We start from the raw sequence: 64,548 nt of genomic DNA, 5'->3' as shown, positions 1-64,548 counted from the left end.
GGTCCCTTAACTATCTTCGTTCAGGGAAATACATCATTCGAGGGGGCGAATGGCCTTTTTTAGTGCTCCCGGGTCTCAGGGGAACCCACCCTTACAATCCTGGCAGAGTTCTTAAGGCAATTTAAGATCAAGTAGGAGACGCCTCAAATCGATTCGATGCTCAGATTCTTCACCGAATATGATGAAAGTAAGCCCTCGCTCAAAGACTACATGATAAATGGATGGAGAAGGAAAAAGTGGGTAGATGTCTCTTTCCGTAAAGGGTATGAACCTGAAGTCAGCGACACTTACAAGGAGTGATTGAAAAAGAGCCTCGCTGGAGCATTGAATTCGGGACCAAATGTGCCCACTCGGGCTATGGATGTAGAATTCGAGCATCAAATTCGGCTTCACAGGCTACAAGATGAGTTCCAGAAAAGTGAAATTGCACACCGGCAGATGCACATGGAAAATGCTTTGACCATACATACATTGAGGGAAGAGTTGAAAAGACCTAGGCAAGACGCTGATGATGCCAGGCAATGCCTAATCGATTTGGACGATAGCATGGCCTCCCAACTCGACAGCATAGGAGAAATGACTTACGACTGCAAGGCATAATTATGCGGGAGTCACCTTATCATCAATAGGTATCAAATAGCACATAAGGTAAACAAGGAAAAGAAGGCGAAAGCAGACGAAGAAGCCTCTAGTAGCTAGCTTTTGTATTCTCCCCTGCGCGGGAACTTATCTCCTTCCATGTTATTTCCCCTTTTCCCTAAAAATTGTATCCCTGTTTCATTGTTTTTTGAAGGCATTTATGCCCTTTTTGTGTCTATATGAGTTGGGGGTTAATGGATTGACTTTGAGGAAGCATATATTTTCTTCAAAAAATCATTAGGCCTGAACCCTTGGCTCAAAAAGGGTCACCCCAATTAGGATACGTGTTATTTTAATGTCTTGTATGATATAACTGCTTTATGTGCTTATATGCATTGGTAGAGTTCAAAGGAAAGTTTATCCGCTATGACCTACGGATGAATTTGGCTATGACTCGGACAAATCTGTGTGATCCTGTCAAATATTTTGCATTACTTATCACATACGAAAACTAACACATTTGTCTTTTAGTTGTTTTACTTTGCAGATAACAGAAATTACTCCATGTTGATAAACTGGCAGAACATCCCTACTTCATCCGATGAAAGCACAGAAAATCCCATCCTCGGACTATCATTCAAAAATGACAGGAAATGACGAAGAAAGTGCACTGGCTATCCGAGATAATGTGATAGCGGAATAGAATGAGATGATTGCGGAACTTGCAAGAAAATTAGAATTGCTTCAGGAGGAAATAAATTGCACTCGAGAATTGGCTAACTTGGCCATCACCGTCAATGCCCCTGCTCCGGGGGGACACGGGACTCCACTCTAAATCCCTCCCCTCAGTACCCCTATTCTCGGGGACCAACCAGCTAACGTATCATCCGTCTCCGCTCCTCTATTTGTCCAAAACACTAATCGTGAAAATAATCCAGATGCCTACAATCCACAAAATCCATCCGCAACCCCACAGAACCCATCTTCAAATCCATTCCCGAATCCTCAAAACACATTCTCAAATCAACAAAACGCATTTCCAAATCCATAAGATTTACTCCCAAATCCACAAAATACGGCAAACCTACCTTCGAATCCACCAAATTCATTTCCAAATCCGCAAAATCCCTCTCATATTCAGCCAAACTACTTATAAGGCCCACATAACCTTCCCAATTTCCAAAATATTCTCCCCACTTACCAACCAAATTCCCTCCATCTACAAAATCTAGCCTTCATTCCAAATCCCCCTCAAGCCATCATATCCCTTGATATTTATGAACCCCTTCCTAATCCCGAGATGGACCATTACAAGGAGAAGGAGAAGGAATGGAGGGCCCAGCATGAAAGGAATTTACTAACCATGCAAGAAGAGATCATGAGGATCAAAGAGTCTCACGGGGCCAAGGACCACGACGGTTTGGGGTATGACGATTTGTGTGTTCACCCAAGAGTAAACCTACCAAAAGGATACAAGGCCCCTAAGTTTGAGACGTTTGACGGTACCGAAAATCCAATGGCCCATCTAAGAAGGTACTGCAAGCAACTAGTAGGGATAGGGAAAAATGAGGCGTTATTAATGCGCCTATTCAGTCGAAGTTTGAATGGTGAAGCCTTGGAGTGGTTCATCTCTCAGGAGCCGAAAAGGTGGACTGGTTGGAAGACATTGGCCAAGAGTTTCCTTGACCGGTTCGCATTCAACATTGAAATAGTCCCTGATCGGTATTCACTAGATCGGATTAAACAAAAGACTATTGAGAGTTTTTGAGATTATGCTTTTCATTGGAGGAAAGAAGCTGCCAAAGTACAGCCCCCCATGTCCGAGGAGGAAATGGTATCCATGTTCTCTCGCGCTCAAGAAGAAGAATATTATACCAGGATGGTGTCCGCTGTCAGAGCGACCTTTACAGATTTGGTAAAAATAGGAGAATCATTAGAGGAAGGTATTCGGACATGAAAAATTGCCAAAACCCCGACATCATCTGGAACTACCATGTTTTCTAAGAAGAAGAAGGAAGAGGTAGGTGGGGTTTCTGCCAATTCTATTACAAAATTGAAACAGCGGTTCAACTCTAGAAATGTTTTATCTTCCCCGCCAACACCTAACCTTCCGTACACATCCTAAGTCTACCCCCAATACCAAACTCCACTCCCAAACATCCCACCATCATACCAAGCTCCACAGCCAAATATCTTTCCCCAATACCCAGTTCCACCTCCAAATTATCAGTCTCATTTCCAAACTGCTCCCTCAAATAGCCGAACAAATTTCCAAACACCTCCAAATTACCACCAAGTACCCCCTCCTACAAACCTAAGCCCGTATAACCCCCATCATCCAAACCATGAAAAGAAATGGACAAAGCTAACAAGGAGAAGGCCGATAGAAGAAGCACTCAGGAATTAGTATTTTCTGTCCCCTATGTGGGAACGTGTCTTCTTTCATGTTATTTTCCTTTCCCTAAAAAATTGTATCCCTCTTTTGTTATATTTTGTAGGCATTTATGCCCTTTTAGTGTCTATAAAGTTGGGGGATAATGGATTGACCTTAAGCAAGCATATATTTTTCATCAAAAATCATTAGGCCCAAACCCTTGGCTCAAAAGGGTCACCCCAGTTAGGATACGCATTAGTATAATGTTATTATGTGATATAATTGTATTATGTGTTTATGTGCATTTGTTTGGATCAAAGACAAATTTATCCTCTATGCTCCTATGGATTGATTTGGCTATGACACAAACAACTCTACGTGGCTATTTCTTATCGAGTATTTTGCATTGCTTATCATATGTGAAACTAACACATTTGCCTTTGAGTTGTTTTACTTTACAGATAATAGAAAATTACTCCGTGATGAATAAGCTAGCAGAACATCCTTACTTCACCCAGTCAAAAGCTCACAAAATCCTATCCTCTGGCCATCATTCAATAATGACTGAAAATGATAAAGAAAATACATTGACCATCAGGGAAAATGTAATAGCGGAACAGAGTGAGATGATTGCGGAACTCGCAAGAAAGCTAGAAATGCTTCAGGAGGAAATAAATCATACTCGAAATTTGGCTAACCTGGCCATCACTGTCAATGCTCCCGCTCCAGGAGGACACGGGACTCCACTCCAAATCCCTCCCCTTAGTACGCTTATTCTCGGGGATCAGCCAAATAACATATCGTTCGTCTCTGCCCCTCCACTTGTCTAAAATACCAACCTTGAAAATAACCCAGATGCTTGCCATCTACAAAATCCAGCCCTTGCCCTACAAAATTCTTCTCCAAATCTACAAAATTCGTTCTCAAATCCCCAGAACCCATTGGTAAATCCACAAAATCCATCCCCAGATCTACCAAATATGCCAAATCTATCTCCAAACCCACAAACTTTATTTTTGAATCTGAAGAATCCCTCCCAGATCCCACCAAGCTACTCTCAAATTCCACAAAACTTTTCCAGTTTCCAAAATGTTCTCCCCACCCACCAACCAACTTCCTTTCATTTACAAAATCAAGTCGCCTTTATAAATCCTTCTCATGTCATCATACCCCCAGCCATCTGTAACTCCCTTTCTAATCTTGAGGTGGACCATTACAAGGAGAAGGAGAAAGAGTGAAGGACCGAGCATGAAATAAAGTTTCTAGCTATGAACAAAAAGATCATGAGGATCAAGAAATATCATGGAGAGGGGAATAACGATGGGTTAGGTTATGATAATTTATGTGTTCACCCTGGAGTAGATCTACCAGAAGGGTATAAGGTCCCTAAATTTGAAGTGTTCGATGGCACCGAAAATCCAATGGCCCATCTGAGAAGGTATTGTGATCAAATGGTGGGAGTAGGGAAAAATGAGGCATTATTAATGCGCTTATTCAGCCGAAACTTAAGTGGTGAAGCCTTAGATTGGTTCACGTCTCAAGAACTAAAAAAATGGACTAGTTGGAGGGCATTGGCCAAAAGTTTCCTTAATAGATTTGCATTCAACATTGAAATAGTCCCTGACCGATATTCATTAGATTGGATCAAGCAGAGGAATGATGAGTATTTTCGAGACTATGCCTTCTGTTGGAGAAAAGAAGCTGCCGAAGTATAACCTCCCATGTTTGAGGAAGAAATGGTAATTGTGTTCTCTCGTGCTCAGAAGGGAGAATATTATACCAGGTTGGTATCCATGGTTTGAGCAACTTTCGCAGATTTAGTAAAGATTGGGGAATCGTTAAAGAAAGGCATCCGAACAGGAAAAATTACCAAAACCCCGACATCATCTGAATCTTCTGCATTCTCAAAGAAGAAAAGATAGGATATGACTACGGTCTCTACTGATTTTGTTGATAAATTGAAGAGAAAATTCAAGCCTAGGAATATTTCCTCACCACCGTCACTAAATTTTCAGCCTGTATTCTACGCCCATCCCCAATATCAAGCTCCAATCTAATATATTTTACCCCAGTGCCAAATTTCGCAGCCAAATTATCAATCTCATGTTCAAGATATTCTTCTAAACAATTAAATAAATGTCCAAGAACCTCCAAACTATCATCAAGTACCTCTTCCTATAAATCAAAATCAGTATAACCACCCACGTGTAAGCCTCGAGAAAAAGCCTCCCAGAAAATTCACTCCATTGGCTGAAAGTCGTACCCATCTCTTTGGAAGATTGATAAAGGCCAATTATTTACAGCCTATTCCACCAAGGACTACCAATCTCAATTCTCGATTCCTTCATGCCGATCAAGTCTGTGCTTATCATTTAGGAGGTCCCAGGCATAATACTGAAGATTGCATCAATCTGAAACAAAAGATCCAGGACTTGATTGACCAGAAAATCATCACTCTTCAGGCCCCGGCACCAAATATTGCTAGTAACCCATTGCCTAATTACAAGGGAGCCACGGTTAGCATGATCAAAATAGCAGGCGAATGGGTATCTAGCGAGACAATTACTAATGTCGATTCATAAAACTCCAAAAAGACAGAAGGAGTGGAAATGATAGAGAAAGTTGTGGCTGCCTTGAGTAAGAATTCAGAAGGAATTATTGAGCCTATTATGGTCCCGAAAAGAGCATTTAAGCGTAGAGTAGGATACCAACCAAGAAATAAAGATGAGATCGAAGATAATTCAAAGGAGAGTTTGTTTAGTCCTTGCCGCTCTTGTACCAGTCATTTCCCATACATGAGATGTCAAATGATGATGGTCTTGGGGATGGGATAGGAGATCTGTTCGAAGATTGCAATGCTCTACCAGATGATTTCCCAAAGTACTGTAGGGTGAAGAAGATTGCATCAGAGGAGGCCTTGCAAAATTGGACCTCCACTCCACTCATAACCCATCACCCATCGTGGTAGATAAAAAGGAAAATTACTAATAGTTTTTAAAATCAGTGATGATCCGAAAAAGGCCTCGTGATCAACCCTTTTATGTCTCAAATTTTCATTTCGTGTTTTACAACTTTCAAAAAGGCATGGGCCCACATTTGTGTGGGTCATGAGCCATAGTTTATTTTATTTTCCAAAAGGCCTCCTTTTATTTAAGAAGTTATTTTTTTAAAATATGATTATCTAGCATGGTTTATTTTGGTATCAATAATTTAAAAATCTGTCAATATTATGTCATGTCAAGGGTTAGATGAACAAAGCGAAGGAAATAATGATGAACAGAAAAGGTGATGAGGAGCAGTTAGTAGTAGATACAGAGGAATGTGAAAATCAAAAGAATCCCAACCTGGAGGAGCTCTAATCCTACCTGATATGGATGGTCAAGAGTTGACCAAACCAATCAATTCTGATGTGGTAAAGAGATATTGTGCTTGAAAGATGTTATAGTTTTTGTTTCTTGGTTTATTTGTAATTGTCTTTATAATAGTATCAATTTCATGATTTGTAATTGCCTAGAACCCCTTCCCTTTATGTACGAACTACGTTTGACCTGAATTCCCAAGAAAGGGATATATAGGCGGCCTATGTCGGCTTCGGTCAACCCCTTAGGAAAATTTATCCTTTCCCTTTATGTATGAACTATGTTTGACCTGAATTCCCAAGAAAGGAATACGTAGGCGGCCTATGTCGGCTTCGGTCAACCCATTAGATTTTTTTTCTATATATATCCCTAGCGTAGTCTTGAACTACGTTTGACCTGATTTCTGCTTCAACAGGATACGTAGGCGCCCAAACAGCTCGGTCATATAACCCCAGGAAATGGAAACTGTGGCAGAATTTTCGAAAAGGAATCTTAAAAATTTACAAGAGAAGATCAACATCCAACAAAGAGGATGAAGATCAGCAAAGGCTTCAGATCCACTCGAGATGATATCAACTCAGACTACTCTAAACTGGGGCAAAAATTTTGAGGGAGGCCTTAAAATTTCCACTAAATATTGGAATATATTTCAAATTCCCCAGCACCAGAGGTTAAAGCTAAGCTTTTGAAGCCACCAATTGTGACAAAGTCTAGGTAGACTCGATTTCTGGCTATGATAGAACTATTTGAAGAACCCTCCAACAATGATGATGAGTTTTGGAAATCCTCCGTCAGATATAGTCAAAATCAAGAGGCAGATGTTCGTTGAGCTATTACATGACGTGAATGGCAGAGATCTTCTAAATTTTTATATAAGCTTTCGAAACTATCTTCTAAAAACTAAGACTACTTTCAAAAATCTATATAAATATTTTATTTAGTGATTGCCTAGACATCAATTGAGATGGAGAATCATGGGTGGAAGTCCCAACATAACGAAGTACTTGAAAGTTGGCGAGGGGCAAATCAAGGATCGAAGGAGGTCAACACGGAGTAGTTTCATTCAAACTAATCATTTTTATGGATGCAGGGATCGATACACAAAAATGAACGTTTCTTTCAAAACATCCCCAAGCAAGTCAGGAGCCATAACAGAGCATATAATGCTTAATAACGGTACTTTTGGTAGCCTAAAAATGGGCTCAACACCCATTTATCAACGACCTTTCGAATTGTCCATCTCATTTCTTGAGATCATGGAGGACAAACAAAAGTGTCTTGTCTTCTTTACAAATATTGTATTTAGAATTTTTCTAAAAAACAGTCGCTAGCAAAAGCGACTTTGTGTCTACTCATTGTCTACCTTGAGTACAGGTACATGTAGAAAGCAAGACGCTGACAAATGAATTCAGGTGAAAATGTTTTTAAACTACCGAAAGGACCATTACATGTCATTGCCAAGAGGGCCATTGTGTATCATTGCCAAGAGGGTCATTGCATATCATTGCCGAGAGGGCCATTGCATATCATTGCCAAGAGGACCATTGCATGTTATTGCCAAGAGAGTCACTGCATATCATTGCCAAGAGGGCCATTGCATATCATTGCCAAGAGGGTCATTGCATATCATTGCCAAAAGGGTTATTACATATCATTGCCAAGAGGACCATTGCATATCATTGCTGAGAGGGCCATTTCATACCATCGCCCAAGAAGGCTATTCAATATCTGTTGATGCGCTAGACAGAAACGCTGGCGTCGAGGATATCATCATCACTCAATATTTGTTGACGCGCTAGACAGAAACACTAGCGTCGAGGATATCATCATCATTTAATATCTATTGACACGCGAGACATAAATGCTGGCGTCGAGGATATTATCAGCATTTAATATCTGTTGACACGCTAGACAAAAACGTTGGCGTCGAGGATATCATCATCACTCAATATTTGTTGATGCGCTAGACAGAAATGCTGGCGTCGAGGATATCATATCATTCAATATCTGTTGATGCTCTAGACAGAAATACTGGCGTCAAGGATATCATCATTAGTTAATATCTATTGACATGCGAGACATAAATACTAGCGTCGAGGATATCATCATTATTTAGTATCTGTTGACACGCTAGACAGAAACGCTGGCGTCGAGAATCGTATCATTTTATGAATCAGCATCTAAATGCATCAAGAGCACACGATTTGAAGGGACACCTTTAATTCGCTATCTAAGGATGAATGATATATAAGATTTCCTAGAAATTGACAATTTGAGGGTCATTTATAAGTCATATTATTTGAAATAAGATAGTGTGCAAGATCATCTATGAGTTGATAGCCTGTAGGTCATCCGTAAGCCACAACAACATCCTAACCGGATAGTGTGCAAGATCTCCCAAAAATCGACAGTTCAAAGATTATCCATAAGTCGCAACTAAATCCTTACCAGAGAATAGGCAAGATTATCAAATTGATACATCCAAGGGTTCTCTATAAGCCGCGTCATATCCAAGATCGATTATATGCAGGATTACCCAAAGACTAACAATTTGAGAGATTATCTATAGGTTATATTGTATCCAAGTTCGGATGATGTGCAGGAACACCTGAAAGCTAGCGATTGGAAGGATATTTGTAAGCCATCTCTTATCTAAAGTCGGATAATGTGCAGAATTACCTAAAATCTAGAAATTCAAAGGATATTTGTAAGTCGCCGTGTATCCAACATCAAATAATGTGCAAGATTATCCAAAGATTGACAATTTAAAGGATATTTATAAATCGATCATCGGCTATATCGGAGAGGTTATCATTCCAAATACAACAAGTGATACAGGTGACCAAAAGGGTTGCCACACCAGCACAAGATTACACGGTTGTAGAGACCGTTCTGTATAAAGTATCACCGGTGTCCAAAAGAGCCACCCCACTTTAAAGACATATTCAACCGACAAATGTCATAATTATACAACAACCAAGAGGGTTGTTATGTTTGTTGTTGCAATTTATTTACTTCCAAATAGGAACATGAAGAGATAACTTCGATTTTCTGGCCACAACTCACGTGGAGATATGGTAAAAGACTACATACCTCTTTCGTGAATTATGTTTAGTACTAACACTTTTGCTTGAAGCATTGTCAAGAGCATCTGAGAGGATGAAAATCTCAAATCAAAAAACCACAGGTGCGGAAAACCTCAGGTAGGATGAAACACAATGTGGAACTCTTTCTTAGCAGCAAAACGGGACATAGTCTAAAGAGGGACGTCAAACTCTTTGGAAGTGAGCTAAAGGATGATCACCATCACCATCCAACCACACCCCTGTTAGAAGGCATGTGGGTATTTTAGGATATTCTGGTGTCAGCTCCACCTTCATGATATTTTTAAACTCACGCCGAGGGTAACATTCTCTTCCTATCAAACTCGGGTGGCAACACATTCAGAGTTTTAGAAATTATGTCCAGGTAAGTTCTTGCCTATGGATGTGAAAGATCCCATATTCATGGTTAAGAGGTTACAAGCCTATTTTCCGCAACTCGACCAATTTGTCACTCATTTCGAGCCAAAGATTGTCTGAAATAAAAGACTATCTTTTCTACCGATAGAGTCAAACTACAAGTAGTTTAATTCCCTGAGTCTTGGGGATATGTAGGGACTGCATTCCAACCTCCCCCCTAATCCCTTCATTCCCCAACTTCTCGGTTTTATCAAAAACTCCAAAGCCAAGATAGCTGGTGAATTCTCTTGAAAATCATGCTTAAAATCAAGCTTTATGACCTACAACTGGCCTGAATTCTCATGTAACCTGAGATATGTAGGAAACTTGATACCGAGGTCTGGCCATTACTCTATGAAACTCGTGTGAAAACTAGCATCTTTCAGATTCGAATCTATGATCGGACAAAAATTAGGAACGTCAACCTCCCTTTGCCCAGGGTTACTTGCATCCATCCTACCCAAAGGGAGGGGGCAGTTGTTGACACCTAATTTTTGCCCTCGATGATTAAGTTTAATTTCAAATTTCTTCGATCTTCGATAAAATTACAACATTTATTTTACCAAATGAAAATACTTTTCAAAAAAAGTTATCAGGATAATTGTCATTTCAAGCAGCAATTATGTATTACCATATTCAATTATACGAAATCATATAATTTTGATTCTTAAATATTTGTTTTACAAAATATCGCATTATAATCAAGGCTTACGTTGAAACAAGTTTATAATCTTAATTTAATTATAATTTATTCTCAAAAATAATTTATTCGGAGAGACATTTGTTGATTTTATTAAACAAAGAAATTTGGGATTAAAAGAAGTATTAATTCGTATTTAATTTCAATTCAATTTAATCAATCTATTAAATTTGATTATGAATTGAAATTAAACTGTCCACAATCGCAATACATTTGGCCAATTAACCTTTGATTTGATCAAAATTTAATTAGAATGGGTTAAATGTTAATTGAAACTATTTTTCTAAACTATCCATCCCATTTTTTTAAACCCAATTTTGCAAAACACCTCGGCCCATTTCATATTTTCTTCAAACAGCAGCCCATTTCTCCCTTTTAAATTACCAGCCCAACATACCCTTAGTTAGCCCATTCCATTCTCCAAATACCCAAGAGCCCGGTCCCAATATCCTCCGACCCGGGCCCAATCCCTTTACCCCTCTTCTTTCCTCACTCACACAACACAAATAGACCCTAAATAAACCTAGCGTATATCGACCTTCAACATCCAACAACAACCAGTCAAGTCTCAACCGAAATCCATCCAAATCATGCCGACCCGAGTTCCAACCGGCCTTTCCTCCTCGTCACGTGCCTTTCCACGCGAGCAGGTATGAAGGGAATTCAAGAATCTTCTAGAAACACGCCTAGGTGTCCTATCCAACGTTCCAATCCCATGAATCTAAGGATAATGGTATGATTTTCGCACATATTTGGCGACTTTTCATAAGATCTAGGGGAGAATTGGTTTTCTCCTAATTCTATTGGTCCACACTTTTCAATTCATTTTGTAAGAATCCAAAAAAAATGGGGGCACCATGTGCGAAGGCCATCGAGGGAGAAGTTAGGAGGATCGTCATTTTTGTGACTATAAAAAGCTCATTCATTGAGCTGAAAAAGGGATTTTTTGGGGGGGTGATTTTTTTCGGGGGGTTTAGGGTTCTAAGTTGGGAAATTTTGGGTCACGGCTTAAGGGTTTCTTTTTCTTGGTTCTCTTCTTTCCTTTCTGGTAAAAAGAAATTGTTACAAATTCTGGGGGTTCTTTTTTGGGTTCGAAAGATTGGAGGTGGGGAAGAATCTGGGGGCTCAAAAAATTTTTTGGGGAGAAGAAAAAAGGTCTCAAAAGGGAAGAAAAGCCTTTGAGCAGTGGGTCTTCATCTAGTTAGATTTCTTAAAGAGACGGTAAAGTTTTAAAACAAAAGAAGCTTTGGTAGTGGTCGCCATTGCAAGATTCTGATGGTTGATGTTCTGCAACGAAGTTCGTTGTCTTATTTTTCTGCTCCCCAAAAGGTAACATTCCTCTTTCATTAAAGTTTTTGACTACTTCTGCTTCTTCTTATCATTCTGTAGTAGAAACTGCGTTGGGTGTTCACAGTAGATTATTGATTGATTTTCGATTGAATGCTCTTATTTTGTGGGTTGCTTAAGTTTTGTATGGTTGATCCCGTTAAATTTTCAAGCTTTAACTGTTTTCGGGTTGATAGCATCTTGTTAGGTCTGACTTTTATGTTAAAGTTTTGTTCCTTGGATTTTGTTTCTAGTAACTGGTATCCTGTTGAGGTTGGTTTCGGCGTTTAAAGTTACATGCTTTGATCCTATTTTGGGCTGTCCAAATTTCGTTAAGACTGGTTTCGTAGGAAATTTTTGTGTTTTGGTTTGGTCTAATAAGTTTCAGGTTGTTGAAATTTTGTTTACCTGATTTTTATGGTTAAAGTTTGGCATTGCGATTTTGTTCAATACATTTTGAGCTGCTGAATTTTGTTTACCTGTTAACCCTACTCCCTTTGTTGGGGAATTGCAAAGTTGGAATCTTTGTTTCCTTTTGGAGTTTATTTCAAGTCGGTATTTCGTTTGCTTGATCCCCGAAGAAATGCGTTGGCTTTATCGTAAAAGAGAATGGATAGGGTCTCTTTGATGTCAAAAATCAGTATGTCAAGTTTCATTGAAAAGGTTATGATCTTTAATTGTTTGAACAAATCTTATGTCAAGTTTCATTAATTCCTGCTTAAGTTGTCGATTGTATGTTAGTGTTTGCTATCCAAGTTGGTAAATTTAAGTAAAGTATGTCAATAATTCGTGTCCTTTTAAAGAAATGGTACAGTGAAGTGCTCTGTTTTATTTCCTTGAAAAGAATGGTTCTTTTCTTACTCAATGTCATAAATGGGTCGCTTTTGAAGTTTATTTTAACCCCCCAACTCTAGTGTACGTCTCATTGATGGCTTGTTCTTGCTTACGAGAATCCTTAGAAATTTAGTCTTAAGTTTTTTTTTTTAGTTTATATGCGTGTCCATGTACCAGTGATAGCCACAATTGCATGTCTTTTTCCTGACTTTTTTCTATATCTTGACATACTATTTCCTATGTCATTTCAAATTACAATATTCTTTTTTTTGTATTGATTTTGTTACGTCACTTATCTGTATGGTGTTCTATACTTTGGATATGTATATTAATCTCTCTTATTTTTATTTCTTGCATGTCAATCGCTTGAGTCCTACATGGACTCTTTCCCTCTTGCATATTCATTGCGGGCCAATGAGGCCCATCTTATTGAGTCAGCCTCAAAAGAGAGTCTAAAAGTCAGTCGCATGGCACACGGATACAAGGAGCTGAAGGCGGAATGGGTGAAATCCCATATTCGAAGCGACAAAGAGACTCAGGAGTCTCATTTCCCTTTCTTGTCATCTTATTTACATATTTATTGTCGTTTGTTACTTATTCATTTATTTCCTTATTCATTTATTTGGGCCTTGAAGCCAAATTTGTAAACTAATACAGGTGGAAGGAACTCGACCCAAAGACTCGAAACATAGAATTAGGACAGGTGAAAATGGGTCGAAAGCCCAATTATACTAGGACAGGTCTCATTGATTTGGGCCAATGGCCTAAATCCCTTACTTCCTCCCTTTCTCCCTGTTCTTTATATTTGTTTTTCTTTATGTGCTTTGCGAACTTAGTTAAAACCTTAGTCAAGTCGCTAAAAAATTGATTTTGTATAAACACCAAAATATTTTTAAAATTGCTTTCTTTTTTTCAAAAAAATAATTTTTCAAAGTTAGTCAAACACGATTTTCAAACAGTGCGGATAACCGCAAGTTAGCGGACGTTTTAGGTGCCTAACACCTTCCTAAAACGTTAATAGGAACCGCTTATTCAGAATCTCTTAACTTAAAATGATTTTTCTGTTTTGAATCGTTTGAAGTAACTCTCTAAAGGTTTCTTAATTCTTTCTCAAAATTAAGTGGTGACTCTCTTTCAAAAGTCAAAATTTCTCCTCAAAACAATTGTGTGCCGAAAGCCAGTGTTGTATTCAAAGATTGATGATTCTATGCTAGTACTTCTCTGTTTTTGAAAGCCATCTGTGATGTTTTTTTCTTTTTTTGCTCACCTTTTGGCTTCATTCTTCCATATCCATTTCCCTTTCTTTTTTTTATTGGATCCAAAATTTGATCTGTACACCCTGTTACAGAATTAACAGAACTAAATCTGTGTTTATTTTTACCACAATCTCCATTATATATCTCACTTTGATGTTTAGTAATCTTGATTCTTGCTTGATACAAATATTTTCTAGCAATTTCTTCGGAATCCTCATCATTTGTGGCTAAAGTCATAACATCAAATACCTCTTTCATTAACCCATTCAAACGAATTGCCATAGAGGATTTTACTATTTTCTTCTTTGTGATGTATTCCTCAAATTTGTCTCCATGCTTAGCATTCTTGGACCATCTTTTCAAAATGTATTTCTCAGGAAGGTAAGAAAAATTCAAGTCAAAGAATAGAACTTTTAGTACGTGACAACATAACCAACCCATGGACTCAAACATATGACAACTACAGATAATTGAATTTTCAAGGGAATTAAACTGGACAACTTCAGTTTGTCCATTTTCACCCTTTAAAACTGTATATTTGGTAGTATTTTCATTAGTTTCAGCACTGAGTGTTCTTTTGGTTGCTCCTTGCAAAAATTCATGTTGGAATCTTGTGTAAATTCTTCTAGTGTATACACTAGAAGCATGTTTTAACATCTCACAATCTTCTAGGGATATTTAGGCATTCCTCGAGATTTATAATCCTCGACTACTTCAATATCTCGTATTTCAGTTGTTCGCTACTCATAGTGCTTTACAAACTCAGTTATACTCATTGCCTTGCATGTCATTTCTGTGAAGACCCTATTTGTGCTCTCATTTCTTTGAGTTGATTTGATGTCTGCCGAGAAAATTAAACGGCTAAATGCAGGACACCACTTTTTCCCCAAATCATATAACTTTTGAAGCCTAGTATTACTCGCACAATCCCATTCACTTATCATTTTATGCCATACTAAATCAAATTCTGATTTTGAATTGCACCTCCACAAGAGTGTATCAAAATAGTGTCGAAATTCCGACTTAAAGTAAAGCTGGGGTATATTTTTTTGAGCATTTCTATCAATATGCCATTCTCATAGTCGATGACACGTGTTAGGAAAGACCTCTTTAATTGCCAAGGCTATGGCAGGAGCTTGATCAGTAAAAATTGTCTTTGGTTCTTTTCCCTCCATTGCCTTCAAAAATGCTTGAAATAACCAAACAAATGAACCAATGGTTTCATTGCATAAGAATGCACAATCAAAAAAGATATTTTTCCAGTGGTTGTTCACATCAACAAATGGAGCACAAATCATGTCATATCTATTTGTACGATAAGTAGTGTCAAAAATCATCACATCCCCAAAACACTCGTAGTGTAATTTAGATATACTATCTCTCCAAAAAAAATTGCACAACCTACCATCTTCATCAACTTGAAAACAGTAGAAGAAGTTTGAGTCCTCTGATTGCAAATGCATAAAATGATTTATCAAAGTTTGAGCATCTCCACTACTAATCATATTTCTCTTACGTGCTTGAACAAAGTTATGAGCATCTTGGTCAATAAATCCTACATTTTCAACTCCACCCGCTTCATTTTGAAGATATCGAACAACTTTTATTGTACGAATACCGACATCAATCATAGAACAAAGAATATTTTTAGTAGAATTTGTAAGCCTACGACCAGGATGTATGAAATATTTCAAATTATCTTCTATCATGGGATGACTATGCACATCATTGAATTCACAAACTTCCCATATTCTATTTGAAATTTTGAATTTTACACGAGTCATACAACGACATCTATATTTTAATCTTTGTCGCTTTCTTTCTTAAAAAGGAGAAAGTTTATCCGATTGTTCTTCACAAGAACAAAGAAATAAATGTATTGTTGTCTCTCCTTTTTCATTATTAGTCTTTCCTCCCTTTCGAACACCAAAACCTCTTTCCACGACATATGAATTATATGCATTGTATGATTCCTCTTCCGAATTAAATTTCATGCCAATCTCAAAAACAAAGTTCTTGCTAGTTTTATAATAACGGAATTAACCCACAATATGGAAACAAGACACAAAACACAAGACAAATCTAGGACCAAAAGGGGAACAAGTCTCGGCCAACAATAATACCACAAGAATGAGATAATACAAGGTGTACTTTACACTAAAAACAGCCAACAACAAGATGGACACGAGATCTTTACTAGAAGAAAAACACAAACACGATTACAAGAAGTGTAAGGATAGGAAGTGAAACATCAACTTTCACAAGAACTAAGAACCTAAGTGTATGTCACACACTAAGACCCTTAATACTTGTAATTGGCAACACCAACACTCTTACAATGACACAATAGGGCGTGAACCACTCAAGCGCCAAGGTTTCTAACAATGTTTGGCAATACTAGCGATTTCACCCAAGCATTACCCTCATTTCGGATTTGGTGGCTTTTCCAAGCCCTAAACTAAGGTGGTACACTCCTCACACTAGAGAGAGTTTGGTTCAAGTGCTACAACTTTCAATATCAATAAACAACTAAAGAACTAAAGACCTAAAACTAGTCTATTTATAAACTTATTACAAACATTAGTGAAATGTCCCAAAAGCCCTTAATGAAGGGAAGACAAAAGGTTCCTATGGAGTGTAATGTATGGCCGGTACTTGGTGTGTGATATAGTGTTCCTTTGCACTTCACTTGCATACTTCAAGTCTCGGGTTTGACTCACACTCTCATAAGTTCATCTCTATGATTATTCTTGTATCATCCTCTCCATCTTGAGAGGAATTTGCCTACAAATTCACGGTTTCACCTCATTCAATTGGCCACTTAAAGGAAGCCACTCAAAATAGTCCGTAAAATATGGAGAACCCGCAAGCTCGATAACAACAAGTCTCGGCCGACATCTTTATTTTGAATCTTGGATTCCTCTTCTTCTTGAGTTTTACCTTCAATCTCATCCGATTCAAGTCTCCTACCATCATACAAGCATTGTCGTATACCCCATATCCTTCATGTTCCTTTCTACCTTTCTCCTCTATATGGACATATCGGTTTTGGTAAAGTGGAGCTTCGATCAAGAGGGTTGGTTTAGTGAAGCAAAGCTTTGGTTTTGGAGCTTGGACGGAAGGAATTTGAATTGGTGAAAGTTGACGCCTTTGGTTAAGTGGATCTTAGATGGGAGGGTTCAGTTTTAGTGTAGGCATTTGGTGTCCAAGTCCTTATTGGACTTGATCGAATTGTGGGGAAATGGGCATAGTTATGTCTTGGTTTTGAGGGCTATTTGGAGCTTCACTTGCGGCATTAGGTGATGGTCTTGGAGGATTGGTAATTGGAAGTAAAGTGTTCCTTCGACTCTCCATTCGATCCAATCTCTCACTCATAGTTACCACATACGATCCAATTTTTTTAAGACCCACATTCGCTCTAGCAAGTTCTCGGGACATAGCATCAAGGAGGGCCAAAATGGTACTTGTAGCATTGTGGTCCACCGTGGGTTGAGGGGATGAGGTCTCGGGTTCCATTGCTCCAAAACAATCCACAATGTCATAAAAACAGCCAACAAAGGATATAAAAATAGTCCCAAAACATCACACACAACAACGCCAACAAAGGTTCAAGTCTTGAACTGCAAATGACGATACCACACAAATTATACTCGTATTGTTATTGTAGTTGAAGTATGATGTTTTTCAAACTTGAGTTGTTCAATCTCTCTCCTTAATGATGAATTTTCGGTTGTAATGTAGGTGGACAAGGCTTTGGACTCTCTTTTCAAGAGTCAAAGGCTTCCATCAACTTTTCACCAACTTGCAATAATTTGGCAAAACACCTTTTTGTAGTAGCCTTGTCTCTTTCCTCTTTTGGCTCTTCTTGAAAAGTGATTGTCACCCTTTTAGTAACTAAGCTTTTTGGATGCCCTTTCTTTCTTTACCACTTTGGTGTTGTCTTGAAAGTATTCCCAAGACAAACACAAAACCTTGTCTCTCTCTTATATTTTCAAAATCAAACAACTCCTTTTGTTGAACACCACTTCAAGAACAATATGAACAACAACAAGAACAATATGAACAATAACAACCTCTTAGCCGTCCACCCTTCAACAACACTTTGACAAGAGCTCAAATCTTAGACTTTAGACTCAAGGGGTGTTAGTGAACAACAAGATAACACAAGAAACTACTAAGACAATAAAACCACACCTAAATCTAGACACAAATCTCGACCCAAAACAACAACAAGACATAATTTCGGCCAAGACAACAAGAATGGATAGATATGCTTCTTTTTGGAATTTTCAGATTTTCAACACTTATGTTTTTGATTTTTCGACTTAGAGAGCCTAAGATTGGTAGTGTAGGAACACAACCAGCCTTAGATCTAATACCAAATAATAACGGAATTAACCCATAATATGAAAACAAGACACAAAATACAAGACAAATCGAGGATCAAAAGGCGAACAAGTCTCGGCCAATAATAATACCACAAGAACGAGATGATATAAGGTGTACTTTACACCAAAAACAGCCAACAACAAGATGATAAGACAACAACAACAAGATAACAACAATACACGGCTTTACTAAAAGAAAAACATAAACACGATTACAAGAAGTGTAAGGATAGGAAGTGAGACATCAACTTTCACAAGAACTAAGAACCTAAGTGTATGTCACACACTAAGACCCTTAATACTTGTAATTGGCAACACCAACACTCTTACAATGACACAAGAGGGCATGAACCACTCAAGCGCCAAGATTTCTAACAATGTTTGGCAATACTAGCGATTCCACCCTAGCATCACCCTCATTTCGGATTTGGTGGCTTTTCCAAGCCCTAAACTAAGGTGGTACACTCCTCACACTAAAGAGAGTTTGGTTCAAGTGTTACAACTTTCAATATCAATAAACAACTAAAGAACTAAAGACCTAAAACTAGTCTATTTATAAACTTATTACAAACATAAGTGAAATGTTTCAAAAGCCATTAATGAAGGAAAGACAAAAGGTGCCTATGGAGTGTAGTGTATGGCCGGTTCTTGGTGTGTGATATGGTATTCCTTTGCACTTCACTTGCACACTTCAAGTCTCGGGTTCGACGCGCACTCTCATAAGTTCATCTCTATGATTATTCTTGTATCATGTTACAAATATTAGGCTCGTTAACGCTGAAATCTACAATAATAATTTTTAATTGTAAGTATCAAAATTTAATAAATAGATAAACTATAGATAGTATTTATTTATTAGAGATCTCTACACTTAAATTACCTTCTTGGGCAGAGGAGTCTTTGCCTTTGTCACCATGTGCATCTTCCATTTTTCTATTTCAAGCACAGTCTGCATAAGACAAAATTTACAAAAATTATTTTTTATGTTGACAGGATCAATTGACCATGAAGATCATTCAATGAATGATGCACAAGATATGGAAACAATGAAAAGGAAATATTGAGAAGTGAATGACATATGTTAACATTAGATATTTGTATACGAAAATAAGTAATAGCATTACATATGTATATAAAATAAGGTGATTAAAAATATAAATAATAATGAGAGAAGGAAATGAAAGAATAAAGGTCATAGAGGGATACATCAAAAATATTTCTTCTAAGTTTTGCTTGAGTGAGAATGCTGTGAGAGCAATGAGTGTGAAACGAGCAATGAGTGTGAAACTACTTCAAAAGTTTTGCTTTAGTTGGTTTTGGATGTAGTAGAAAGAAATTAATTAAGGAGGAAAAAATGTATTTTCTTTCGCTCCATATTTATTGTACTATATATAGTCTTAGTCTTTCCCTCCATTTTTATTGTATTGTATATGCAGTTTTTTGTCATTGTATTTAATATTTTATTTAATTTCTTTTGCAAAAGTATCAAGGTGATCCTACTTTCCAAGTGTCAATCAATAAATGGATCCTCTCACAACTTGTGTTGGTTGGACCTCAATCATAGTAAAAATTTTCGTTTGGTTTCTGAAGAAATTTCTTCTTTCAAAGGATAACTGCATGTGGACCCCATCATCCACTAACATTTCAAATTTATTTTATTTGTATTTTGGACACATCCTTTCATACTTTATTGGCTTTTAAAAAATTAATGTGGGGTCCATCACACCAAGTGTCAATTAATGGATATCCACTTACAACTATGACAGACCTCTTCCATCATAGTTAAAAGTCATATTTATGCATTGTCAAAGTTTAAGATCAAATTATAATTTAGTGTCAAATTTAAAGTCATTTTTATTTGATAACTCTGAATATACTGATGAGCGTCACATGATCCGCAGGCGAAAAGCTAGCCGGAATTCATTTACTTTAAAAAAATATATATATATTAAATTAGAAGAAAGTATAAATATTAGTGGTGCAATTTTCTTCGCTCTCCGTCTGAACGCTTTAACTTCTATCGAACACTTAGCGCATACATTACTTCCTCCATTTTCGTGATCCCAAGCTTTACAGGTTTTCTTCTTCCTCCATTTTTTTCTCTATATTAAATATTTATCATTTTTTTAATCTAAAATAGAAGATCTATAATTTTGCAATTTACAAAGCATTTGATATTCTTCTTAATTTTTTCATATTTTTAAAAATAAATTTCTACATGTGTGCATTGTGTTTTTCTGATTTTTGTGGTACATTTTTGGATCCGTATATATCTCGATAGAAAAATTTAATTTTTAACGTTAATTGAACGTTTTGTTTTCAGCTGAGCTGATTTTTGTATGATTCATGGACGCACGATTATGATAAGGTAAAAATTGGTTGTTGAATTGCAATGTTTTTGTATTTAGGTTTATGTGTGGAAATTTTGTTGATGTGCAGAGTTTGAGGTTGGAATTGGAGAAGGAGCGAAAATGGCCGAAAACCAGAGGTTTCATCTGGGGACCGTTGGGGCATTGACGTTGTCCGTGGTGTCGTCGGTGTCCATTGTAATTTGCAATAAGGCGTTAATTAGCACATTAGGTTTTACATTTGGTGAGTTTGATAAGTTCTTTTTGTCATGCGAATTATGGCTGGTGTTTTGTTTTTGTTCTTGCTTCATTAGTGTAATGACTGATCTTATAAGTGAGTTGCTTCTGTCCGGATAGTCTAAAGTCTCGATAGTTAGCTCTCGGCCTTCTGGTCATAAAACAATGGTGATGAAGGCGTGTAGCTGCACTATTCTGTGGTAGGGATGTAGAACATGCACTATTGCCTCGAAAATAAACGTTGAGGAATTCATACAGCCATAACAGCTATTTGGATTGAGGGATAGTTGATTGATTCATTGATTGCTTTAGCTGTTTAACGTGGTTATATGAGATTCACCAAGATCTTGTGTAGGGAAGTTCTCTAAGATCGTCTTGTTTCGTTTATTGGGATGATCGGGCTGATCAAAATTAGCTTGGAACTAAGGTGTAGTAGTAGTAGTAGTAGTTGTTGTTGTTGTTGTTGTTGTTGTTTGGATGAATGAGATTCAGTAAACCTCAATAGGTCTCTGTTAAAAAATGGGTCGACAGTGTAATTAGTAGGGAGCAGAATGAGCTCAAATATTTGGCTTAGTTATTTCTCATATTTGTGTTCTTCTTTAGTCATTATGCAGTTATTTCCTCTATTCCTTTAATGCAAAATAGATCTATTTGACAGTTGATGAATTCAGCTAATGTCATATGCACAGTAGGAGAGAAAAAAAAAATCAAATGTATCCAAAAAAAGGAGAGAACAGAAAATCAAGTTTAAGTGTTTGCATATAGTTAAATAAAAATCATAACATAATTCAAATGAAAGATACTTCTAGATATTGTGCATTCACATCTAAAGTATATTAGGTTTTCAGTTGGCACTTTTTTTTTGGGGGGTGGGGTGGGGGGATAAGGGAGTTGGGAAAAGAATGATCCAATTTGGATTAGTAGATTGCTCTTTGTTTTCACTTCTATTTTGGTCCTTGCAAAACCTAGCAAAGGAAATTCTTGTATATCATTCAACTTTGAGTTCTAACTTATTATACTTCTCTCTCAGCTACGACGTTGACAAGCTGGCATCTTCTAGTTACATTTTGTTCTCTCCATGTGGCAAGGTGGATGAGATTTTTTGAACACAAGCCTTTTGATCCGAAAGCTGTTATGGGCTTCGGAATACTGAATGGGTCCTCTATTGGACTTCTTAATTTAAGTCTGGGGTTTAATTCTGTTGGTTTTTATCAGGTTTGTTCTTTTTCCTTTCTTCTGTTGACGACTATATGGTTTTAATTTTTGTTTCCTCTCTTTTCTCATTATTCCCTTTCCTTGTCCCCTTTTTCCTGTACCTATATTTCAAGGTATAACAATGTATCCACTGAGATAGCTTTTCCAGCTAAGTCAGTTTTCTGGTGATTATTTGTTTGGAGTAGTTAGGTTTTAGAAGATCTACAATTTGAAATAGCATCTTGTTCCCCTGGTGCCCTTAAATTATTCATGGGAAGATGTGCTACCAGAATTGAAATGCTTAATGATCATTATGGAACCAATTATCAACATAGCTAGCTGAATTGTAAGGTTCTTTTCTTCTTTCATTTCTTGGGCTAAACTGTGAGGTTCTTTTCTATTTTCATTTCTTGGGAAGGGGCAGCAAACTTTTTCCCTCTTGTGGTTCTTTTTTGGTTCTTTTTTGGCTATGCGATTAGAAAACAATTTATTTGATGTGATGAGGTCCACTTGTTCCCTATTCCTCTCAAACATTCATCACAACTCAATTCTAAGTTGTCTCTACAAAGACCTTTTAGTTTCTGATTGATTTTAGAAACTTGAATGCAGTTATATATTCTGATTTTCTTCATTGTTTTGAATTTTAGATGACAAAGTTAGCAATCATCCCCTGTACAGTTCTTTTGGAGACTCTTTTCTTCAGAAAAAGATTCAGGTGAAAGTACTCAACATTGACGTACTCAAATTGACTTTACTATTTCCACAAAAAGATATTCAAAATCAGTTGTGTTACATTAGATAGATAGAGGATCAGATTACATTACCTTCACATCTATTTTTATTTATCTTCCAAGAATATCCAACATAGGAATCTGTTCTTATTTTATTAAGCTTGGACCATTACATTGGAGAAGCTTTTCACCAACATGTGGTTTGCTCGAACCGCAGAACCAGAAGTAATTTCTTGAAATAATTAAGTGTTTGTACTCAATGTTTTGTCCTTATCTAGTAAGTTGAATGTCAAAGGTATAACATTATTCCAGTCGTTTCTATCTTAGATTTAGGATCAACCATCATCCATAGTTAAATTTAATGGTAATGGAGCAGTAAGTCAAAGAACCATCTTAAAGGATGAAGATATTGTTTTACTTAAAGTAGAAGTATCCGCATGCACAAATAGAGCTCCTTTGGCTCCAAAAGTTTGATGTAAGTAACCTCTATGTATCTCTTGCTTTGGAGTGATGCTGGTGCTCTATGAAGTACTACTTTTATCTAAATAACATTCTGCTTTCATGTAGTCTTTTGCTTAAGCATTTATGAAAACACTCTTTTGTTGTACATATTAATTAACAATTTGATTTCTCTCATCTGTGATTTGCAGTAGGAATATCCAGCTTGCACTTACCGTTCTTCTCTTTGGGGTTGGAATTGCAACAGTAACTGATTTGCAACTCAATTTGCTGGGTTCTGTTTTATCTTTGTTCGCAATTGTCACCACTTGTATTGCGCAAATTGTATCCTTTGCTGAGTGGTCAATATTTTTTTTTCTGTTCTTTGCCTTGCTGGCTCTGCTCACTTTATAGATTCCAGTTTAGCAACCTTATTCTAGGCAAATAAGATTTAAAACTTTTATGCCTTTCTAAAAAAAAAAAAGACTTTATGGAAGATGTTTTATATGCATTAAAATAATATTGAACCTATAGTTCACAGCTATCACATTATACCTTCTCTTGCTTGGATCTCTTAACCCATCATCGTAGATGACAAATACCATCCAGAAGAAGTTCAAGGTTTCTTCAACCCAGCTGTTGTATCAGTCTTGTCCTTATCAATCAATTATTTTGTTTATAGTAGGACCATTTTTAGATGGGCTTTTGACAAATCAGAATGTATTTGCTTACAACTACACACCAAATGTGCTGGTAAGTTAGAAAATTATTTTCAGTTGTCAGTTAGATATTAGCAGTATTCTCTAACTTCAATTTGTTGATGGCAGGCCTTTATTGTCCTATCCTGTCTTATATCCGTCTCCGTGAACTTCAGTACTTTTTTGGTAATTGGCAAGACTTCTCCAGTCACCTATCAGGTCCTTGGGCATCTAAAAACATGTCTTGTTTTGGCCTTTGGGTATGTTCTTCTTCGTGATCCCTTCAGCTGGCGAAACATTCTGGGTATCTTCATTGCTATGCTAGGGATGATACTCTATTCGTATTGTTGCACCATTGAGAGCCAGCAGAAGTCTATAGAGGCTGCATCCCTTCTGTCTCAGGTATTACACCTTTGCTTTTTGGTGTTCCGCATTGTGGTAGTGTCTTGCAGGGACATAGAGACAAAAGTTACTCCATTTTATCATACACCAACTTGTGTTATCTTGATCAGCGAGATGATTGGTAACGATGTCCAATATGCCCAATACTACCTCTCTTCATTTCACCTCATTACACTAGTACTGAATTTGCAATATTTCTTCTGAAATTGTTTAAGCTAGTGTCATGAGTCATGAGAGGGGCAAATCTAAAGGAAAGTTGTCATAAATTCCTTGTACTCCCTTCACCACCTTCTTTTATGTCACCTCATTACACAACATTACTAGAAAAGGAACACGAAAAAAAGAAGAAGAAATTTACAGTATATTTGTAATTTGATCTGCTTGCAAACGGTTTACTTAGTGGCATGGGTCATGCGAGGAACAGATGGAAGAAACGCAAAATCTAAAACCTTAGGCTCCCTTCATCTTAAAGACTTAAACCACTACTCTTCTAGTGCTGAATGTCATAGTTCCAGAAGCTGGTGGGGGGACTTGTGTTTTGTTATTTTTTTTTTCTTTAGGCATTCAGAGCATAGATGTTCTAATTCTTTCTGTTGTTTCTGTGGTTGAAGGTAAACGACAGTGAAACTGATCCTCTAATAAATGTTGAAAAAGGCTCTGGCAACTTACCGGATAATGTTGTTGCTCAGGCCCCTGGCTGGAATTCTAGCAAGGATCAGCACGTATAAAATTTTCTTACAGTTGGCTATTTGGCTAGCGGTTGATCAGAGTATAGACATTTTCAGCAATGAAGACATCGCTGCAAAGTTTTTGATACGTCACAGAATGTTTTACAACTTAGAACATTTGAAAAGAATATAGCTTTCAATTTTGTATTGAAGTTGGTAGATTTGAAGGACAAGAATGGCTGTCGTAACGTAGCGTTTCGGTGTTTTGTACGAGTTAGACACATGCATACACTATACTTTTTTCCCCTAGTTAAGTATTATGTACACCACCAACTCTCAGATTATTTCTCTCTTACATGCATATACTTGCTATATACTACCTTTTTTCGAGGTAAGTGTATTATATTTCCCAGCAGCTCTTAGATTGTTTCGAAGCTTGTTCATATGAAGCCAATGTAAGTTGAAATTGTATTTGAATTGAATTTCTTTGTTCATTTGCCAAAAAGTCTCTAATTACTTCAGTTCTCGTCACTTCCTAATTCCTATATGAGAGTTTTACATAGTAATTTTCAAAATTAAATTGAAATGAGCTAAATGTTCTCTTCGCCTATTTCAGGTGATGATTACATAAAATTGCCTAAAATAGAATTCTACTAACGATTTCCTGGCTAATTTCATCAATCCAATTCTTTCTTCAGAGTGGCTATCAAGTATTAACTTGCCAATGCAGATCATGTCCACATTGAAGAATGAAGAAAAAGAAAGGCTAAATTTCAGAATTGAAGTGAGAAAAAGCACTTTCAATTTTTATCCTGTTTGATTATCACTTTTTATCTATTAATTGTTTTTGTTTGCTATGCAAAATATGGCGTATTAGTAATGTTTGTATTAATAGTACTTGTGTAAGCACTGCCTGCTTTAATTATGCTTTTATTTTTCTTATATTGTTTTTGATTTGATGTATTAAAAATAATATGAGTTAGATAATTTCTAAAAAAAAAAGTATTTTACAAAACTATCCTCCATATATACTGGAAAGGATGCAAAAAAAAATTTGAAGGATGATTGTGTCTTTAATCATGCTAACGAATGCATTAGATCCATTGCATTACTAATGCCATAGATTTTGAGGTATTAGTAATACACACCTCAATACATAATAGAGTGCATTAGTTATACTTATACATAGGCTAAAAAATATACCAAATAAGATATTAGTAATACACAAAACTAATGCATGCATTATTCTTTTTAATATACTCTACCAAACGAATCCAAAAATTTTTGTGAGCTCTTGCTCAGGATTTTTATCTCCATCATGTAATATATCTCTTAGATCAAATAGTAGTTGGACATTTTGTGCACAAGTCAAGCTTCAACTTATCAATCTACCCTTCCAATTTTAAAAGACTCGCTTTCGACTCCCTTTTGACTTATCAATCTATACTTTCAATTAAAAGAAAATGTAATTATTCAATTACTTTCGCCTCATCAATATTCATTTATTTCTCACTCGATATTCGATATCCTACTTAAGAATTTGATTAACGGACTTTCTTCTAAAAATCAACTCAACCATAAGTTAACAAAAAAATGTATCTTTAATCTTACTTTACATGACATTAATCATCAAACACAATAGTTTTTTTTTTTTTTTAAAGGATATATTTTAAGTTATGACCCATAATCAATAAATGTTAGATACTCGTATGATTACCTAATTAGTATAAAAATTATTTTTAACAAAAAAACTGGGACGGAGTAAAAACGTAATTCTACATGTGAAGTAGCGCCGGTGAAGTAGACTTTCTCCTCCACTTCAACTTCTCCACAAAAAGATTTCTGTTTTCTATAATAACAGCAACAAACAAAGATGAAATATTAGCTTTTGGTTTGGGCTGATTGAGCTATTTATCCCATATATATTTTTGTGGTGATAAAAGCCGAATGGAGAAAAAAGGGAGCTCCAAGATGAATGTCGCCATTATCCATCCCGATCTCGGAATCGGTACTTTTATGATCTATCTATTTATATGTTTTAATAGATCTGTTTATCATTCCAATTTGCTTAATCCTTTGCTTCATTTATCAATGGATGATTTTACTTGTTACAACATCCTAAATTTCAAAGAACACCTTTTCTCCTTTAATATTTTATTGGGTTTCTATTTCCATTAGATTTTTTTTATTTTTTTTTTTGGTTTTTGTGTGTGTGTGTTTCAATTTGTTGATGTCAATCTGTAGTATGGGGATAAATGATGTTCCCCTTTAGTCCTTTTCAAAAAGAATGTTTTTTTTCTCTCGACTACTCTTTAATTGCAACTTTTCACGCGACATGTTTGTGACAAGATGATTACAGGGCACTTTGGTACATTCTATATATCTTTCTTTAAACTCCGTGTCCAGTTAAAATTAGATAAAGAATTTAAACCGAGGGAGTAACTTTTATCTTGTTAGACATTTTTTGCTGCAGAGTGAAAGGGGGACTATAGCTCTGCCAGTTCTGCAATGCTGGTTCCATATGCCCCGATAGGCTATAAGTATAAAATAGGAGAGTTGCAGTAGGCTGACAGACAGCATAAAGATAGTCATAATATGGTGAATCCTCTATAATGTGAACTCATTGGAACGTGCTCAGTGTACGAATGCAGCAGATGTATATAGATAGCTGACATACCTTTCTCGACTCTTTAGCTGATCGAGAGGTTTTGCAAAACTGACATCAGTGAGTTTTGAATTGAGGTGTAGTTGATTCATAAGGAAAAGAATTGTTGGACAGGTGGTAGTAATTATCATCCTTCTGCAGTTATTATCTGAGCGCAACATACTTCTGAGATAATGGAAACAGATTTTATCATGTGTGTGGGTGTTTCTTCGTTTTTTCTACTCCTTTGTCTGACATATATGATCTTTAGGTGGAGCTGAAAGGCTAATTGTGGATGCTGCTATGGAACTTGCTTCTTTGGGGCATAAAGTTCATATTTTTACTTCACACCATGATAAAAATCGATGTTTTGAGGAGACTTTGTCCGGTCAGAAATCTTACTCTCTAAACTCCAGTCATGCTCCATTGTGCCCTTACTTAACTGATGTAAATGCACGCTACACTCTTGTCAGGTGTCTTTGATATTACAGTATATGGTTCTTTTCTTCCCCGTCATATCTTCTATCGGCTACATGCAGTATGTGCATACTTGCGGTGCATGTTTGTTTCTCTCTGCTTGTTGTTTATGTGGCCTTCATTTGATATAATACTAGCAGATCAGGTCTCTGTTGTCATTCCTCTATTGAAGTTAAAGAAGTCTGCAAAGGTATTTGGATGGCTCTAATAAAATCGACTGCTAAGAAATGATCATTAAGATATATGAAGTTTATACCTCATGCAGGTTGTATTCTATTGCCATTTTCCAGATCTCTTGCTAGCGCAACATACAACTATTCTTAGGAGGATATACCGGAAACCTATTGACTTCATAGAAGAAATAACAACAGGTCTTTCTTGGTCTGCCTTCTATCCTTGGTGTTTGTGTCTCTTTCATCGGCGTTTTACTTGTTTTTTCTTATCTGTTCAAACATTCGTTTCTTCTTTGATTGCTTGGTCGAACTATAGGAATGGCAGATTTGATCCTGGTTAACAGCAAGTTTACTGCATCTACTTTTGCATCAACCTTCAAGAACCTAGATGCACGTGGGATTAAACCAGCTGTTTTGTACCCAGCTGTCAATGTGGATCAGTTCGAGAAACCTAATGCTACCAAGTAAGAGACACTTTGCCATCTCTTGGTACCTTCTAGAGTTCTAGTTCGAGGTCTGATTGCAATAAAACAACCAATTTCAGTATCTTTTTCTTTGATTTTCAAATTTGTCTGCCCCAAAGTTTCTGCCCTTCCATGCGATCGTGCCTCTTAAAGAAAAAAAAGAAATTTGTAGAGTGGGGGTGGGGTGGGGGGGTGGGGGGTGGGGGTTCCTTCAGGGACATGCAATGCAGATATAACTTCAGTTGTTCATTTCTCTTAGGCTGAACTTTCTATCCATCAATCGATTTGAGAGAAAAAAGAACATAGAATTGGCAATATCTGCCTTTGCCATGCTTCACGCCCATGAAGTCCATGATCATCAAGGAGTTGACATGAATGATGTTTCCTTGACTGTTGCAGGCAAGTTTATTCAATTCTTCAAGTTCAGTGTATGCTGCATTATCCACCGACATTTTCTTGTTCTCTGTTTTGCTTTTGTCATCTCTTTTATTTGCTGTTGGTATTTATCTTGTATGTTGATTTGCATTATTTATCGTCTGTTTGTAGTGCAAAAATTCTAATATTCCATTAGAGGTAATAGTGAGAGCCAATGAGATATATGAATTTGTCTTATGTGTGTAGGTGTAGCCTATCTGATCATGTAATATATAAGGATATTTAGTGCCCTGAAACTTAACAAATATCAGATGTTATTAGTCGTTAACGAAGTTAGCTAGTTGACTTCTCTTCGATGTTTGTCTCCCTTTTATGATAAGCCTATTTCTTTTCATTTTCTTTCGATGTGCCCTTAACATCTTAAATAGATTCATTTGGAGTATGCTTCAATAAATGAGTCCAAGTTACCTGTTGTCTACCATCAGTGGCTGAATATATGCTCAAAAGAAATCTTCTTGCATGTTAATGCAGTCCTTCCTGCTTTTTATTTCAGGAGGCTTTGATTCTCGCCTTAGAGAGAATGTCGAGTATCTGGAAGAACTGAAAAAGTTGGCAGAAAGGGAAGGTGTTTCTCAGCGGGTCAAATTCATCACATCTTGCTCTACTGCTGAAAGAAATGCGCTCCTTGGCCAATGCCTATGTGTTCTTTATACACCAAAGGTATGTCTGGTTCTGATATCTCTTCAACGAGGAAAAGAAACAATTTTCCTTGGAGTATGATGACCTTTAATCATCGATGTTAGACCGAGCATCTTTGTCCTTTCTCGTTTGTTTTTTTCACCTTGAAGTAGGATGACATTTTCTTTTTTTGGAGGAGTAGGATGAGCATTTTGGCATTGTTCCTTTGGAAGCAATGGCAGCCTATAAACCTGTTATTGCGTGCAATAGTGGGGGTCCGGTGGAGACAGTAAAGCACGGAGTGACGGGCTTCCTCTGTGATCCTAACCCAAAGGAGTTCGCTTCAGCAATGTCTAATTTTATTCAGGATCCTCACTTGTCTGAAAAAATGGGGCAAGATGCTCGTCAACACGTTGCTGAGTCATTTTCTACCAAGATTTTTGGCCAGCATCTGAATAGATATCTGGTTGATGTTGCAAGAGGTAAAGAAGAATAGTATCCTTAAAAGCAAATGGACCTTTTAGGAAGTTGTAGTTAATATTAACTCCTCAGGTGATTGCACTATACACTAATTGTGATACAAAAGTTGGGAAGACAAAGGTGCAGAGTACTTGTTAAGAATTAATATTATTATGAGCTGTGGAAGTGTTTTCTCATCATTCTTTTTTCAGAATGAATCTAGTATTAACGTATAAAGTCGTTCTAATTGCAAATTTCACCATATGGCATTGGCATAAATCTTGTCATAAGTTGAAGATGATTAATTAGTGTGTACTTCAATATTGACCAACTTTGGAATATCAAATTTAGTGATCAAGTTGTGGAAACGGTCTCTTGCAGAAATATAGGGTAAGGTTGTTTACAGTAGTAAGTCCTTGTGATTCGGTCCTTTTTTTGAGCCCTGCGTTTAGTAAGAGCGAGCTTAGTGCACCGGGGCAGTCAAGCGTTCTAACTTGATTTGTAAAATGAGTTTTTAATGGGAAAAATATGAAGAGGAAATTAAATGGCTTCTTCCTTCTTCATGACAAATTCCTTCCCCTTTCCCTTCTTAATAACTATTTCATTCTTAATGATGTACTACGATAATTGACAAGCTTGTCATACATTGCCACTGTAACAATTCCAATTTCATACTAGAAACATTCAGATGTTATAATAACTAAACTCAAAATTACAACTACAAATGGAAATAAACCATAGGTCAAGAATGGACTAGTAAAACCCCAATTACGTGGGAATATACTGGGTATGTTGTTGTAATGGACTAGTAGTATAAAACAAAGAAATCTAATGAAGAAGATAACCAGAAGTACGTTGTTGTAATGGACTAGTATAAAACAAAGAAATCTAATGAAGAAGATAACCAGAAGCTGAGAATCTTAGACAATCAATGAATAATTGGGCCTAGATCTCAAATCAACCAAAGGCCTTCCAATTCTAGTACTTCTTCTCGCCCCAATAACTGATCTTGAGAATTCGGAGCCAAAAGGGCACTTTCTTTTATCAAAAATTCCAAAGGGGACACTTGATATAAAAAAAATCAAAAAGGACAAAACGTTGTGGACCCAGCGACTTGTAAGTCGCCTGACTTCCAGCGATTTATAAGTCGTCTGGGGCCCAACGACTTACAAGTCGCCAGACAGCCAGCGACTTTCATGGCTTCACTTTCTCCCAATAAGCTTCCTCATTTTATTATTCAAAGAAGCTACAAGAGCAACAAAGTAAGAGTAGCAACTTAGCATGCAATTTGTGTTTATATGAATCCAACAAAATAAATATATGACACATTTATATATATCTTTTTATTATTGAATTAAACTAAATTAATACATAATTTCATTTTAAATTATAAAATTAGAAGTTAACTAAGTATCTCAATGTGTTTGATAAATATCCAAAAGGGCTTAGAAGTAAATTAGATAAAAGTTATAAGATGATCACTCACTCGTTATTTCAAAGTTATAAAAGTATATTTGGTTTGATCAAATATTTTAATCATAAAATATATTCTAAGTGGGATAGTTAATGATATCACAATCTCACAGGATTAATTATCTCATACAAAAGGTGCGGAATAACTACTCTCATTATTTTAATTAAAAAATAGTTTTCTAAATTAATTAATACCATAATCAAATACAAAATAAAAAATTCTTTCCATTTTTCTTAAAATTATTATTTCCTATTTTATCAACCAAATCGACCCTCCATATATTCTTCCCAAAAAAAAAACTTCTCAACTCCATCTCCATATTCCATTTCTATCAATCCCATAATACGTATAAACTTTTTTTTTCAAATCTATTTTTCATTTCCAAATATAAACATGGATGAAAAGAAATGAAATAATTGAATATATATATACACACACACAACAACAACAACAACAACAACAACAACAACAAATCCAGTGTATTCCCATCAAGTAGGTCTGGGGAGGGTAAAATGTACGCAGTCCATACTGCTACTTCCTAAGAAGTAGAGAGGTTGTTTCCGATAGACCCCCGGCTGAAGACATATATATATAGTATTCTAAAAAAGAATATGGAGATGGAGTTGAGAAGTTTTTTTTTTTTTTTTGGAAGAATATATGGAGGGGTGATTTGGTTGGTGAAATAGGAGATAATAATTTTAAGAAAAACTTAAAGATTTTTTTTATTTTTTATTTGATTATGGGTATTAATTAATTTAGAGAACTATTTTTTAATTAAAATAATGAGACTAGTTATTCCACACCTTATATATGAGATAATTAATCTTGTGAGACTATGATATCATTATTTATCCCACTTAGAATATATTTTATGATTAAAATATTTGATCAAACCAAATATACTTTTATAACTTAGAAATAATGAATAAGTGATCATCTTATAACTTTTATCTAATTTACTTCTAAGCACTTTTGGGTTTTTATCAAACACATGGAGATACTTTGTTAACTTTTAATTTTATAATTTAAGATGAAATTATGTATTAATTTAGTTTAATTCAGTAATAAAAAATATATATATAAATGTGTCATATATTTATTCTCGCCATAGTTAATTTAATATCAATTTTTTATTATCATCATAATTTAGTGGGGGACGTCCCTCTCTACTTTCTCAACAAAATTAAAAATTAAAATATTTAACTTTATTTTTATTTTCATCATAATTTAGCGAGGGACGTCCCTCTCCACTTTCTCAAAAAAAATAAAATTAAAATATTTAACTTTCTTTTTATTATCATCATAATTTAGCGAGGGACGTCCCTCTTCACTTTCTCAAAAAAAATAAAAAATAAAAATATTTAACTTGCTTTTTATTATCATCATAATTTAGCGAGAGACTTCCCTCTTTACTTTCTCAAAAAAAATAAAAAAATAAAATATTTAACTTGTTTTTTATTATCATCATAATTTAGCGAGGGGCGTCCCTCTTTACTTTCTCAAAAAAAAAAAAATTAAAATTAAAACATTTAACTTGCTTTTTATCCTCATTATAATTTAGCGAGGGGCGTCCCTCTCTACTTTCTCAAAAAAATTAAAAATTAAAATATTTAACTTGTGCCAGAGACAATATTGCAAAGTCCCTTGCAATAGTTACCTACAATTTGTCCCTCGCTAACCTTGGTGGCTAATAGTCAAATTTTTAGTAGTATCTGTTGGATTCGTATAAACACAAATTGCATGCTAGCTACTCCTACTTTGTTGCTCTTGTAGCTTCTTTGTATAATAAAATAAGGAAGCTTACTGGGAGAAAGTGAAGCCATGAAAGTCGTTGGGCCCACAGTGTTTTGTCCTTTTTGATTTTTTTTTATATCAAGTGTCCCTTTTGAATTTTTTGATAAAAAAGTGCCCTTTTGGCTCCGAATTCCAGATCTTGACGTTGTCCATATTGAGTTTGGGCTGATTCAGAACAAAATGAAATTGCTTCTTCCTTCTTAATGATAATAATTTTATTTTTGGCTAGTGCAAACTTAATAACTATCTCATCATTAATGATGCACTGCAATAATTGGCAAGCTTTTCGTACTTGCCAAATATTACAATTATGTTTCAATCCCAAATAAATTGAAGTCAGTTATTTGAATCATCATGTCTATTTTTCTAAATATGTGACTAACACAGGATTGCTAAGTGATTTTCATCCAATCAGTTGAGTGTCAACTTCAAATTAGGTGTTTAAGAGGGATAAAAGAGTAATTAAGAAGAATATTCTTATGATTAAGATTACTTAACTACTTATGATTATGGTCCCCCTTGCAAAAAAATTCAAGTTTCCACATATTTATCCAAGAGTTTGTTGCTATACACCAATAATTACATAAAGGTGCATTATCCAACCAAACAGAATTATTTGTTTGACCTCTGGCAACTTTCCTTTTTTCTTTTGTATTGTATACACGATAATAGTCAAGTCATACAAAGTTATACACGCTCAAATTGTGACCCAATAAGTTTGTTCTCTGTACCTTTAAACTTAAAGCGGGAAGTTGATGGTGTCTGAGTCAGCTTATACGCACTTCAACTAATTTCATCAGCGTAGGTATCAAGGAGCTCTGTCCCGGACAAATATAAGTAAATCACCTAGTGTTTTTGTAGTTCTCATTTCTCAAGCGCTCCAGCATGAACCTCTTTTTTTTTTTTTTTACATATTACTAGGTCACTTAAAATATATTTTACGAATAACCTTTGTTTACAAGCATAGATAGGTGACCTATATAACATGTAATAAGCGACTCGTTAGAATGAGTAGAAGTAGGTTGATAGTATAAATATAGTTCGTAGTTGTCAGTATATATAATTTAAATAATTTATTTAGATGTATGGATAAGGAATTTTTTTTTTGAAAAAACAAGAATTATGTATATGGAGAGAGAAGGGAAGATGACATATTCCTTAAAACTAGTGTGGCCCGTTGTGTAACAGAATTCTGAAAAGGGACGAAACCGATACTCCATTTTAAGTTTGGCTTTTCCTTGAACTATTGGAACAATATGTTTGTCACACCATGTAAGAAAAAGGATAGGTTTTCTTTTCTTTTTTCTTTTTTGTTTGGGAGGGGGAGGGGAAGGGGGATAATTTGCAGACATTAAAATTTGAGAGACTCTTGTGAGATGAGTTCAATCTCTATTAGAGTTTTTGAAGGCTGCTCTACTTAACAATTTCGTTGAAGAGACATTTCGAAATACCATACTCTTGTAATATTCGTAAAGAGATCAAGACATCAAACATTGTCTTTGTCAAAGTTGATGCACTATGTCCCCAGAGATCAAATACATTACAAGGAAGCCTAAATCATTCTATATTCAAGAAAATATACTATTGATCAGAATCTTGATAAATAAAATCACTTCTTTTAATTTTGATTACGCAATTTAATGTGATGTTGATACTTGTTACAAATCCTCCCCCCCCCCCCCCCCCACATGTCTTCCTTAACAAGCCCTCGAGATTCTTTTGCGTCGTCTTCCTCATAAAAGCCGTTGGATTTATCTGAAAGTCCAAAGGTCCTGATAGAAAACGTTGCAACCTCCCGCCCCAACCGGCCACACCTTCATTAAAAAGCCCTCAGGTTTCTCTTGTGTCGCCTTCTTCATAAAATTCGTTGCATTTATCTGAAAGTCCAAAATGATGTTCCTCCCTCCCCTCCCCCCCACCACCACATGACATGCCTTCCTTATTAAGCCATCGAGATTTTCTTGCATCGTATTTCTCATAAAAGGTTGTTGAGTTTATCTGAAAATCTAAATTTCGTGAGACTCTGCAAGATGAGTCCATCTTTATTAGAGTTTTGGAGGCTACTCTACCTAAATCCTAATAATTTTGTTGAAGATACATTTTGGAATACCATACTCATGGAATATTCGTAAAGAAATCAAGACATCAAACATCGTCTTTATCAAAGTCGATGCACTATGTCCCTAGCGATCAAATACATTATGAGGAATCTTAAATCGTTTTATATTTAAAAAATATGAGTTTAAGTTTTGTGCACCGTCAATGTACAAAATATTCTACACTATCAGTTAACTTGACCTACCATTGCAGGTTGCCCAATTATTTACATAAAAGTTAATAAGAAAAAGTTAGGTAACCTGCAATAGCAAGTCAAGTTTACCTGATAATGTAGAATATTTTATACACTGACGGTGCACAAAATTTAAATTCAAAAAATATATATTACTTGATCACAATCTTGATAAATATAATCACTTCTTTCAATTTTGATTCGCAATTTAATGTGATGTTGATACTTATTACAACCCCCACCCCCCGGCACGCCTTCCTTAACAAGCCCTCAAAATTCTTTTGTGTCGTCTTCCTCATAAAAGTCGTTAGATTTATCTGAAAGTCCAAAATTAGTGATAGAAAACGTTGCAACCTCCCGCCCCAACCGGCCACACCTTCCTTAAAAAGCCCTCAAGCTTTCCCTATGTCGCCTTCTTCATAAAATCCATTGGATTTATCCGAAAGTCCAAAATGTTGTTTCCCCACCCCCCCCCCCCCCCCAGGCGGGCCACACCTTCCTTAAAAAGCCCTCAAGTTTCCCTTTGCATCGCCTTCTTCATAAAATCCGTTGAATTTCCTAAAGTCTAAAATGTTGCATCCCCCACCCCCAATCTGGCCACACCTTACTAAAAAAGCCTTAAAACCTTTTTTGTGTCGCCTTCCTCATAAAATCCGTTGAATTTATCCGAAAGTCCAAATTCAATGATCGCCTCACCCATCCACCGACATGCCTTTCTTAAAAAGCCCTCACGACTCCTTTGCACCGCCGTTCTCATAAAAGCCGCTGAATTTATTCGAAAGTCCAGATTCAGCGATTGCCTCGACTCACCCACGACCACGCTTTTCTTAACAAGCCTTCGAGTCTTCTTTGCGGTGCCTTCCTCGTAAAAGTCGTTGGATTTATATGAAAGTCCAAATTCTATGATAAAAGATGTCCCACCCCCCAGCCAACCGTACCTTCCTTAACAAGCTCTCGAGCCTCCGTTGCGTTGCCTTCCTCATAAAAGCCGTCAGATGTATCCGTAAGTTCAAATTCAGTGACCTCCCTCCCCCCTCCCTCCCCCCAACAACCAACCATGCATTCTTTAAAAAGCTCTCGAGCCTCCTTTGCGTCACCTTCCTCATAGAAAGCCGCCCCTACGACCCTGCCCCCACCCCACCCAAACCCCCAAACACACAAATTTATTATCTTTAAACCCTTAAATGAGACAATCTCATACTTTAATAACCTTAATTATTTTTTTTTAACTTTCACCAAATTAATTATATAAATATTTTTTTATGCTATTCATAAAATAAATGAAAATCATCCAAACTCATTCTGCGACAAGAAAGTTGGTATTCACATGGCTGAACTTGATATGTCACACATGGTTGATTTTTACTTAATACTATATGTTACACATTGAACTAAGGTAATAAATCATTTGATTTTCCTTTACCTAAATGATATTAATTTAATATGGGAACTCTTTCATAATATTAATTGTTTAATCTTAGTGGAATCTTTTATTTTATTCTCACTCAAATTGTTAAACCATAGTACAAGAATATATTTAGTGTTAAAATGAGATGCATCCGAAAAATGATTAAAGTGCCTAAATATCAAGAATCCAAAATGGTCTACCCCAAAAGTCTGAATTTTGAAATTTATGTTTGTTTGGTCGTATTTAGAAAAAAAATAATATTGCCAACAATGAAAATACATAATTTTCACTTACCTCGATTTCACAAATATGAAAACGCTGTCATAACAACTTAACTTACCTCGATTTCACAAATGTGGAAACACTATCATAACAACTTGACTCACCTCAATTTCACAAATGTGGAAACACTGTCATAATAAGAGTAATAAATACAACTCAATCTGTAATAATGTGAATTAACTATATAAATTTTAAGGAATTAAGTTATTCAATTTGATCTTATCTATATCAATATTATATAAATTAAAAAAATAATAAAAACAAATATAAGAATATTAATTAGTTATCCATATTTTCTATATGGTTAAACTCTAAACAAATACTATAAATCTTTGGATATGAATTTCTTTTTCAAAAATTTGTTTGGTTATTAAATACTAGAAAGGCTTTTTAGTTAGTCTTTAAATATGAAAACTTGAAAATTATTTTTTCAAGTGAAATGCTAGTTCAAACATCACTTCAATTTTCAAAATTATTTTTAAATTTTAACTTTAAAAACTCTTTTTATTCTTTTTTTTTTTTCAAATATCAACTATAAAATCTATGTCCAAATGCTTACTTAAGTATGCGTAATTTTTTTTTTTTGGTCACATAAGTACGTGTAAATGCTAATATACATTTATTTTCTCATTTATCCTCACCTATAATGGTAAATTAATAATTCTCCTAATTAATTTGTTATAGGAATAAAATCGAGAAAGAAGAGTTTCTCTTTCTTTGTTTTAGAATTTTGCCATATAGGGAATTATTTTAAATGGGGCAAAATGGAGGCAAATTGAAAATTCAAAGTGAATACTCTCCTTGTTCGGATTTATTTGTCATTATTTTTTTTTAATTTATATTTTATTTTTATTCGTCATGACTAATTAAGCAAAGACAATTTTTTTTATGTTTTACCGTTAACGTTAATTATTTATTTTGCAAATCATTTTCAATGCTTATTATTAAACTTCAATTAATTTTAGCAATCTAATAAAATCACTATATCAATCATTATTTTATTAATTGATGTGTTATATCAAAAAATAACAAATAAAAGTGAACAGAGAGTACAAAGTACCATTTTATGTCACATAATTTTTTATTGATATATTATTCGAATTTTTTTTTTTAGTATACATACTTTGAATTTCGTTTGACTTAGATATATGTATCCGACTTAGAAATATGAGCGAATGGATTCATGATTTTCACTAAGGAGATTTGAAATATAAAAAAAATAAATAAACAAAAAAAATTTAAGGAAATTTAAAGTATACTATATATACGCACACTCAAAAAAAATGATCTTATATATAGTGTGAATGTTGAGCGAAGGTGGTTAATACGAGCTTGATGCGCCTCGTACCTTTGTCAGTACGAAAAACAGTTAAAACCTGTATGGTAACTGTTTTTAACAGAAATTCAATCTACGAAGTATTTTATCGTTCATGAAAAAGTTCAAAAAAGGATTTATCCAAAAATGTCCGATAGTCCTTCAATATACCGCAATCAAACTAATCTTCGCCCCATGTAATCCACTTCAATATATCACGACAAAATTGTCGTCCCTTATCATTGTTATCCACTATAAGAAATTGCGTTTAAACTAACCGCCGTCCCTCTCACTACAATCCACTCCAATAAATCATTGCCAAGCTAAACCTCAACCCTTCTCAAATCACAATCAAACTAATTTAGGCCCTCCTCAAATCGCGATCAAACTGATCGTCGACCTTTCTGAAATCCCAAACAAACTGGTCGTCGTCCTTTCTGAAATCTCAATCAAACTGGTCGTCGATTCTTCTCAAATCGCAGTCAAACTGGTCGATGACCTTTTTGAAATCTCAATCAAACTGGTCGCCGATCCTTCTCAAATCGCAGTCAAACTGATCGTCGATCCTTCTCAAATATCGATCAAACTGGTCGCCGACCTTTCTGAAATCTCAATCAAACTGGTCGTCGACACTTCTCAAATATCGATTAAACTGGTTGTCGGCCCTTCTCAAATCGCGATCCAACTAGAAGGATCTTATCAAACTAGCCGTCAAACTTCTCAAATCGCGATCTACCTGGTCCCAGCCCCTTCTCAAAATCCAAGTAGTATATTATATTTTTTGAGTCCTTGATTATTTAATTGATTATATATTATATTAATAATATCAACATATAGATATATATACACACAAAATTCACGTCCAAATAAATACTAGCAATTACACATAAATTATGATATGCTTCTCCAATAACGGCATTTGAACATTGCACCACCCCCTTCAGATGCGACGCCGTTGCGCCGCAGTCTGTCAGAAAAACACAATAATCTCAACAAGAACCCCCCACAAAAAAAAAAATAAAAAACCCAAAATATATATACATAATATACACGTAGTTGCAGGTGGAAATTAAACGGAGATTTTCGAAAATTGAAGAAGAAAACAAGAACAGAGGGGTTGGGGGTTGGGAGGTGGGGTGAGGGGTAAAGGGGTATTATGTGGGGGAGGGTGGGGGCAATTGAGAATTGTCTCCTTCTCCGAAAAATTTTCTTCTTTGAAATAAATACAATCATATTACTTACTTATATCAAAACAAAATATATATACATAATATAAATACTATATATATAGCCATTCGCATTATCCCCAGTTACCCATTTTTTGGTCTAGAAAATTCCTTGTTTTCAATCAAGAAATGGCCTCTAAACCCCTCTACTTTACTTGGGTATAATCAAGATTTTTCCTTTTTTGGTTTTGTTGTTGACAAAAAAGGTGTTAGGTTCTATTTGTTATGGGTTCTTGTAGTGTCGGGCTTTTTCGGGTTGTTGAAATGGAGAACCGTTGGGATTTTGTGAATCCTGATCCTTCACAAGTTAAAGAGGATTGTTGGGTTGTTGGTGAGGAAGCTGTACAGGAAGTTGTGAATTGTGTTCATCCAACTCTTGATACTGAGGAAAAGAGGAAAGATGTTGTTGATTATGTGCAGAGACTTATTAGATGCTCTCTTGGATGCGAGGTTGATTTTTTACTTTGATTTGATTGATTAATTCAGTGTTATATATAATTGAGATTCTAGCTGTTGATTCCTGCATTTGCATGTCTGTTTTTTTATATAGCTTAGAATTCAGTTGTGTCTTCATTTTTTGTCCCATTTCTGTTGAAATTTTGTATCTTGATTTGTTTTAGCTTTCTGTAGCAACAGGAACAACAAGGACATATCCGGCGTAATCCCATAAAGTGGGGTCTGGAGAGGGTAGAGTACACGTGAACCTCTATTGATGACTTGTTTTAGCTTTCTATTGATAGCTTCTTTTTTGAAAAATGATGGGGGTCTGAATTTTCCTCTTTCTTATTTTTGGATGGTGGGGGTGGGGTGGGATTTTTTTGGGGAGGGGGGGGGTTGGTTGGTTGGTCAACTTGTTGGGGGTTACAGAATGATGTGTTACCTTTTATTGGATAGTTTGTTTGTTCATTTCTGGTGAACAGATAAGGCTCTACTTGATGTTGTTGACAATCTCAAAGGCTACTCTACTAATCTAAGATGGTTATGAATAGGGGGGGGGGGGGGGGGGGGGGGGGGGGGGAGGGGGGAGAACAACATCATTTTTCACTGCCACAGTTGTACTATAGTGTAAAAGACACTTCTTTTTTACAACAACAACATACCTAGTGTAATCTCACTAGTGGGGTTTGGAGAGGATATGTAGACGTTACTCCTATCTTTATGGGGTAGAGAGGCTAACCCTCTGCAAAAAGGAAGTTTAATCAAAATAGGAATGAATGACACCTATCTTTTTTCTAATAAAGTAAAATGTCGTTTGTGCCAACTTGCTAGCACCACGATTAATCCAGCTGGTCCTTGTCGCTTCTCACCAACACACGTAAAAAGTCGTCAAGGTTTAGGAAGATGGTAGTAATTTAATCAAATAAATTAAGACATTGGTTCCAAATTTAATCTATCCAGCTCTTCAACTGCGAGGCCAGGCCACCCCCTTGGTGGCCAAGTTAATTAATTTTAAGTACACCAAAATATTTCATTGTAATTTTGACTTCTAAATGTGTAATTACTCTGAATTGAACATTTGTTTTTCAGTAGTAAAAGTTTGAACACTTTTCTGGCTAAGAGCATAGGTCAAATGACCTGCCGCACTGCATCGGGAGTGATATTTCACTATTTGATTTGAGAACTAGTAGAAATAATTAGCAGTAAGCTAATTCCTTTTGGATGGGGCTGGGAATACTTACTTCCATAACTATATTTCTTTATTTCATGTTACATGGTTTCTTGTTCCCTTAAGCATTCTTTAGACACCTGTCAATTCAAGTTCAGGAAACTAATTTATGTTATTATTCAAAAATATCAGATTAAAACCGAATTGTGTGATTCATCTTTAATTCTATTACAGTTTTAACGTAAACCATTGTTGTCGGATGCATAACTTAGTTAAAGATGAATCTATTTGTTCCAACGGACTAACTTGAGCAACTCTATACATTTGAAGCAGTCAAGTCTTCTTTTTGCTTTACTTATCCAAAGAATAGTTGAATGTTCTTTTTTTCTGTTTGAATCAGGGACGGATCTAGCATACATCTTATGGGCTCATCCAAACCAAGTAGTTTTGGCTCAGACCTGTATATGTGCTAAAAATCTTACTATAAAGAAGCACAAATTATAGAGTTTGAATCCAGCAACGCAGATGCGCTGTGTTAGAATTCCGAACTGGAACCCATAATGTTTAAATCCTGGATCACCCCTGCTTCAAATTACATTCTGCCTCCTTAGTTACCATTGGCTTCAATATTGCAGAGTCTGGTGTGTTTGAACTTGAAAGTAAAATTTATTATCACATATTGTGGTTGAACCATGTCACTACTGTTTTAAGTTTTTGGTCCGTCTTAAAGTGTATCTTGCTTTTCATTATTTTAACAGAGTTTGCTGCTTATACTTGTTTGTCATACAGGTTTTCTCATATGGATCAGTGCCACTGAAGACCTACCTTCCTGACGGTGACATTGATTTGACTGTTTTTAGCAGTCCTATCATTGAAGAAACATTAGCTCGCGATGTTCTCGCTGTTCTGCAGGAAGAAGAGCTAAAGGAAAATACTGAGTATGATGTCAAGGATCCCCAATTTATTGATGCTGAGGTTCTTTCCTGACTCTAATGATAGAAGTATACTCAAACCAGTAAAGTCTGTAAAATGAACTGAATTGGATGAAGTATTTCTGAGTTCTTTGCAGCAACAAATAGTTTTAAGTTTTTATCTCAATATCCTGCTGCCTGTGGAATCCGGATAGTTGAGTCTAAGCGTAGTGGAGCTTTTAGCATGCATCTCTCTCTCTTTTTGTTTTTTGGTGTGTGCTTGTGGGAGGTGGGTTTCACTTTTAGATGCTTGATGAACGTTTATCGTGATTGAAGGTTGTTTTATAGAGTTGTACTACTATCTATTTAGTTTGGCTATCCATAGTCGTTCACTAAATTTATACTTAATTGATCATTTATTATCTGTTTAATATTGAGAAGTTTTGAATTCTCATGGCAGGTTAAGCTCGTGAAATGTATTGTACAAAATATTGTGATAGATATATCCGTTAATCAGTTAGGAGGACTTTGCACGCTTTGTTTCCTTGAGCAGGTAAGTGACAAAGCTAACTGTCTAAGATTCAAATAATCTTGTCCATATAGGTTCTCAGTTGCAGGTCAATGACAGTGTATTTAATGTGATAAAGTCTTTGTGCTTTAATTTTGTCTCTAATGTGTAAGATGTTTAGCATGTCTTGGTTACGCGGAAACAACTGGAACTGGAAAATGGTTTAGTGGAATCTCTAAACCAGTGAATGGACCTCGTTTATTTTTAGATATTGATTTAGCTAATGCAGTATTCTGTTGGATAGAATGGGATCCTTTGGTTGATTGTTTTTGTTATTTCTTACCAGACGAATTCCCTCTCTAATCACCTGGTTGTAGAAACTTTTACTCGTTTAATATGTATAGCTGGGTGTTGACATCATCCATTATATCCCTCCATTCTGTAGTACTTTTACTAGTAACTTTTTTTTAATGCAATTTGTGCTTAAAATGAACTACATTGAGCTTTTTAAACAAAAGTATCTGATAGAGTTTAGTTGTTTATTTGTCTCTTTCAAAATAATGTCTTTTTAGACTCTAGAGTTTCTGCTTCATCGTCCTTCTGTTCCTTGCAAACATTGGAAAACCAAATATCGCCCCCTGTGGTTTTAATCAATACATTTTGTTCTTCTGTTTCGTGTTAAACGAGGAAATGAACAGCTAATTTTTGTTCTTGTCGTCTTCTCTGTTTCATGAGCGCAGGTAGATCGCATTGTTGGTAAAAATCATCTTTTCAAACGTAGCATTATTTTGATAAAGGCTTGGTGCTATTATGAAAGTCGTGTTCTTGGTGCACATCATGGTCTGATTTCTACATATGCTTTGGAAATACTGGTCTTATTTATATTCCAGTTGTTCCATTCATCGTTGAATGGTCCTCTATCGGTAATTACCTGTTTTTGCTTTTTGACTTAGTGCATTGAGCTTGGTATGCAAGCATAAATAACTGTATTTGACATTCCTGTTTTTGCTTTCTTTTAGGTTCTCTATAGATTTTTGGATTACTACTGCAAATTCGATTGGGACAACTATTGTATTAGTTTGAATGGTCCAGTACGCAAATCATCCCTTCCTGCGATATTTGGTAAGCAATGCTCTCCCGTTCGATTCTTTGATGTTGTTTTTGATCTCCTTTAGATGTCTACAATCTTCTAAAAACAACAACAACAACAACATACCCAGTATATTCCCACCTAGTGGGGTCTGGGGAGGGTAGAGTGTACGCAGTCCATACCACTACCTCAGGTGAAGTAGAGGTGAAGTAGAGAGGCTGTTTCCGATAGACCCCTGGCTTAGAACCATTGGCGATGTCTACAATCTTCTGTAGGATTTTTTTTCTTACACTTGTGCGTAAGCTTGCAAAGAGATTGGCATTTTTACTTTTTTTGGCTTTTGGTTGGTATATAGTTCAGTTGAGTGGAATTTTGATTTTTCTATTCAATTTTTTTCTCACTGTTTCTCTTTATCTTTCTGCAGTTGAGATGCCAGATTATATAACCAAGAAGTTGTTGCTTAGTGAGGAGTTCTTAAGGGACAGTATGGAAATGTTCTCAGTTCCACCAAGGGGTCTTGAGACGGACACACGACCATTTCAACAAAAGTATCTAAATATTATTGACCCCTTGAAGGAAAATAATAACCTTGGGCGTAGTGTCAGCAAAGGTACAACTTAAATGATTTCTCGTTTGTTGTTTAAATGATCGTTATATAGGAAACCCGAATCCCTTTTATTTCTTTGTCTTTCATTTTATTCTTTACTGGTACTTCAGGGAGTCAAAATCTATGAGGAACGGGAGATCCTAATGATCTGATTCTGCAGTTTTGGCTACAAATGAGATGATTTGTTTTGTCTACGCAAAATCTTCCTTTTCATCTATGCATTCTGTTTTTCTTGTAGCTACCAAAAGTACCAAAGCCTTGCTTCTTAACCATGCAGTTGTGTTGGACTAACAACTAGTACCCCCTTTAGTAATTTAATGAGCAATATGTTTTGGAATTGCCTACCCAGGAGTATATAAGTCATTTGAAAGTTAGTATGTCTGTAGAAGGAAATTTTGGAAACTGAGAATGTGCTTGTCATGTTGTTTCCAGGAAAGAGCATGATTGTGGTGTTTTGAGTTGATATGTAGGTGGTCTGTGTTGCTCTCTCTCACACGTAAATTATGTTTTGATTCCCATCAGGTAATCTCTATCGAATACAAAGAGCTTTTAAGTATGGGGCCCGGAAACTTGGCGAGATTCTTTTGTCACCATCCGACAAAGTTGCCGATGAGATCAAGAATTTCTTTGCAAACACTATTGAGAGGCATATACTCAATCATGTGGCTGATTTACAATATTCCAGCCTAATTTTAGGTGATGAAGACACATGTTCTTCATTATCCCCTGCTGAATTTTATGCCAATGCTAGAATGCTTCTGAAATCCTCAGATGGTGATTTTGAGAATGATAGCCTGAAAAAGGTATTTAAATCAATATCGAATGAGTCGTCGAGTAATTTGATGAATGGAGTTCCTTCAGATATGGTGTCAGAAAATGCGTCCTTTTCAGATGGTGCAGCAGTTTCAGGATTCTGTCCATACAGGGATGCAAATGATTCTTCTGCTTCCGTACCTCTAAATCTCGATGTTGCAAATGGAACATATGACTATTGTTCTAATGGAACTTCCATGAGTTCTCTTTCTTGGAAGCATTACTATGCTCCTCCATTTCATTTCAATAAATCATGTGTTGAAACTGGGAACTGTGCTGAGAATTTGTGCCAACGTGACCTATCTGATTCTGGTTTGTGGGTGGAGACAACAGAGTGCCCTCAGGAGAGCAGCAACATTTACCAAGCAGGTGCAGATTATAGTGAGGATGTCTGGTCTGGTGGTTCAGCAATCTCGAGTCCAAAGACCAGTATTTTAGAAAGTTTAACTCTCAACATAGAGGAAAGGGACACGGCGAGCGCAGCTGGAGATATTGAATCTATGAATCCTTTGGTGGACTTAAGTGGGGACTATGATAGCCATATACGGAGTTTGCTCTATGGCCAGTGTTGCTATGGGTTTGTCCTGTCAGCGCCCGTACTGAATAGTCCATCATCACCACCTCCATCTCAAAACATAACCTATTGGAATACTGTCCGACAATCAATGCCATTAAGACAGAACTCATTTTGGCAAACATATGGGAATGTTATGCTTGTGGAACCAGCTGCTCAACCTTCTGGCAATGCTCTACCTTCTACTGCTACTTTAGGTTCTGAAGAGAAAGAAAAGGCACAAGGAACTGGCACCTACTTTCCGAATGCGGTAGTTTTCTCTTACATTCTGGCCAGTTCATTTCCCATCTTATGTGTATCTCGGTTTGTTGAGATAAATATCTCCCTTTTTATAAAGCTTGAGGGTGGTTTTTGTATCACCCTCCTTTGTCTTTTCAGGAATATCGTCAGGAGAGACGTTTTAAAGGACGGACTAGGAGTAAGGCACCAGGAAGTCATGGTCAGTTGCATTTGAAGTCAAATCATTCAGAGAAGTGTACAGAGGAGATTTCAGCTGTAAAATCTTCTGTTCAAGGTCGTGAAAAGTTAGCCATACCTAGCCAATCTGATAACTTCCTCGAAGATTCTCGTGCCAATGCTTTCTCGAATTCATCATGTGTAATTGAATTTGGATCTTTGGGTAATCTTTCTGAGGGTGTGCTTTCACGCACTTCTCGTGATGTGCTCCTGAATCCAAGTGTCCCGCAACAATCGCAGCTTTCAAAACCTGCATGTAGTAAGCAGGGAAGGTAGGAACAGTTCCCTACTTTTTCTATTTTTGGACTGTGGAGTAGCAATATGGTCTGTTACCAGATGCTAGCTGAAGTTTTACTTTGGTTTTCAGGGCTGCAGTGCCTTTGTTGGGGCTGAAGAACGAAGATGAGTTCCCTCCTCTGTCATTGCGGAAGGTTTAGGATTTTCAACTTGTCTGAAGACTGAAAAGGAATTTTACAGTAAAAACTAACAAAAACAGTTACTTTAGGCAGATATCAGGTAAAAGAGAAACTTCTAGACGGTAAATCCGAGTATGTCCTTTTTTTCTATGTTGCTCAGACTCTTCCAAAATTTCAATGGGTGCGTGTTGGATTCACCAAAACTAGTATATGTTTGGAGAATCCGACACTGGTGCGGCATCAAGTGTGAAGAGTCCCCGCAACTTATCTTTTTTTTTTTTTTTTCTTTTTTGGAGAACCTTTTTGCTAGCAGGAGAGTACAACTACAGCTTAGTTTGAACCTAGTTGAGGCCGACTATGTGAACGTAGTGTAACATAGATATGCATGTTGTACAGTATCTTTGGCAGCACTTCGTTGTTGCTGCATTGGCTGTGATGCTGTAGTTCTCGAGTTACCAACAATGCAAATTTGGTTCCTGTTAGCTTCTAATCATTTTGGGTACTGATGGCTCTCCTCCTCATCTTTTTTTGTGTCATTTTTAATCTCTTCGTGGCTATTGTATGTGCTCCCTTTTGGAGATTTGGCTGCATTTTACATCACTTTAATCCATCGGTTTTTACTTCTTTTGATGTCTGGTATGATGACAATAGTTGGTACATGAGGTCAATGAAGTGGATGACAATCTTTGAGAGATATCAGGGTTTGAATCTCAGCCGAGACATGATATTAGGTGATCAGTGGTCACCTTCCATTTGTATAGGCGTAGAGTTACTAGGTACTTGTGTTGATGAGAGGTAGCAGGCATTCGGTAAGATATATATATATATATAGTTGATGTGTGCACAAACAAGCACAGCCACCATTGTATGTATGTCCAGCTGACTACTGCATATGTATATCTGTTTTGCTTTTATTATAAATCACAGGAGAATTGATTATGACTTAACACATTCATCAGCTTTGGCACTCGGACGTTGCTAAAATTGATTATGGCATCTTCTCTTCTCTTATGGTCTTTCTCGTTAGCACGTAGTGGTTGGTTGATAGCTCCGATCTTGAAAATCGGTATAGTTTTGAACAAAGAACTATCAAGGGTTTGACATTACGACCCCTTTGTGATCAAATTATTTCGTGGATTGGATTTGGATTTCACAGAAATGTCTGCGAATAATGTCTGGATTTTAAATTAATCGTTCAATGTCTGCTCATTCGCTCCTCTCGTCTGAAATTTACACCTAATATTCCTCAAAAAAACAACGGGGCGCTTCTGTTTAAATTAAGTACAACCTAATAAATCTTTTAGTCATAAATAATTATTCTAACAACCACTATTCTCTGATTCTTGTGAACATGCACAATACTATATTGATTATAGCTCAAACTCAAACCTAATATACTCAAATTAGAACTTGAGAACCCAAACTCAACAAAACGGCCGAACTCCACAACTTTTGGTCAAACAATATATTTATCTTAAACATTTCAATAAATATGTGTATAACACTTGAAGTACAGAATCGCCTTCGCCTCCGAAAGTATGTATAGTTATTATTTTGTCTCAAAGTGGAATATAATGAACACGTGCAAGTGTATGTTGTTTGTGTTTCAATTATTACATAAGATGAGACGAAAAGTATGAGTACAATAATGCAAATACAATCATATGAGATTTGATTTAGAGTAAGAATTTTGGGGTGCTCACAAAGAGAGATGCCATTTGCCTACAAATAAACTTGTGTGGATAAGAATAAAAAAACATATATTAGTGGGGGGTGAAATAGACAACCCCACATTTCCTAATGCATTTTGCTAATACTGAAATTGAAGTCTATTTTTTTTTTTTTTTTTGGCTGACTCATTCTTTGATGGAATATGAATTTAAATGAGACTTCTCATCTTTAGGATGAATATAATCCTTCTAATAACAAATTAGAACTATCAAGTTTAAGTTTAAGGATGAATAAAATCCTTCTTGTAAAAAAAAAAAAGAAGAAAATAGAAGTATCAAATTTAAGTTTTGAGAATAATTTTTTTTTTTTTTTTTTATAGAAAGTGTGTTCTTTTTTAGTAGATCTTATGCAGTTTAAATTTAAATTAATCGAGATCTCAAAGTATCGGATGAAAATTGTAAAAAGTAAAAAAGAGGGATTCCTTCTTTTATCCGTTTTTTAAATTAAGACCTTTTTTTTTTCAATGATATCCTAATAGTGTTTAAGTAAATTTGGGCGTACCTCAATTATTCATTTAAGTATCTACTATACTATCTTCAATCAATATAAGTATCGACTTATTTTCATAAAGCATAGAATGTTGAGGAGAAATCACTAAATATTTTTGTCTCTGCTAAATATAACTTGTAATTTTTTAAATCTTAAACTTCATTTTACATTATTAACCGCGTTAGAGTCCAATCTTTAGATAAATTTCTTCTATCTTATTATTATTATTATTATTATTGTTGTTGTTGTTATTTTCAATTGAAATAGACAGGATCCTTCCTAACTTGTTATGTTCATTGTATATCAACGTGGTGGGTCTGGAGTATTAGCTGCTTCTAGTCATTATCAATGTGCAATAAAAATAGAATTCAACATAAAATGATCCATGATGTTTTCAAATAACTAATTTCAATTCATGCATCAGGCTGTAATTAATTTTTTTAAAAAAGAAATTTACATGCTTAAAATAAAAGCTATATATGCCAGCTGAACTAACCAGAGGATCTAGAAAGAAGAAAGTACGTTGTGTTTGGTTCGAAGAAAAATATTTTACCTGAAAAATATTTTTCTAAAACTTATTTTCTTGATATTATTTTAAAAGAATATTTATATATAATCAAGCAAAATACTATGGATGTGGAGTGAACTTCGGGAGTGCATGGCAACGTGTGGGATGGTCAATCAGTGGGGGTTATAGGGGCGTTAGATGTGGGCAAGAAGGAGATAATGAATTTTACAAAACTTATTTTTTCTATTTATATAAAGAAAATCATTTTTCTCTTTTTTAAGAAGCTAAAGTACTTTTCAAAAATATTTTTACTAAAAAATATAAAAAAAAAATTGAAAAACATTTATCGAACGCACCCTTAATTCCAAAAGTAGTGCTTAGTAAAGTTACCAAGAAAAAGGCAAGATAACTAACTTTAGCAACTTTTAATATCAAGTAATCAATTTTTAAAAGTGCAAAGTTGATAAATTATTTTTAAAATAAAGTAAGATTTATATTTATATTTATATTTATATTTAAAGCCAAGTCAAACACCAACTTCTTTTTTTTAAAAAAAAAAAAAATCTCCTTTTTACTGTTCAGGATATGAGAGTACGTGCATCAGTTGGAGTTATATTTATTTATTAATTTGGTCAGATTATTTTTTATTGTTGCATTATTAAAATGAGATCGTTACGTGATAATATACGAGCAGGTGTCATCTTCAACTTTTATTTTTCCTTTTTGGCCTTTGCAATAGTCAAACTTGGCCCTTAAATTTTCTTATGAGAATAATACTCCTTGAATAAGTTTGATGATCAAATAATTGGAAAGATAAGTTTAAATTTGCCACAGTTAATAATTACACCAAACCAATAATAGCATACTATATTATTATGTCTTCTGCATACTCTTTTATCGCCTAACAATTGTTAATTAATGTACATCGTTAAAGATTTAATGTAAATATTGGGCGCGACTACTTATTAATTTTACATCAAACTAATTTATGTTTACATTTTTTAATTTTTGATAAAGATAGAGATCACGATTGGATCAATTATAGTTTTCAAATATTTCAATTGACCGTTTTTCTTTAGCAATGAACATTCAAAAGGAAAAAAAAGTATTAATCAAAGATTAAAGTTTTTCATCAAACTTAGGTAATAAAATACCATGAACATTCAAAAGGAAAAAAAGTATTAATCAAAGATTAAAGTTTTTCATCAAACTTAGGTAATAAAATACCATTAATTATAAGTAATTGCACATGATCAAATTTTATGAAAATTATCCGCTCACACACACACCAAAAAAAAAAAAAAACATGTCTTTCCCAAGCATTTAGTGGGCAATTCCACAACGGCGTGTATCTAGCTTGGCAGTTAATTAGTTTTTTTATTAAATAATATATATAATGCCTTTCTCAATCTCACCAACTTTGGATTATACTTGCATTTAATCAATAATAACATAAATAATAAATTGTCTTGTTACAACAAATTGTAAATGTTTAGTCTATTCAACTAATATGTGTGTATATAATGTTTATATTAGTGGGAATCAAAGTTGTCAAATGCCAAAATGAAATTTGCCCCCACACATGAATGGACGTTGTATTCAAATAGTGAGAGCCACAAACAAATAAAACTCGAAGATTAGATCCCTCACAGTAATTTTATTTATAGAAAGAATCATAAAATTAAAGAAAGATTAGAATAATACTCAAGTTTATTTGAAATCTTATGTTTCCTAATAAGTATACGCTTAATACTTTCTTGAGTCAAGTTTTTAGCTTTATTTTAAGATGTAGTACTATTTTAGAGAAGATCGAGTGATTTTAGACATTGAGTTCTACTTTTTTTAATCTTTAAGGAGAATCAATAAATTTAATTTTTTTATTCGATCGTATTTACTATCTTTATTATAAATTATATGATTAGTTAAAGATAATGTAAGCTTTTGCATTTATTTTCAAAATTTATAATCTTAATACTCATGAACTTAAAATTTATCACTTCATAAGAAAAAAAAATCTAACCTAAAGATTATGTCTATCCAATATTCCTTTTTTTCTCACTCATTTTTCTCTCTCACCACAACCTAGCAACAAATAATCCCACCAAAGCCATAATAGCTACATATTCCCCTTTTCACACCCAATAAAAGCCAAATCTTGGCCAAAAAAATCTTTTATCTTTTTTCAATTTTTCCAAGAATAAGAAAAAAAACTAAGAAAATCCAAATCTTAGCCAAAAAGATTTCGTAAAAAAAAAATAAGTCAATGCACTAAAGTTTCAGCTATACAGGAACATCGGACCTGAAAAATCTATTATTCGTGGTAGCCTAGTGCAAGAATATGCCATTTTTTCTTTCAATCTTTCCAACAAAAACTAATAAAATTCAAATCTTGGCCCAAAAAAATCTAATCTTTTTTCAGTTTTTTTTTCCCAAACAAGAAAATCCTAATCTTTGGCCAAAAAAATCTCAACTATATTTCAATTTTTTTTCCCAAAAAAATAAAACCAAGAAAATCCAAAGTGACCCTATTGGTCCAGGTTCTGTACAAGCCATTTTCAGTTTGTGCTATTCTGCTGTCAACTCAAAACACACTCACCATCCTATCACATTTGTCTCATTTCTCAATCAAATGTTTGCCAGCATAATTTACTACAACTTCTAAACACCCCTTTTGGCTTTCTATGTTGTGTCTTCTCTGAAGTAACTCTTTTACTGAGTCCTACTATTTTACAAATTTTAGCTACGTACGTAACTCTAACATCCATAAATAAATAATTAATTTATATTCCCCTTGTTTTTCAACTTTCAACTTGTACCCATTTTCTTGATTAACTAGAATTCTTTTGTGAGAATTATTTTAATATGTATAAAGGAAGGTTTTCTGAAAACTGCAAAGAATCAGAGGATGATGATCTTGGGTATGTTGAAACTGACCCTACTGGTCGTTATGGACGTGTAAGTATTTTTGTCTTTGTTTTTTTTTTTTTTTGTTGCATGCTGTGACATGGCTTATATAAGCTTTGAATTTGTTTGTTGATGATGGCGTGTGTTGGGTTGATCATTTATGCATTTACAGTTCTTGATTTGTTGTGATTTTTCATCAATGGGGTTGATAAAGTTGCTGTTTTTGTTGTGAATTGTTGTATGTTGAGTCAATTTATGTATGATTCTTGATTATGTTTGTGTTTTTATGCATTTGCAGTTCTTGATTTGTTGTGATTTCCATAAACGGGGTCTGATAATTTTTTGGTGTGAATTGTTGTGAGTTTGAGTCAATTATGTATGATTCTTGATTCTTTTGGTGTTTGGGTTTTTATGCATTTACAATTCTTGATTTGTTGTGATTTTCATAGAGGAGGACTCATAAAGTTGCTATCTTTGTTGTGAATTATTATAAGTTGAGAGAATTATGTATGGTTCTTGATAATTTTGGTATTTGGGTTTTTTTATGCATGGGCGGACAGTTCGAGGAAGTTTTGGGAAAAGGGGCAATGAAAACAGTATATAGGGCAATTGATGAATTGCTAGGTATGGAAGTGGCATGGAGCCAAATTAAACTTAATGATTTGCTTCAGTCACCAGAGGATATAGAGAGGCTTTACTCTGAAGTTCATCTGCTTAGCACCCTCAATCACCCTTCTATCATGAAATTCTATACTTCTTGGATCGATGTCGAGAAAAGGACCTTCAATTTCATTACTGAGATGTTCACTTCCGGTACTCTCCGAGGGTAATGCCTCTATTCCCTGTCTATCATTATTTTTATTCGAATTGCGATGATTTAAAGTTGTGCTGTTAGTATCTGGAAAGTTATATGCAGTGACGAATCTAGAGTCGGTGGGTTCTAATCGTTAAATTAACTATGTGTCGCTCTTTAGCGCGAGAGTTTGAGTCTCTTGTATCTACCGTTCCAGCACCAACGCATCCTGAAAGTGAATCGTATTCCAAGAATATGATCTGTCTATTATGGTGTATGGAATATATGACAAAGATGGTATCTATTGATTGGTCATGTCATATACAACGGATCTAGGATTTCAATTAGGGGATTTGAAAAATAAAAATATAGTGCTAGAATTTGACAAAGATGGTATCTATTGATTGGTCATGTCATATACAACGGATCTAGGATTTCAATTAGGGGATTTGAAAAATAAAAATATAGTGCTAGAATTTGAACTTGGAACCTCAAGGTGAATTTTGAACCCCTAAACCGCGGAGCCAACCTTGTATCTTGTGTTTAGGGATTCAAAATCTATATGTAAAGAAATGGTGAAATCAGGAGGGAAGGCACAATGGTTAGCGCCTGCTGGAGGAGTGATTTCTCTATTTATATACAATAAAAAAAAAATTACCTTATAGATACGATGTAATTTTTTGCCGAGGGGGTTTGGTGAACACCCTCCTGACCCCCTAGATCTGCCCTTGGTCATATAGGTCCGAGTTGGACATCTAATTGCTTCGATTTTTTTTATCAGAAAATCTGCCACTAGTTAATGTTGCAATTAATTGCAAGTTCGCAACCTAGGGGATCACTTGAGGCTGTATGTGAGGGCCCTGGACTAAAAGGTCCCAATTTCAATGACTGATCATGTAAGTTTATGAGACTATTTGAAAATTTTTCTCCTTCGGTTGTATCGTACATGCTATATTCTATTATGTAAAAGCATAGCATAACTAAAAGAATGGAAAATCCAATAGAAGATCTGGCATCTTACTGCTGTAATGTCTCATGAAAAAATCCAAAGAATTTAAATATGAGTTTTGATGCCTATTACAATTAACAGAGATTCAGAGGATCAGCCTACAGTTAACGGTAAATATCTGTGATGGATTTGCTGAGAAGGATACATTTGATTGAATGCAGATACAGAAAGAAATATCAGCGAGTAGATATTCGAGCTGTAAAGATTTGGGCACGCCAAATTCTGGAAGGTCTGGTTTATTTACATGAACATGATCCACCAGTTATCCATCGAGACCTGAAGTGTGATAACATATTTGTTAATGGTCATCTTGGACAAGTGAAGATTGGGGACTTGGGATTGGCAGCAATTCTTCGTGGATCTCAGCGAGCACACAGTGTTATAGGTACGGATGGAACTTTTGTTATCAATTTGTATACATCTGGGGAGTAGCCAATTAGCTCGTTAAAACTTAACGTGCAGTGGTGACATTTTCTGAATTCATACATTTGAATTTGGTAAATCAAGTTCTGTGGACTTCTTAATGTCCGACTAGATTGTTTCTCTAGACTGGCTTTTATATTGAGATTTTTCCGCATATAAACTACAACAAAATCTAAGGTGCATTTGTGTTTTGTCAAGCATTCCACAATTACTACTAATTGTTTGTTATTTCTATTTTTTTTGGCAACAGGAACACCTGAGTTCATGGCACCAGAATTGTATGACGAGAACTATGATGAGCTTGTTGATGTATATTCATTTGGCATGTGCATGTTGGAGATGCTTACTGGTGAATATCCATACAGTGAATGTGTGAACCCTGCACAAATATACAAGAAAGTGATCTCCGTAAGATGCTTTATTTTTTGGTATCTTTCTCGACAGTTTTTATCAGTTAATCAGAAATTTACTTGCGTGCTCTTTTATTCCTCACTCAGGGTAAGAGGCCAAGGGCATTTTATAAAGTTCAAGACTTGGATGCACAAAGGTTTATTAGGATATGCTTGGGGCCAGCATCGAGTAGATTATCAGCTAAAGAACTAATGCTTGATCCGTTCCTGTTGATTGACGATGCTGATGGTGAGTCGGTTACAATGATGCGACTACAAAAGGCTATCTTGAATGATAAACTCGCTATTGAGGATCTCCACTTGAATGAGGATGTCCCAAGGACTAATATGAACATCACAGGGAAGTTGAACCCTGAAGATGATACCATTTTTCTTAAAGTGCAGATTGCGGGTAAAGAAGGTATTGCTGCTTTTCCATCTTTATCAAATTTCTATCTGCTGTGGCCTCAGCTTTGTTCTTGAAGAATTAGGACTTTTCGGGGAAAAGTTTGATTCCAAAAGCAGAACAAGAAGGATTATGAAAAGGGAAAAAAGGATGTTATTAGTTCAGTTTCTAGATAAACACATGAAGCTGAAGCATTCGTTAAAGTTTTAACACTGTCCATGCAGGTGACGTTAGGAATGTGTTTTTCCCATTTGACATTGTGACTGACACCACCACGGAGGTTGCAAATGAAATGGTGAAGGAATTAGAAATTACCGACTGGAAGCCATGTGAAATCGCTAATATGATTGATGGAGAAATATCCGGTCTGGTACCTCAGTGGAAGAAATGGAATCAGTTTGAATCGGCCGATTACCATGTGCTAAGCTTTAAGGATGATGATAACGATCACCATAACCCTTTCCAAGGTTTCTCATCTTCTTCATCTTCCCAAGTGTCATTGTCAGGTCTGCTCTCCTCTCAAGTGATTGACACAAACACCAATGACCATCATTGGCTTTATGGTATTATCATTTATCTGATCTAGTGTTATATTACCAAATTCCACACACGTTGTCTTTGCTCTATCCTCGACAGATTTTGTTTAATTAACTTGAGTATTGGTTCCCGCTGTTGAGAATAAACCACATATGCTGGTTGAGTTATATTTGAGGACTAGCATACATATTTCGACCAGAAAAAGCTACCAAAGACGTGATTATTTATATGTTTGTTGCTACATTTCGCTCTTGCAGGTGATATGTTTGATGATACCAGCTCTCAAAGCTCGTCGCACTCTGCAAACTATTCCAACTTCAATTACTTATCCGAAGATGAGAATGATCCTTTGACAACTTCCACAAGACAAAGCCAGCCATCTGCTGCAATCACTCACCACACTTCCCGGTTCTGCCCCAGGGAAAACTCAATCACGGGGCAGTCTTTGGCAAGAACGTGCTACAAGCAATGCAAAGCTATGCTAGAATCAAAAGGAACTTGTTCCACCTCTAAAGAGAAAGGCAAAGTTGATGCGCGTAGACTAACAAGGAACAGGTCCTTAGTGGACATGCGGAGCCAGTTGTTGCACAAGTCATTGGTGGAGGAAGTGCACAAGAGACGATTGTTCAAGACGGTTGGTGCTGTTGAAAATATCGGGTTTCAACAACCTTACGAGGATTTGAAGAGGAGTCCTCGATCGATGAATTGCACTTATTCAATGAGCTTGTCAAGTGATGGTAAGGGACAAGGTTACAAATCAAGAAGACATTAATTTTTATATGTCTATACATATCTAAGCTTTAAGCAGATCTAAGTTTTGAAGTAGCTAGGCAGCAGCTGGTGTAAATGACAATAAAAGTGTTTGTTCAAATGCTGTACATTTGTATGTACCTTCAAGCAATGCAAGAATAACAACCTCTTGCATTTTATGGCCTAATTTACTATAGAGTATCGTTCAGTTTGTGCCACTTACAAGAGAACTACTTTTTCACTAAACTTTCCAAACACATTATACTCTTGCCTGACTGATTAAGGGGTATCAAATGACGATTGATTGATTTGGGCTGGTGAAAATGGGTTGAATCTTTTTTTCTTTGGGTTAACAAATCAATTAGGGCCCAAATGAACTTGCATGGCATTTTTGGCAGAAAATTACGCTCAGTAATCTTCAAAATGGATGATCTTGAGCTTTTTTACCCTTGTTTGCCTCCGTTTGGGTCACAAGCTCACTCTACTGAGCTTAGTTGCTGGGTCGAAATGGATTGAATTTTTCTTTTTTTGATGGGCTAAGCCCGATTTTTAGATGAATTGAATGAAGTGGGTCAAAATGGATTGAGTTAATAAATAGACGGTTAAACTTGAAAAAGTTAGGCAGGTCATGTTTGGATGGGTTACTTTTGCCTCCGTTATCTAATTGAGACCGTAAAACTGTTAAGTTTGTGAAATAATAATAATATGTCCATGGCATTTTTGTTAATGGCTATGGCATGCTAGTGAGTTATAATTTCAATAATTGATTAATAGGGGCACCCAAATGCAAAGTAATGGTATATTTGCCCCATGCTTGTTACACTTTTGTTAACAGAATCTTCATGGTGGATCTTTTATGAATGATGAGGCTTCACTTTTCATCAAAGGTCACTTTGATTTCCAGGTATACAAAGGACGTCATAGGTTTAACTGTTTGGTGGATGCATCTTATTGGTTCTTTCTTTCCTTCAAATTAAGGGGGTAAATCTAATGTGGTGGGTGGATCCCGTAATTTTTAATTAGAAATTTTGAGTTTGTAAGGAACTAGAATTACGAAATTCAAAATAGGGACCCTTTTTTCTAGCCCCCATCTTAGTGAGATGATGCTTATTCCTCAGATATTGTCATTGCTTCTTCTCTGAGAAAAGAAGTTCACAACCCGTGGGCCTTCTACCTCTACGCAGCATTGCTCCGTCACGCATTCGCCCATTACGAAAAATTCTCCACTGCTGTACTGTGTCCCATAAGAGTCTGGGTCGTATCTCAGTCCCAATGTGACTGATCATCCTTTCGGACTAGCTACTGATCATCGTCTTGGTAAGCTATTGCTTCACCAACTAGCTAATTAGACGTGAGCCCCTCCTCGGGTGGATTTCTCCTTTTGTCGAAATCCTTTCTATTGGTTCTTGCATGGCAACTGGTATAGATGATGAAAGACGGACCACTTTTTCGGGACCTATTCTCTTAATAGGCAACAACAACAAATTCAGTATATTCCCACATAGTGGGGTCTGGGGAGGGTAGAATGTACGTAGTTCATACCACTATATCCGAAAAAGTAGAGAGGTTGTTTCCGTTCTCTTAATAGGCGGCAAAGCAAAATAGAAAAGGGGCCGAGTTGACTGATGAGTGCCTTTTTAGCCTTTATTTAAATTAAAAGGCTCTAGATGGTTAAACAAAAAAGAAACAAGGGTTAATTATTATTTTTTCATCTTGGTTTTCTTATTAATAGTATGTATTAAGGGTGTATTAGGTATGAACAAAAATATTTTCTACTTTTTAATGTTTGGTTTGTGAAAATATTAGAGAATAAGTAGCACTCCAAGTTCATAATATCGATTTCATGCAGATTATAACTAGAAAGATAACTTTAACATGACTATAAGCTAATATCCAACTAGAGTTGATGAAAAGTAAGTTCTGTAATAGAATCTTAAGTTGCATTGTAATAAAATATGCCAACAAATATATAGCAAGAGGAAAAAAGAATGAGACAAGAAGAAGAAAGAAAAATCTTTTCTTACTCACACCCGTGCTTATATAAAACTTAATAAATTAATAAATTATACATAACGCTCTGGTTTTATAGTATGAATTGTTACCAAATAAACATAATTAATTACGCAATACATATTATTCAACTTATTTTTGTTAATAGTGTTAAATTAACATAGTTTAGTGTAAACCGAAAGTATGAAAAAGTTCTTTTTGGGTCTCCTTAATTACGGGTGGATAGTAAAAGTGAATTCGAAATTTAAATTTGATAGATTCATTTTAAGAGCAAAACTTCTTTTAATCGAAGGGTTCAATTGACCTCTCCCGATAGGAAATATACACTACGCAACAAAGGTGAAATCATAAAATGACAAAAAGACCCTCCAAGCTTTGCCCAAAATCCCAACTACACACTTAATCTTTACGGGAGTCCTATCACCCCTCCCCCCCGATCTATTTTTTCATGTATTTACTACCCCTCCAAATGCTGAGCTAGCAATGTAACTCAAATCGTAATGCCTTCGTATTTACACGCGCTGGACCCACGCCTTCCAGGTCATTTCCCTCCTAAAACGTCATATGGTCCCATTATCACCCTTTCAACTTCCTCTGTCTTCTCTTCTCTCTCCTCTCTCTTCCAGTCTTCCTTCACGAAATTCCTCTATTATTACATGTGAATTTAGTCATTTTTGTGTGTGAATCTACTCTTAGTGATAAAGTTTTGTGGATTTTCGAAGATTTGACATTTGATTGCTGGTTTAATTTAGGAGAGGTACATGTTTTTGCCCCAAACTAAGTTCATTGTTAATTAGAGTTTTCCCTAAGCATATGTTGACTGCTTAATAGATTTCTTTTCTTGTAAATAGCAGTTTAACCTTTTATAGAGGAATTATTATGTCTACGCGTGTAGCTGAGAGTTTGAGAGCAAAAATTAAAGAGGATTTTTGACTTACGCAAATCTTCTGCTAATTTATTTGGTACTTGGCTTCCGACGTTGATTGTTGTAACCTTTTATAGAGGGATTATTGTGTCTACACATGTGGCTGAGAGTTTGAGAGCAAAAATTAAAGAGGATTTTTGCCTTACCCAAATTTTCTGCTAATTTATTTGGTACTTGGCCTTTCGATGTCGATTGTTGTTGTTGTTGTGAGTTCACTGTTGGGTTAGATCTTCTTTTCTGTGGGAATTTCACTATTTGCCATTCGTTATGGGTTTCTTGGTTTTGCCTATCTTTGAGGAATCATCTTGTTGGTTTGGTACCAAGTTTGTGATTGAAATTTGCTACTGACATTGTATGCCTAAATCTGTCTCATTTGATGCAAAGATATCCCTCGCTCTCTTACATAATGAATTATTTATGCTACCATATTTGTATGCAGCTAAGCACAATTTTCATGTAATCAATTTATTTCTTTCTCATCTAAGTCATACAATGTGATATAAATTTGTGTTTTTCTTCATTGTTTAAGCATGATGTATTTGTATTAAAGTTTGTTGATACTTGATTTTCGATAATATATCTGCTATGATACTTTGTCTTATTTGAGTGTTTATTGTCATCAGGTCAAACATGAGCGATTTTACTTTGATTATTCTAAGATGGTACTATGGTGGAGTGTTAGATTTAACTAGTGGAGAACTGATTTATAAAGGTGAAAAATTTACATAATTCTTAGATATTGATATTGACAAGATGTCATATTTTGAATTGAGAGACTATATAAGAAAATTAGGATATAGCACAACATGCACCTTTAGTATTAAACTACCTAATAGTGACATTTTGGTAGATGTGGATAAAGATATGGATATTTTTGAAATGATGTGTTCCTTGAAAAATGAAGATGAAGTGAATGTATTTGTCAAGCATTTAGTGGATGAACCAATTGTTGTGGACCCCCCCATATTCTTAGAAAATGTAAGTGTTGGGAATATGGAGGAACCTGGTGCATCTTTTGATAATAGGCCTAATTTTATGGTAGGTGAGGACCATATAAATGTGGAGGATCCTTTTACTTCTTTTTCTACTTCACCTCCTTGCACTACCACACCTCATTTCACAACTACAGATAGTGCTACTGCATATAGTGCTTCAGCACCTACTGTTGCACTTAGTGTTGCTATATCTACTGTTGCATCTAGTGTTGCTGCACCTTTTGCTGCTCAACCTAGTGATGCTACAAGTAGTGTTGCTTCACCTAGTGTTGTTGTACCTAATGGTGATGTAGTTGATGATATAGATGTTGGTCCTGCTGAAAGTAATTTTTCAGAAAAAGAAATAGAGGGTTCTGATTACTCTACTGAGGATAGTGTTGATTCAGAAGAAGAATTAGTTGGATATGATGATGATGAAGAGTATGGTAGCGATGTACATAAGGAAGTTAGGGAGTTGAGAGTTGAAAAAAGAAAGTTACAAGGGAGGAAAAGAAATTAGAGAGTACCAGCTGACAATGCAGAGGTACCAGTAGGTGAAGCAGGACCAGATCTAGGGTTTGATGACACTGAAACAGGTAAAGTTAGTCATGAAGGTAGGTTGGGAGGTGATGAGCCTTACTTTGCAAGTTCTGATGAAGGGAGTTTTGAGTTAGATGAAGATGATTGTTGTGCTGATGAAGAACATGATGTGCTTGCATCTGGTAGGGCAAGATCTGTTAAGTTATCAAGGTAATAAAGGGCAACAACCCAGAAAATTATTCATGACCCAACTGCAAAGAAAGTTGTTTGGCAGTTGGGTATAATGTTTAAAGATGTAAATGAATTTAGAAGAGCTGTGACTAAATATGCAGTAAGAAAGAGAGTTCCTGTGGAGCAATGGGTGAATGAACCAAAAAAGGTTAGAGTTAGATGCAAGGATGGTTGTCCATGACTTTTGTATGCAGGTCTTGACAACACAACAAAATATTTCATGATAAAAACTTACATTCCAAAACATTCTTGCAACAGGACAACCAAAAATTATTTATGCAATGCAAAATTTTTAGCTGAAACATTCATAGAAAGAATAATTGAGCAGCCAAATATAAGGGTATTCAATCTGTAAGAGTTGATTAGAAAAAAATTCAAATTGTATGTTGGTAAGACTACAGTGAGAAGAGCAAGAGCTAAAGTGTTAAAGATATCATGGGTGATCATGCTGTGGAATTTAGAAGAATTCTTGACTACAAGTTGTGTTGTTAAACTTGGTGAGGCTAATGAAGAAGGTAAACCAAAATTTCTGAGTTTCTACGTCTGTTTTGATGCTTTGAAGAAGGCACGGGTACATTGTAGGAAGTGTATAGGTTTGGATGGTTTTTTTCTTAAAGGTGTTTGTAAAGAGAAATTGGTAGTTATTGTTGGCAAAGATAGAAATAACCAAATGTTGTCACTTGCTGCCGTAGTTGAAAAGGAAAACACAAATACATGGACTTGGTTTGTTAGGTACATAAGGGATGACCTAGGACTTGGAGAAGGAGAAGGTTTCACCTTGATTACAAATATGCAGAAGGTATGTGCACTGTATTATGTGTAATTTTTTTTCTAGTTTAGCCAAGTAAATGTAATAATGTACTACTTTGACCTTGTTTTATTACATGTATTGTATTGTAGGGACTGTTTACAGCAATTGAGTAGGTGTTACCTTAATTTGAGCATAGAAGATGTGCAAGGCATATCTTAGCTAATTGGGCTAATGAATGGAGAGGTCTTTAAAGAAGACAACAATTTTGAAGGATAGCCAAAAGTACATTTGAGTCTCAAATGAGGAAAAACATACAGAAGATGAAATTGCTTGGTCCTGAAAGAACGATGGATGACTTAATGTAATAATTCTGGTGCAAGCTTTACTTCAACAATGAAGTGAAATGTGATTCTGTGGATAACAACATGTCTGAGTGTTTTAATGCATGGATCTTACCAGATATGCACAAGACCATCATTATCATGCTTGAAGAAATCAGAGTAAAGATGATGACAAAAATAGGCACTTTAAGGGAGTTTTCAAGTACTTGGAAGTCCAACTACTCTCCAATGTGTTTGAAGATTTTAGAGAAAAACATCAATAAGTCGATGGATTGTACCATTCAGTTTAATAGAGTTGCTGGTTTTGAAGTGAAAGAAGGACTTTGTCAACACAAAGTTGATATTGTCAAGAGGACTTGCAGTTGTAGGGAGTGACAGTTAAAGGGCATACCATGTGCACATGGTGTGGCTGCAATATTATTCAAAAAGTACCATCTGTATGAATATATTGACAGTTGCTACAGTAAGGACACGTATTTGAGGACTTAGGCCAATGTTCTTGAACCACTTACAAACATGAAAATGTGGTCAGTTTCTTCAAACATTATTGTTGCACCACCTAAAATCACAACCCTGTTTGGTAGGCTAGCTAAGAATAGAAAGAAGGAAGTTGGGGAAACAAAAAAGTCAAGAAAATTGCCTAGAACTGGACTAGCAATGACATGTAGTGTGTGTCATGTTAGAGGCCATAATAGAAGGGGGTGTCCTCATAGAGCACCATCAACAGAAGTAGAAACAATTGCACCATCAGTAGCAACAGCTACTGGGTCAGGCAGGGAAAGAGGCAGACCAAAAGTAATCTATTAAATCTATTATGTTATAACAGTATTCTAATTGTTAACATTCTTTTTTAATTTGTAGAAAACTTCAACAGAAGTAACTACTGCTGCTCCTCAAGCAAAAAATAATGGTTCAGGCAGGGGAAGAGGCAGATCAAAGGTAATTTTTTCACTTAAATCCATAATGTTATAACAGTATTATAATTTGTTCTATTCATAACATTCCTTTTATATTTATAGAAAATATCATCAGAAGCCATTACTAAACCTCTATAAGAAAAAAAGAAAGAGGGAGACCCAAAAGAACAATTTCAGTAGGTACTACTACAACTTCTCTACCTACAGCACCTCCAGTACCTACTATATTTTCAGCATCCTCTTCTGCACCTTCTGATTTTTGTGCATCATCTTTAATAGCTAGAACTACAAAAAGAGAAATGGGTAGTGGTAGGGAAAATACAACTCCATTCAAAAGGCAAAGAGTAGTAGAAATGGATGTGTTTCAAGCTGAAAATGGTTTCAAAGTCCTGAATATAAGTATCTTAATTTGTTATATCATATGTAGATTATGAGTCATTGTTATATGTTGATTGTTAAACTTTTTTATTCTTCTTTGTAGCATGACATGCCTAGCAGTAAGATATATTTCACTGGTCAAGTAAAGGTTGCAAGATCAACTGATGTAACTGGTGACATTGGTTATACACCAAGTAGTACCTGTAAATTAAAATGGAATGGTAAATCAGCAATTTCAACAAGAAAACTACAACAACTTATTGAGAATAGAAGAAAGAAGACAGTGGAAAGTAGTTCACACCATCCAAGTCAACATAGCACTTCTTCACAGTCCAAGATGCCGTGAAAATTGTAGTGGTGTTGATGTATTTTAATCACTGTTTTAACTTAGTCCAGTTGTGTCACGCCCCAAAATCCCATCGAGCCGGACTGGCACCCGAAGCCGAGAAGGCCCGGGAGAACCCGTTCAA

At 35.6% G+C, this 64,548-nt stretch overlaps 4 protein-coding genes across 8 annotated transcripts; all 4 read left to right on the top strand.

The window, feature by feature from the left end:
* The first annotated feature begins 20,130 nt into the window (after positions 1 to 20,130).
* Positions 20,131 to 25,427, top strand: LOC107875411 (UDP-xylose transporter 3). Of its 2 annotated transcripts, none has more exons than XM_016722121.2 (9): positions 20,131 to 20,392; positions 20,640 to 20,684; positions 20,756 to 20,908; positions 21,932 to 22,116; positions 22,743 to 22,810; positions 23,477 to 23,609; positions 23,856 to 24,017; positions 24,092 to 24,364; positions 24,976 to 25,427. In XM_016722121.2, exons 3-9 carry the CDS (start codon positions 20,788 to 20,790, stop codon positions 25,090 to 25,092), a joined length of 1,059 nt encoding a protein of 352 aa, XP_016577607.1. In that variant the 5' UTR covers positions 20,131 to 20,392; positions 20,640 to 20,684; positions 20,756 to 20,787; the 3' UTR covers positions 25,093 to 25,427. The 2 variants fall into 2 exon arrangements, with proteins under 2 accessions (XP_016577607.1, XP_016577608.1); XM_016722122.2 differs by having other exon boundaries at positions 20,191 to 20,392; positions 25,054 to 25,427.
* Positions 25,428 to 26,760: 1,333 nt separating this feature from the next.
* LOC107875413 (alpha-1,3/1,6-mannosyltransferase ALG2) lies at positions 26,761 to 30,502 on the top strand. Its single transcript, XM_016722123.2, has 8 exons — positions 26,761 to 27,040; positions 27,948 to 28,064; positions 28,150 to 28,343; positions 28,419 to 28,524; positions 28,643 to 28,790; positions 29,050 to 29,189; positions 29,719 to 29,885; positions 30,046 to 30,502. The coding sequence occupies exons 1-8, from the start codon at positions 26,980 to 26,982 to the stop codon at positions 30,337 to 30,339; spliced, it is 1,227 nt and encodes a 408-aa protein (XP_016577609.2). The 5' UTR covers positions 26,761 to 26,979; the 3' UTR covers positions 30,340 to 30,502.
* A 9,239-nt stretch (positions 30,503 to 39,741) lies between these two features.
* Positions 39,742 to 47,574, top strand: LOC107875414. The gene is made up of 9 exons (XM_016722124.2): positions 39,742 to 40,541; positions 42,487 to 42,672; positions 43,069 to 43,161; positions 43,857 to 44,039; positions 44,136 to 44,238; positions 44,631 to 44,816; positions 45,336 to 46,450; positions 46,579 to 46,928; positions 47,024 to 47,574. The coding sequence occupies exons 1-9, from the start codon at positions 40,317 to 40,319 to the stop codon at positions 47,091 to 47,093; spliced, it is 2,511 nt and encodes an 836-aa protein (XP_016577610.1). The 5' UTR covers positions 39,742 to 40,316; the 3' UTR covers positions 47,094 to 47,574.
* Positions 47,575 to 52,380: 4,806 nt separating this feature from the next.
* On the top strand, positions 52,381 to 57,229 carry LOC107875415 (probable serine/threonine-protein kinase WNK4). 4 transcript variants are annotated; one of them, XM_047414177.1, is made up of 7 exons: positions 52,381 to 52,755; positions 53,265 to 53,530; positions 54,668 to 54,891; positions 55,180 to 55,337; positions 55,427 to 55,739; positions 55,949 to 56,230; positions 56,519 to 57,229. In XM_047414177.1, the coding sequence occupies exons 1-7, from the start codon at positions 52,663 to 52,665 to the stop codon at positions 57,031 to 57,033; spliced, it is 1,851 nt and encodes a 616-aa protein (XP_047270133.1). In that variant the 5' UTR covers positions 52,381 to 52,662; the 3' UTR covers positions 57,034 to 57,229. The 4 variants fall into 4 exon arrangements, with proteins under 4 accessions (XP_047270133.1, XP_047270134.1, XP_016577615.2 ...); XM_047414178.1 differs by having other exon boundaries at positions 52,389 to 52,755; positions 55,949 to 56,191; XM_016722129.2 differs by having other exon boundaries at positions 52,403 to 52,755; positions 55,949 to 56,287.
* Positions 57,230 to 64,548: the final 7,319 nt, after the last annotated feature.

This window comes from Capsicum annuum, chromosome 6 (genome assembly GCF_002878395.1).
Source record: "Capsicum annuum cultivar UCD-10X-F1 chromosome 6, UCD10Xv1.1, whole genome shotgun sequence".
Taxonomy (NCBI): Eukaryota; Viridiplantae; Streptophyta; class Magnoliopsida; order Solanales; family Solanaceae; genus Capsicum; species Capsicum annuum.
This window is presented reverse-complemented; position numbering and strand designations above follow the sequence as displayed.

Bases quoted from the DNA above. Each gene is read 5' to 3' on its own strand.
- LOC107875411 (XM_016722121.2), top strand. From the start codon at position 20,788: ATGGCCGAAAACCAGAGGTTTCATCTGGGGACCGTTGGGGCATTGACG. The intron at 22,811-23,476 runs GTGAAAGTACTC...TGTGATTTGCAG, and splicing joins TTCTTCAGAAAAAGATTCAG to TAGGAATATCCAGCTTGCAC. The intron at 24,365-24,975 runs GTATTACACCTT...CTGTGGTTGAAG, and splicing joins CTGCATCCCTTCTGTCTCAG to GTAAACGACAGTGAAACTGA.
- LOC107875413 (XM_016722123.2), top strand. From the start codon at position 26,980: ATGGAGAAAAAAGGGAGCTCCAAGATGAATGTCGCCATTATCCATCCC. The intron at 28,525-28,642 runs GTCTTTCTTGGT...GTCGAACTATAG, and splicing joins CATAGAAGAAATAACAACAG to GAATGGCAGATTTGATCCTG. The intron at 29,190-29,718 runs GCAAGTTTATTC...TTTTTATTTCAG, and splicing joins TGTTTCCTTGACTGTTGCAG to GAGGCTTTGATTCTCGCCTT.
- LOC107875414 (XM_016722124.2), top strand. From the start codon at position 40,317: ATGGGTTCTTGTAGTGTCGGGCTTTTTCGGGTTGTTGAAATGGAGAAC. The intron at 42,673-43,068 runs GTTCTTTCCTGA...TTCTCATGGCAG, and splicing joins CCCAATTTATTGATGCTGAG to GTTAAGCTCGTGAAATGTAT. The intron at 43,162-43,856 runs GTAAGTGACAAA...TCATGAGCGCAG, and splicing joins CGCTTTGTTTCCTTGAGCAG to GTAGATCGCATTGTTGGTAA.
- LOC107875415 (XM_016722129.2), top strand. From the start codon at position 52,663: ATGTATAAAGGAAGGTTTTCTGAAAACTGCAAAGAATCAGAGGATGAT. The intron at 55,338-55,426 runs GTAAGATGCTTT...TTCCTCACTCAG, and splicing joins TATACAAGAAAGTGATCTCC to GGTAAGAGGCCAAGGGCATT. The intron at 56,288-56,518 runs GTATTATCATTT...TCGCTCTTGCAG, and splicing joins TGACCATCATTGGCTTTATG to GTGATATGTTTGATGATACC.